We start from the raw sequence: 72,089 nt of genomic DNA on the forward strand, positions 1-72,089 counted from the left end.
TCACTTATCAGATCATTGACTAGAAGAGCTTTGGATGATAAAGATCTCATGTTTAGGAAACCACATCTCATTTGTTTGTCTTGATTTTGTCTAGTTTCACACTTGATACGGATGAAGTTTTTGTAGTCATTAGAAGTAGTTTTCCTAGGTTTAGATAGTTTTATACTTGTGGTGGTCCGAGGGATAGACACAGTCTCTATGGGATGTTTAACTAAGTTAGCTATGGTTGGTGACTGCCCAGAGGGAAACTCAGAGAGGCGTGTAGGACTGCCACTCTGTTGCCTGGTCCCCACTCTGCTACGTCAGGATGGAGGAGCTAAGCTTTTAACTCTGTTTCTAGATAAGAGGTACGCTCCATCCAACGTGGGATGGATGCCGTCCCTCCTGATGAGACCAGGCTTGTCCCAGAAGGACTTCCAGTTGTTAATGAAGCCTACCGAGTTACTGGGACACCACCCTGACAGCCAGGGAACCAAAGACAAATATTCCAGAATGAAACTAATACATTTATTAGTTACTGTGGTTGCTGGTTATTGTGCTATTATTATTATTATTTTTTTAATGTATTTATTTATTTAGTTGGTTGGTTCGTTGGTTAGTGAGTTACTTAGTTATTGCGTTAATTACTTAGCAGGTTTCTCATTATTGTTGTTTTATTAAAATTTTATTTTTGTGATTGTGAATAAAAAAAATTCAAAACTTCACCTCCCAGCTGATGTAAATGCTTAATGGATTTCACTTATTTAGCAATTTTGCACCTTTTGAACACTATTAATCCCATTCACCCATTCACACAGCATTGGCTGATTTGGGAGTAACTGTACCACTTATGTGGAGGTCAATACCAGAAACACCAAATAACAAAGTACTGACTGTAATGTAATGTTTCTTCTTTACTTAGAAAAATATTTTAATAATTTTGATTAATATTCATTTTCCATTTCAGAATTTTAACCCATTAATAATGATATATTTGTTTCTATTTTAGTGCCACAGTGAAATTCGAATTGAATAAAGAATTAATTAAATAACTAAAACATTGACGTTGTTCTATGGATAAGAGCACCAGTTTTGAATTGGACTTATAATACATCTCTGCCCTATAAAAACACTTCCGGGTCTCTGGTGACGCTACGTGACAACGCTGACGTAGTTTCCTTAGCAATGGGCGCGATATCCCCCAAACACTTCCGGGTTAATAAGAAAACACAGAATTACCACAATACGATGTACTTTTTTAAACTTATTTCATGTAACACGCGTTATACTTTCACAGCAGCATATTTTCAGCTGTTCATTTGGTTTCTTTCAGGTTTTGAATTCAAGAACGTAACCCCAGTTTTCAAACCTCAAAAAGAACTACAAATATCATGGCGTGTCTAATCACATTGTATTTTGACGCCATTCGATGTTGTAGTTCTTTCTTCAAAATAGTTATTCTTCCTAAATAGAAGAGTGGGATCGAAACGTTCAGTACATTTAGGGGTATACATAGATGAGGAACACGTTTATTTGAACTTAATTTACAAATGAAAGTGATATACAGAGGTGAAATTACATTTTTACCACATTTTGTAATGCCCCCTACTAGTGTTAACATGAAGCCACTGCTTACATGATAGTACAAGTCAAGAGCTTTGTAGAACAGCTGGTCCCATGACTCCAGCCCCATCCGTTCTTGAAATAGAAGCTTTAAAAGAGGCACCAAAGTCAGAGTTCAAGGGTCAATATCTCTGAGCAGGAGCAAATTTGAACATCTAGACTGACAATATCTTACTCCCCTTATCAAGTCCTTTCCTGTGACGTATCATGTTTAGTCTGATGACAAATTCTAGGTTTTCACCCCTCTGGAGCAGCCCCGCTTCCCCAGGGTAGAGTTCAGGGAGACGTGTGAAGCTCAGTTGGACAAAGTTAAACTGAAATAGTTTTGTTGAACATTGTGGGTGAATCCTTCAATGACAACTTTGTAACCTGATGAAATCAAGCTGTTTTGGGGCCTTCTTCACCAGGGCAGTGGTGAGGGACCTCCAGCCCAGGTTCATCATTAGTTCAAGGCCAAGGAAACTGTGGCTGTCCACCTTCTAATGTGCAGAACCTTTGATGGAGAGAGGCTGCAGAGGTGGGACCTTCTTCCTGAAATACACCCCCATGCAAGGTCTAATTCCGGTTTTTACTTACTCAATGCTTTTATTTTGCCATCCATTTACTGTATGAAATCTATGTTTTTAATATTACTAAAAATGATTGGTGTTCGTAACCATATCCAGCTAAATCATGGAGAATACCAGAAAAGGTTTTAGGTTACCGACCTAAGGAGGTAGGTACGAAGGAGAACTTTGTGAGTTCTAAACACCGAGGAAGAGAGGAGGTAATGCACCTGATACACTTTGTGACGCCGTCTTGATTCAGCTGAAGCAACTGTTTGCATTTTACTACCTGACATAATGACCAAGATGGCTGCTAAATGCCCCCGTCTGTCTTACTGTTTTACTATATTGTTTTTATATTGGAACTGCTGTGCAACATATAGAATTCCAAGGGAGAAATAATAAAATTTAAAGTAATAGAAAGTGTCCAATAATGTCACAGTATTCCAACAATCCATCTTGGTCTCTTTCTGTTGTTGGGTATTGATAATCATATGGAGGATAAATGTGTGTACCTGGTGTAACAGAAAAATGAGCATTTATAGCATTCTGACAGCGAGTTGAACGCCTTTCATTGGATAGTGCAGCTAATAATATGCATAGGAGCAAACAAATCGTGTTTTGATATGATTTAGAGTAAAAATGTGGTTAAAGACAACTGCACTTAAAAAATACTACAATATGGTTGTGTAATGTAATTCACTGAACAAATTCAAGGAACTTAGGAAATAAAACAACACTTGTAATGTCTTCCATCCAAAATATTTTATACAAACATATTAATACAGCAGTACCTGTAATCTAACCCATTTCAGGAATACTACATTTTAATTAAACTAAAAATCCTTTTACATTTCAGAAAATGTACAAGTTTCTTGACAATAAAGTTGGAGTAGAGAACTTTTAACACAGTATAAGTACAAAGTTGTCTGAATAACCCTCCTCCACGGTTCAAACTGCCCCTCATGGTTGTGGTAACTTTTCAGTGGAGCCAGCAATGTGCCAAGGTGTTAACACATGAAGCGTTGCCATGGAAACAGAGCCAGTTTACATCTCATCCTCTGAAACCTTTGAACCGCTGTCATCCTGGTCACCTTCCTCTTCATCTTCCTCCAACATGAGAAAAGATGAGTCCATGTCCAAACATGAACAGGTTGTGTTGATGGACCTCAGTTTCTCCAGAAGAAAGTGTCTCTGCCATGGCAAGCACAGTTCTCATGTCTGTTCGGCCTGTTAAGAAGAAAACAAAAGCAAAGCACAGTCATGGTATTAAATGTTATTAACAACCAATCATATTGAACTCTATTTGGTAAAGTGATGCTGTACCTGACTTGGTCATATATTTTGTAGTCAGCACTGCCCTTGAGAGGACGCTATTGACTTGTTCCACCTCCTCTCTGATGGTATTTCCAGCACCTTCCTGGTTTCGGCCCCTCCACCTCACCTGGTCCAAAAACAATATGTTACTTAGTTTTACATTGTAGCGCACACACACACACACACACACACACACACACACACACACACACACACACACACACACACACACACACACACACACACACACACACACACACACACACACACACACACACACACACACACAGAGAGAGAGAGAGAGAGAGAGAGAGAGAGAGAGAGAGAGAGAGAGAGAGAGAGAGAGAGAGATCATCTTTAGTCTGTTCAGTGCATGTTTATAGTTTAGGTTATATTTGATCAGATCAATGTCCTGATTATTGGAAGTCTATCAGGCAGGCTGCCACACTTCTGAGACAAAATGTGGTTGAAAGTAAGTCTGTCTGTAGGTTTACATGATCTTTTACAAGCCCATAACAGAGTCACATGTAATACACTGAATTATTTCACTAATAAGAACCACCATGTATGTGTTTAAAGAGACTATAAAAGGCTTTGTGTCCAGTGCCAGAGAAGGCAGCAACGTGTTCCTAAAAACATGTGACACAAACATTTAATTTGTCACTGTACCTCACATTTGCCTGTGTGAGCCTGGGCATGCGTTAAAGAGAGAAAAGGCTTCATCTCTGTCAGTGGTTCCAGCTCAGGGAACTTCTCTGCCATCTTCTGCAAATATGGCCTGTAATGGGAAAATCCTTACTGTGTAAAGGAGTCAAGATGGTCTCTGGTTTTAGCTTATATAAGAATTCGAGTGTATCAGGGTTGTTGAATTGAGTGATTGGCGGACTGGCAGGCAGGTGTCTGAAGTTGCGTTGTGGAAAGCAGAGCGCGATCACTGGCTGGCTGGTTCCAGTCAGAGCACTGAGCGAGTGTTCAGAAGCTCCAGTCGAGAGGCGCCTCGAGCAGAGCAGGTTGGATCTTCAAACTGAGAGCAGAACAGCTTTAGTCAGGAGCATAGAAAGGCCTAAAAAATAAACATGTCTCACAAAAACTGTTGCAGTGCTACGGCTCAGCATGGAGTGGAGTGAAAAGCCCACTTGAGTAGTGTGGGTCCTCATCAGGAGAATCAGCTCCACCCAGTGAGTTAAATCTGGTCATCAGCCTCCCTGCTTCCACAATCAGCCGACACGCCCACCTGGAGGAGTGGGAAACAACACAATGCAAGGCAACAGCGCCCCTATGTGGCAGCTGAGGTGCAGGCTGTAACATCAACTCAATTGAAGTTCATGTTTCCAAAAACAAACATTTATTCAACATTTCCTCACATATAACACGTTTTCTTTCATGTCTGAACGCCTACTCACTGAAGTGCTTTAAACCACCAAGCATGTTTGAATAGAACATTTGCTTCATCAAAAAAATTTTAAAGCTCAAAAAGACAAAAAATATAATAAAAACACTAACATCTAACAGGTCACAGTGAACCCAGAAGCCTCACAAACAGAAACAGAGGAGAGAGGCTTGTAATATCAAAATCAAGAAAAAGATATAAAAAAAACTGTGTTTGGGTTTTACTAAACAATTGTAATTTTCATGAAGTGAAAAAATTTGCTTTTTCATTTCATTTCAATTCTGTCGACTCACAGATAGCAAAATACCAGATTTAAACCAAGTTCACAGGAAAATGTAACATAAAAATCATACTAACATACGGCAGAGGAAAAAGAAAGAGAAATGCAAACGATTCTCAGTTTGTAAGAAGAACTTCTACACATTTTGATAACAAGACACAGGCTGTTTTTCTCCGGAGATACAAACTTTTCAATAAACTTTTCAAGTTCAATAAATTCAGAGGAAAAAAACAACTAGAAAACAGATGAACTCAGCCTGTTCGACAAGAAATAACAAGAAATGTCTTTCTGCTGAATCTGATCCATGACAATATTTAACTGATCTTCAAACACATTCTCTGATAACTCAAACTAATACATGAATCAACAATACTTTGAAAAACTATTTTTGAAATCTTTTATAAAGACTTAACAGCTATATATAACCTATGTGTGTGTGTGTGTGTGTGTGTGTGTGTGTGTGTGTGTGTGTGTGTGTGTACACGATTGAGGACATCATTCCAGTCACGAAGCCTCACAGACCTAAAAGAGCCTTAGAAACACTGTTCTGTGTCAGTGGCTCTTCAGTTTTAAGTGGCTGGGTCAAGAAGGCAAAGGTCTTCCATATTTCTCCACCGGTCCTCCATCTTTTTCCACATGTCCCCCATCTTTTTCCACATGTCCCCCATCTTTTTCCACTTGTCCCCCATCTTTTTCCACATGTCCCCCATCTTTTTCCACATGTCCCCCATCTTTTTCCACTTGTCCCCCATCTTTTTCCACATGTCCCCCATCTTTTTGTGTTTTTAGGAGTTTCTGTCTCCACGACAATGCCGCAGCAGCAAGCTGCTCCTGCCAAGTTGCCCGGTGTGGGGTGTCCCGGGTTAAGAGTAGATGGACCAGTAGATGATGTTGAAGAGGATGTAAGCTCCTGGAAACACCACCCTGGAGTACTTATCTATTGCGTGGGTGTCTATCCAGATGTTCACATAACCTCTGGGTGGCTTCACTTGTCTTGCTATCTGAGGGTCATTCAGAGCCACCTGGGCTAAAATCCGTTCTTGGCGCCCGCCGTTCTCTGGCATCCCATAATTCCCTGTGGTGTTGACGTCCATGGACCCGTAGCCGGTAATCTGGGGGTCGATCATCAACTCGTCGGGGTTTCCTATGCCACACGTGCACGGCAGCTTAGCAACAAGAAGAAACAGGCAGTAAGAGGAGGAAGAACAGCATGACTTCACTGAATGTTTATCATTTTTCACTGACATTCAAGACGTTTGAGCTGGAAATGTTCCTCGGACGACGTGGGCATTTGGGCTACAGATGCTGCTGCAGTTGGCAGATGATGAATAGCAACATCTCACATGAGCTGTAGTCTCACAAATAATCTGCAGTCAGAGCTGCTGGAAGTGAGCCAAATTTAAATTATTTATCTGTTTATTGGAAAAGTACATCATTAATTCATCTCCTGAAAATACTTGAGTGTGTAAAATACGTGAGTGTGAATCAAGTCTGTGTTGCTTTAAACAGAACTATTAACACGCCTTTTAACATTTCTAGGAATATCTTTTTTGCTTCTTTAATCACAATATTTAGGAAATATAAAGGAGCTGATCAGCTGTTTCATGTTATTAACAAACAATACGGACAAAATAATATCTTTGAAGAAAGAATGCATTGAATCGTACAGTATTGTGTTGGTCAGAGGGTTCCTCAGTGGACCTGACAAAGTTCTGATTAAAATGAATAACCAATACTAATAATAAATACCAATAAATACTAATATCAATAAACTAATACTAATAACACTAAATATGTAGCAACCAGCGAATGCAAACATGCAGCCACCAGCTATTGCGTGACGCATCACGTTTTGGAGTGACGCCATGACGTGGCTCTCACTGGCTCCGTTAACGGTGGAAAAAGAACCGGTTCTTTGGTGGTGCTCATTTAAGAACTGGCTCTGGCACCGGCCCTGGATTAGCTCCTGGTTCTATTTGGTGGAAAAGCCCTATTACTCTCCTAGCAGAGGTTATCGCCAACAGAAATGCAGTCTTTAACAAAAGCCATTTCAACCCTGCCACCCCAAGAGGTTCGAAGGGGAGATGCTGAAGTGCAATAAGGACCATACTTAAGTCCCATGGAGGGACCAAGGGTTTTTCCCTGAGTACTGCAAGTCTCTGGGAACCTCTGAGAAAACGCGAAATCAAGGTTGCCTTCAACAGCTGTCTTTGCTAACTGCGCACTCACCAATATGAACAGCCTTAATCACTGCGACCATACCTCGCAAGGTAACGGGAAACCTTCCTGCCTCAAGCTGTGATTGCAAAAATGACATGATTTCCTGGGCTGTGGCTAAGTGACCCCCCCAATGGTACAAATAAGCAGCCCTGGTGGATCTCCATTGTCTGGACTACAGGCTTGGACAGGCCTAAGGCAAGAAGCCTGTCCCTCTCAGGGGCTAGACCACCAGTCTGAGTCCTGCAGGGAAGGGGTGGAACTGTTACGGGGGGTGGACGGAGGCTCAAGTGCAGATTGAACGTCAACAAAGGGTCTTTCATTTTAAACTGAAATAATGACAAGGCTTGAGTCCTCTCTCTTGGTGATCCTCCAAAGGAGAATGTTTGGAGAGGGGTAAGACACGGACTGGATCGGAGTGGAGCGGAGTCAAGCTGAGAGCCAACGGAGGGGGGCATCTCTCTTCCCAACAGAAGCACCCGTGAAGCAGATCCGCGCCAAGTCAAATTGGACAAGACAAGTCCGTGGCGCCGAGGAGGTTCAGGGAAGGGTGACAGTCGAGTCGGGTGTTTCCAGAGCATGGGGGCATCGGAGCCGAAAGTGGAGCGGGACGCGACAGAGCAGAGCAGACTGCGGCTGTAGTCTGATGGGCAGCAGTCGAGACGGCGAGAGGAGAGCGGGTTTTACCAGCTGGATCTTTGGTGTCCGACTTCAGGCTGGTTTGTTACGAACAGAGTGGCGTGAGCTTGTTGAGAATTTACTGTCCCGTATTGAGTGGAGTGAGGAGCCCAGTTAAATAGTGGAGCTTCTCATCCTGAAACCACCTCCACCTGGTAACCGCAGCTGCGCCCAATCCAGGTGTCTCTCCCTTCTCTGAACACAACCGCCTGGCAGGCCCACCTGAAAAAATGCAGAGGAGAGGGAAACACACCTGGAGCACCATAAACCTCCTATGAGGCTGCAGAGGAGCAGGACATGACAGGAACAGTGTTCCGCTGGCCTGAGACAGTAGGTCCTTCCGAAGACAGGTGGAATCTCTGAGAACCATGGCATGTGGGGTCACAGGGGAGCCACAAAGAGCAGCTTTACTATGTCCACCTTCATCCTTTGGAGGAGGGGTGGGAGAAGACCGAAAGGGGGAAAGAGCCTTGGGCACTGGTGTGCCAGAGCATCCCATCGCAGAGGTGGATGGTCGTTCCTGAGAGGGAAGAAGAGTCGGCAATGTGTGGACTCTCTCGAAGCAAACAGGTTGACTACTACCCTGCCGAAGCGATGCCAAATCTCCTCGAATACCTGAGGATGGAGGCTCCATTCCCCCGGATGTGGGCCTCCTCTCGACATGATGTCCGCTGCTGTGTTTGACAGTCCTGGCACATGTATAGCCCCGAGTGAGCAAAAGAGTGGGTGAGCCCACTGCCACAGTTGGGTTGCCAGCTTGCAAAGGGCAGGGGAACCTAGCCCTCCTACCTGTTGATGTATGCGGCAGTCACGATACTGGCTGTCCTGACGATGACGTGGTAGCTTCTCAACCTTGGCAGGAACTGCTTAAGTGCGAGTAAGACAGCTTCCAATTCCACTACATTTATGTGCTGGGTTACCCAATGGCCAGTCCAGAGCCCTTTGACCCCGCAACCCTTCATGCACAGCACCCCAGCCTATTAGAGACACATTGGTGAAGACTAGCTGGTGATAGATCACAGCTCTGAGAGTACTCCCTTTTGCTATATTGGCCAACTCCCTCCACCAGCGAAGGGCAATGTGGAGTCCCCGAGAAACTACCACTGGGGTCCGGTGGGACTTCTGTGGACAAAGGCCTGTTCTCAACAGGCACCTTTGGACAGGCTGCATATGCAGGCTTTTTTTCTCTATTATTCTTTTTCAGCTCCTCTCGTACTATATGAGCATGCTGACGGTCGTGTACTGTGGTGAAGGTGGCTGATGTTGTAACCGGCGGTGTGCGGCGAAACTGTAGGCGTAAGCCATGGGACATAGTTTTCACCACCCACAGGTCCGCACTCAGAGCTAGCCATACCGCTCTGCGTTGGACTAACAGTAGAGACTGGCTGGCTAGCTTCCATGAACTGTTAGGGCAGAGGGGGGCGCTTTGAGGACCCCCAAGCTCCAATAGTTCTTCCTTGATGGGGAGTACTGTGGTAGCGAGAGGCCTCCAGATCAAGCCTGAGGTCCCCTGGTTCCGATTGTGGGGCATGTGGTGTTGGCCTGGGTACCGAGGCTCTTTCGCACAGCGGCGACTTTCTTGAGCTTGCCGCAACATCTTAGCTATGTCTGCTCCAAATACAGCTGGAGGATCCACTGGCAGCTTCAGAAAACAGTCTCGATCCCCGTGCTGGACCTGAGACTGAGACAGCCACAGGTGACCCAAAATGAAGCCAAAGCTCTGCCTGAAGCCACTGCCTGCTCCTTCATAATAGAGGAGAGGCAAGAAGAAGCAGACTGGAACTCATCCACAAAGCAGGATCCCTGAGAACCATCTTGTAGCTGCAGAGACAGGTGACAGAGGTAAAGGGCTCCACTGTTAGCCAGTCTGGTCTGTGCAGCCATAGCCCGGTGCATTTTTGCTAACAGACCATCCATGCTCCTGCAATTCTTGCTAGTGCAGGTCGCCCTACACTAGGACAGAGCTGGAGGAGAGACCACTGGTGTGAGAGCTGGATCCACAGTGGGGAGTGGCCCACAGGCAATTTGCTCACATGTTAGACAGTGTCCGACATGGTGCAAACCACCTGCGTGTAATCGGTGCACTGAATTGTTCGCACACTAGCTCCTTAAAATCAGGCAGAAGAGGCACTCGTATTGGTGTAGTGGGTGCCTCTCCAGCCTCCTCAAACCGGGAGGAGGGCACCCCAAGTTTCTCAGCGAGGGCAATGCCCAGAGCCCTGGTTGCCCTGCCAATAACCTCCTCAAAGCGGTAGGCTCCCCCACCTCTAGAGGTGGTTCCCGCCATTTCCTGCTCACAAGAGCAGTCACCTTCTTTAGAAGAGAAGATACTCTCCACATCCACGCCCTCCCCTTCTTCCTCCTCCTCCACCTCCGGAGTCGGGGGAGAAAGGGGGCTAGTATGAGGACGGACTGATATAGGCTCGATAACAGGGGAAAGAAGGGTAACCTGCCATGGCCCTGAACACTTCCCCCTACCTCTTGTAGGCTCCACCCTTCTTTTAGTTTCCCCACTGGGAATTGCAGGAAGAGGGAAACCTGCACGTTTTACAGCGAAAGCCCGGCTGTGGGCCTCTCTTGTGCATGCAGGCATGATAAAGCAGTCCATACAGGACTGTGGACTCTCCTCTGAGAACATTGCATGTTGGTGACCTCAGCATAACACACACGTCATGTCCATCCTCCAAAGGCATAGAAATACCACAACCCACACAAAGATGTCCCTGGTGGCCAGCCATAGCTGCCTGTACAATCCCACTTTTTTTTAAGGGGGCGGGGCCTAAGCGTGACGCGTCTCGAGCAACACACTTCCTTGTTTACGATCGGCCCGCAGCACCCCGTCAGCTTATGCTAGTAAAACAGCACTTGCTTCACACAGAGGAACAAATTGGGACTTGGTGTGGGACTGAGAGAAGAAAATGGTTTGCACACAACACAGACAACTTCTGAGTGAGTCAGCAGCAGGAATACACTTCAGGGTCGCCGGCAGTGAGACACAGTGAGCTCAGCGGGAAGACCACCGGACGCATTAACTACGCCACAGCAATACGTCGGTGGAACTTTGAGAGACGCCAGTCTGACCGGCTGGAGTTTAGTCCCGCTGTTAGCCAACTCGAGAGTCTGCGCTCAACACGGGCTCCACCAAGTGCGTCAGCTGCACCACAGCGATACGCCGGGATCGGGATCACAGCCACAGAAACTGGCTGGCTTTTATAGAAGAAACAAGTCTAATGGGTAAGGAAACAACAATCCAGGGAGGCTGCCCGCACACAGACTTCCAAACCACAATAGGTAAGCGGATAAATGCTGTAACCATCTTTCTGAGTAGAACGGATTGACAGACTGCACCCTGACTGAGTGGAGATCAAACAATCAATGAATTCCCGCCCACACAGGTGCTTTGTAGGTGACCTGTGGGGCGTGACCGGGCAAGCCGGAGTGTCTTAAAGAAATATCCATGTCCCCTGACGAGCAGGGGGGTCATTCCCCATACATATGAAATACATAACTGGGTGGACAGATAGTCTCGAGACTTTTTCCACCTGCGTAACATCGCCAAGCCAAAGGAATGGTGTCCAAGGTGGAGCTGGAGATGATTTTACATGCTTTTATCTCTCTAGTTTAGACTATTGTAACGCTCTTTTTACCTGTTTAAATCAGTCATCTTTAAACCGCCTTCAAACCGTCCAAAATGCAGCTGCTAATCTTTTAACTGGAGCAACCCGGAGAGCCCACATCCCCCCCGTCCTCTCCTCCCTTCACTGGCTCCTGATAACGTTCCGTGTTCATTTTAAAATACTAGTGCTAACTTTTAAAGCACTACATGGCCAAACACCGTCTTATATCTCCACCCTCCTTCCTCCATCTGCCCCAAATAGAACGCTGAGGTCTGGCCAACAAATGCTGCTTACGGTTCCACACACCGAGCTCAGAACCCGTGGTGACTGGGCCTCTGAAGCTCTGGAACCAAAGCTGTGGAATGCTCTTCCCCTTCAGCTGAGATGTGTCGACTCCTGTGGTGTTTTTATGAAGCCGTTAAAGACATTTCTGTCTTGTAGCTGCTCAATGTTGCTCAATTTGACTTTTCTGTATAACCATGTATGCTTTTCTTTTTTCTTGCTTCTATACTTTTAATGATCTTATCTCTGTTTTATTTCATTTGAATTTTTCATCATTATTTATTTTATTTTTTCTGTTATTAGTGCTGATAAGCACCTTGTGACTCATATCTGGGAAAGGTGCTATATAAATAAATTCTATTCTATTCTATTCTATGTCGAAAGATTCCGACACGTAACGAGCACCTGAATGCATCACCCAGAGCCGTCATCTAGAAAACGGCATTTTAACTTTCTGACTTATTATTTTCTGGAAACCGTATTTCTGAAGACCGTATCTCGAGTTGTCTGTTCACATATGGTTAACACCCCCCACCCCCACCCGTTCGCTATACGCACCCTGCACACATGTCCACTGTATGAGCTATATTACTTTAGAAAAGATCTTACGGCAGCTAAACTCTATATCTTTATGAAAAACCAGATTCTGTAATATGGAGGTTCTGCACACATTATTTTGGATTGTTGTTTTTATTCTATTCTATAGAGAACAACCTGTCCAGTTAGGAAGCAACACGAGATGTAAATCAATTTCACCTGTTGTTGTGTAAGTGAAACAGACAACATGTGGAAATGAGAGGCAATTAGTAAGACAACTCCTCTAAAGGAGGTTCAGCAGGTGGTGACCACAAACCATTCCGCTGTTCTCCTGGTTCCTGGCTGATGTTTTGGTCACTTGTGAATGTTGTTAGTGTTCCCAGTCCTGGAGGCAGCAGGAGGCGAGTCTACAACCAACACTAGTTGCTCAGGTTGAGCAACTCATCCACGATGGTACATCAATGTGAGCTTTGGCAAGGTTCACTGTGTCTCCCAGCACAGTGTCCAGAGCATTATCCAGAGCATTATCCAGAGCATCATCAGAAGCATGCCCATGCAGGCATTGAAGGGAGGCCACACACACTACTGAGCCTCATTTGGACTTGTCTGGAGGAACTTTCGCTGACGATGGATCAGCCTGCAATGTGATTCTCCACTTTTATTTTGAGTATGATTCCAAATCCAGACCTCCATGAGAGAATAATTTTGATTTTGAGTTACATTTACATTTATCATTTTTATGTTATTTTGTTCTCAACGCACTCTACTATATATTGAATAAAGATTGAATAAGATAAAGATCAACTGCAATATTTCCTTAATTGAGATCTAGGATGTGTTGTTATCGTGTTCCCTTTATTCTTCTGAGCAGTGCACATGAATGTAAACAGTGAGGAACAGATGGTTTGTCTACACAGGGATGAATTGGATCCAACATTTTAGCCTACATGTTCACGTTTTGAATTTATGAGTTGGAAAATAAATTGAGCTCCAATTCACAAGGAATAAGAGTAAAATCTACATGGTCAGACTGGTTTTCAGCCCAGGAGCCACAAACAAACAAAGTATGTTTCACTGCACAGAAGTATGACTACTTTACAGAGATGTATACGTTTACTGCAGTTTATAAATAATTATAGTAAGTAGAAGGTAAATAATTTGTGGATTTGATGCTAATCAATGAACAAACTAGGAATAGCAGCTACTTAAACTGACTTTATTTCATGCCCAAATTGTAATTAGTGTTGGAGCCTCCAGAGGTGAAATATGATGAAGCAAACAAGAGAAGAATGAAGTACTGACTCTTTCCCTCAGCTTCCTCTCTTTCCTCTCCTGCACCGTGGACAGGTAGTTCACTGCTGCGTACTCGATCACCGACAGGAAGACAAAGACGAAGCTGACCCAGAGGTAAATGTCCACGGCCTTGATGTAGGAGACCCGGGGCATGGAGGCGTTGACCCCGGTGATGATGGTGGACATGGTCAGCACTGTGGTGATGCCTGCGGGACACAAACACACACTTTTGTTCTTTCGTCATCGTTTGGTTCACAAAACTACATCAGAGAGAAAAAGCTGCTCTCACATTTGTTCTTTTCTCAGTTTAACATTTTAGCTACTGAGAATTCACACCAGGTTTGTTTTGTAGAAAAACTTTGAATTTGTTTACCAATTACATTTGGCAAAACTACGCATTCTTAATATAAGAAGAGCACCATTGATCTAAAATATTTCATTTCAGTTGGTAAAACACAAATTTGATGAAATCCACTGATGGCAGAGCATCAGACCAGCACACCAGTGGAGTTTCTGGCATCTGCAAGTATGCAGGATATTTAATAAGAGGTGACCTTGACTTTTGTCAATCTCAGTGGAGCTGACGCCAGGGTGTCACGGTGAAAATGATGCTGGTCACGTTGATCGACTGAACAGTGTAGAGGTAGTGCTACGGTACCGAGGGGCACTCTGGCGGGGACAGCCCGGCGGTCGATCCAGAACGACACCCAGGACAGCATGACCATGAGCGTTGCAGGGAAGTAGGTCTGCAGCAGGAAGAAGAAGATGTGCCGCCGCAGAGTGAAGTGGATGTACAGACGATTGTACCAGCCTGGAATGAGGAAATAAACCGTCACACACACACACACGTCACATGTGAGCTGCTGATCCGGTGTATGACCGGTTCAAGCAGCTTCTGAGCTGCTCTGCCACAGAAAGATAGGAGAGTAAATCCTCTTCACGCTTCAGGTTGCTCCATGGAGCAGGAAACTGAGACTCTGTAAAGGCTGCCAGGCGTTTCATTCCAGTGCAGTGAGGAGGGAGAATTAACATGCCAGCGGAATTTTGACTTTTACCACACCCACACACCCACAGACACACAGTAATAGAATAGAAATACTTGCAGGGGCAAGTTCTTGCAACATAAATAGAATTGAAGTATATATATATATATATATATATATATATATATATATACATATATCCAGCCATTGTCCACCGCTTATCCGGGGCCGGGTCGTGGAGGCAGCAGTCTCAGCAGGGATGTCCAGACTGTCCCAGACACGTCCTCCAGCTCTTCCAGTGGGACCCCAAGGCCTTCCCAGGCCAGCCGAGAGACATAGTCCCTCCAGCGTGTCCTAGGTCTGCCCCGAGGCCTCCTACCGGAGGGACATGCCCGGAACACCTCCCCATATATATATTAGTGCTGTCAAAAATAATGCGTTAATTTAATTAACTGATTTGAAATGTTTAATTGGTACGGAATTAACGCAGTTTTGTTTACTTCCGGTTTGTTTAGTTTTTTAGTTTTTTTACTCCCTTACTCCAGCAGCATGTGCAGCGTCTCTGGGCGCAGCTCTGTGACTACAGAGGAACATAATACCTAGTGGAATAATATTAAAGCAGAAAGTTTCACTTTAAAATGTTATCTGACGGCTGATTAAGAAAGTGAAAATCACTAGCTATACTTTGTAAAGCCCAATTTAACGACCACAGAAGTAATTCTGCAGCAAAACAGCAGGTTGCCATGTTGGCTGACCAGGAGCCTCCAAACTGCTAAAGCTGGAGGAAATACTGGTAAAATATTAATTTCTCCTCTTTGTCTCTTTCCCTGGCTCTCGTGTGTGTGTGTGTGTGTGTGTGTGTGTGTGTGTGTGTGTGTGTGTGTGTGTGTGTGTGTGTGTGTGTGTGTGTGTGTGTGTGTGTGTGTGTGTGTGTGTGTGTGTGTGTGTGTGTGTGTGTGTGTGTGTGTGTGGATATTACAGTATATTATTGCCACTTTGTTCATGTAATAAGTTTATAACTTTGTTTCCAGAAATATTCAAATCCTCAAAGTGGTGGAGCTGCACTGTAACAAAATCCAGACTTATGTTAGATATTAATAATTAATTAATGTTTTTATTATTTTGCTGATCTTGGAGAGAAACAGTTTCATGCAAAGCCAAAGGAACGTTATAAAATTAGTTTTCCCTGAATCAATATCATTACAAGCTTCAGTCTTCAGTAGAAAAACTATGTGATTAATTGCAATTAATTAAAATTGAATTCTGGATTCAGTTTTGAAACCATTGAGAATCTTTTTAGGCTAAAATCCTGTTGATGTGAGCAGTTTTACCAATGCCTCCCCAAAAATCATAGTTTCTTGAGTCATTACTACAAATTTAGCTTTATTAGTGATTTTAGCAGTTGAATTATTTCCTTTGCCCATTTTGAATCTGATTTGATGCTTTTTTTCTCTGCTTTTCTGTTCTATTCTTTTTTCTTATTTCTATTCAATATCCGCCTTAATAAATTGTTTTTAATTAGTTTATCAGTTTTGCAGTTTTTGTGTTTTAGCTTCTTCTGCCATTTTGACCGTTATTAGTGGCTATAACAGTTATAACTATTTTACCTGATATGCAAATGACTTAAAAAAAACTAGACACATTTTCTATTTTCTAGTGAAAGCTTCATGGAGTCACAACGAAGATGTAGAGTCACTACATAGGAGCTGTAGAGTCACTAGAGGAGCTGTGGAGTCATTAGAGGAGCTGTAGAGTTGTTAGAGGAGCTGTAGAGTCACTAGAGGAGCTGTAGAGTCACTGGAGGAGCTGTAGAGTCACTGGAGGAGCTGTGGAGTCACTAGAGGAGCTGTAGAGCCATTAGAGGAGCTGTAGAGTCACTGGAGGAGCTGTAGAGTTGTTAGAGGAGCTGTAGAGTCACTAGAGGAGCTGTGGAGTCATTAGAGGAGCTGTAGAGTCACTAGAGGAGCTGTGGAGTCACTAAAGGAGCTGTCATCATTAGAGGAGCTGTAGAGTCACTGGAGGAGCTGTAGAGTCACTAGAGGAGCTGTGGAGTCACTAGAGGAGCTGTAGAGCCATTAGAGGAGCTGTAGAGTCACTGGAGGAGCTGTAGAGTTGTTAGAGGAGCTGTAGAGTCACTAGAGGAGCTGTGGAGTCATTAGAGGAGCTGTAGAGTCACTAGAGGAGCTGTGGAGTCACTAAAGGAGCTGTCATCATTAGAAGAGCTGTAGAGTCACTGGAGGAGCTGTAGAGTTGTTAGAGGAGCTGTAGAGTCACTAGAGGAGCTGTGGAGTCATCAGAGGAGCTGTAGAGTCACTAGAGGAGCTGTGGAGTCACTAAAGGAGCTGTCATCATTAGAAGAGCTGTAGAGTCACTGGAGGAGCTGTAGAGTTGTTAGAGGAGCTGTAGAGTCACTAGAGGAGCTGTGGAGTCATTAGAGGAGCTGTAGAGTCACTAGAGGAGCTGTGGAGTCACTAAAGGAGCTGTCATCATTAGAGGAGCTGTAGAGTCACTAGAGGAGCTGTGGAGTCACTAGAGGAGCTGTGGAGTCACTAAAGGAGCTGTAGAGTCACTAGAGGAGCTGTGGAGTCACTAAAGGAGCTGTCATCATTAGAGGAGCTGTAGAGTCACTAGAGGAGCTGTGGAGTCACTAGAGGAGCTGTGGAGTCACTAAAGGAGCTGTAGAGTCACTAGAGGAGCTGTGGAGTCACTAAAGGAGCTGTCATCATTAGAAGAGCTGTAGAGTCACTGGAGGAGCTGTAGAGTCACCTGTAGCTCCACAGCTGCAGACCACTGTGTTGTAGTAATGAAGCCCTGCTCTAGTGTGCTGATTGACAGGCGGTCTCCTCACCCTCTTCCTCCTCCTCCTGTCCTGATTGGAGCACTCTGATTGGAGGATAACTGCTGATTGGCTCGGCTCCGCCCACCAGCTGAGGCCATTTAACAGCTCCAGCAGACTCCTGAAGGCGGCTGATGCAGGAGGAGTGTGTTCAGTCTGTTCAGTCTGCCCAGTGTGTTCAGTCTGTTCAGTCTGCCCAGAGTGTTCAGTCTGCCCAGTCTGCCCAGTGTGTTCAGTGTGTTCAGTCTGCCCAGAGTGTTCAGTCTGCCCAGTGTGTTCAGTGTGTTCTGTCTGCCCATAGTGTTCAGTCTGCCCAGTGTGTTCAGTGTGTTCTGTCTGCCCAGAGTGTTCAGTCTGCCCAGAGTGTTCAGTCTGCCTAGTGTGTTCAGTGTGTTCTGTCTGCCCAGAGTGTTCAGTCTGCCCAGAGTGTTCAGTCTGCCCAGTGTGTTCAGTCTGCCCAGAGTGTTCAGTCTGCCCAGAGTGTTAAGTCTGCCCAGTCTGTTCAGAGTGTTCAGTCTGCCCAGAGTGTTCAGTCTGCCCAGAGTGTTCAGTCTGTCCAGAGAACCTTGCTGTGTGATCTTTTGAACTCGCCTCCACTCTAACCTTTGGATATCCACACGTGACTCAAGCTTTGGTCAACAGGACCCACCGTACAACAGTTTGGAGATGCACCAGCTGTTAATTCTGGGTTTTGTTTGTTTCCATTGTTGCCGCTCTCTTGTTTATTGAATTTGTGTTAGTTGAAACCTTAGTTCACGGTCTTCTAGTGAAGAAGCTCAGCTCAACCCAACTTTATTTATAAAGCAACAATAAAAATAACTAAAACTGTTAAAACAATAGAAGTCAACCTGTCAGACTGAGTTAAAAGCCAAAGAGAAAAAGTGTGTTTTTAGAGAGGTTTAAAAAACAGGAAGTGAGTCGGCCTGTTTGATGTGCAGAGGAAAGTCATTCCGACTGAAAAGGTGTGATCACCGCTCTGCTTCCTGTTGGTCTGAGGGACAAACAACAATGACTGACCTGCCGCCCTGAGAGAGCGAGGGAGTGGACGGCCGGAGCAGGACAAATACTGAGGGCGGGGCCATGAAGGCATTTAAAAACAAATAAAAGAATTTTAAAATCAATCCTAAGATGAACAGGGAGCCAGTTTGTTTTCGTTCACGGCCTTCTAGTGAAGAAGCTGCCTTTTTATTATATTACATCAACCATAGTAGAGTTATGGAGCATTACCTGTTTGACCCTTCTTTGTTGAAATATTGTGTCTTTGGGTTCTGTTGGATTATTGTAAATGTGACAACTACCAATAACTTCAGCCCAACTCATTTGGTTATTGTTACTTCCTCCATCTACATCCTCCTCTTAGCACAGCCGGGTCCTAACAGATGCTGAACACAATGTGGACTAGAAGGTGGGATCAGAAGTGGACTAGAAGGTGGGATCAGAAGTGGACTAGAAGGTGGGATCAGAAGTGGACTAGAAGGTGGGTTCAGAAGTGGACTAGAAGGTGGGATCAGAAGTGGACTAGAAGGTGGGATCAGATAGAAGGTGGGTTCAGAAGTGGACTAGAAGGTGGGTTCAGAAGTGGACTAGAAGGTGGGATCAGATAGAAGGTGGGTTCAGAAGTGGACTAGAAGGTGGGTTCAGAAGTGGACTAGAAGGTGGGATCAGATAGAAGGTGGGTTCAGAAGTGGACTAGAAGGTGGGTTCAGAAGTGGACTAGAAGGTGGGATCAGATAGAAGGTGGGTTCAGAAGTGGACTAGAAGGTATGTTCAGAAGTGGACTAGAAGGTGGGTTCAGATAGAAGGTGGGTTCAGAAGTGGACTAGAAGGTGGGTTCAGAAGTGGACTAGAAGGTGGGATCAGATAGAAGGTGGGTTCAGAAGTGGACTAGAAGGTGGGTTCAGAAGTGGACTAGAAGGTGGGATCAGAAGTGGACTAGAAGGTGGGTTCAGAAGTGGACTAGAAGGTGGGTTCAGAAGTGGACTAGAAGGTGGGATCAGAAGTGGACTAGAAGGTGGGATCAGATAGAAGGTGGGTTCAGAAGTGGACTAGAAGGTGGGTTCAGAAGTGGACTAGAAGGTGGGATCAGATAGAAGGTGGGTTCAGAAGTGGACTAGAAGGTGGGATCAGATAGAAGGTGGGTTCAGAAGTGGACTAGAAGGTGGGTTCAGAAGTGGACTAGAAGGTGGGATCAGATAGAAGGTGGGTTCAGAAGTGGACTAGAAGGTGGGTTCAGAAGTGGACTAGAAGGTGGGTTCAGATAGAAGGTGGGTTCAGAAGTGGACTAGAAGGTGGGTTCAGAAGTGGACTAGAAGGTGGGATCAGAAGTGGACTAGAAGGTGGGTTCAGAAGTGGACTAGAAGGTGGGTTCAGAAGTGGACTAGAAGGTGGGTTCAGAAGTGGACTAGAAGGTGGGATCAGAAGTGGACTAGAAGGTGGGTTCAGAAGTGGACTAGAAGGTGGGATCAGAAGTGGACTAGAAGGTGGGATCAGAAGTGGACTAGAAGGTGGGATCAGATAGAAGGTGGGTTCAGAAGTGGACTAGAAGGTGGGTTCAGAAGTGGACTAGAAGGTGGGGTCAGATAGAAGGTGGGTTCAGAAGTGGACTAGAAGGTGGGTTCAGAAGTGGACTAGAAGGTGGGATCAGAAGTGGACTAGAAGGTGGGTTCAGAAGTGGACTAGAAGGTGGGATCAGAAGTGGACTAGAAGGTGGGATCAGAAGTGGACTAGAAGGTGGGATCAGAAGTGGAATCAGGTTGAGGTCAAATCAAGTCAGCTTTATCTATAAAGCACTTTAAGGCCCCGCTTCCACGACAACGAATAGGAGTGTATCCGCAAAACGTTCTTCACTTCTGGGGGGTCTGTTTACACAACACTAGTGTGTGGATCCACTTTGTCCACAAAGTTTGTAAACCGGCTCCCGAGGTGGAACGATTGTTTCACAGTCACTAGTCCCTGCTGCAGAGTCTGCCCCAGGCTATGGAGCGCTGTTACAGCGAACGCTCATCTCTCCCCCTCCCTCCCCTTCCTTCTGCTCATGCACTTGTAAACAAACATGGTGGACCCATAGTGGTATAACTCGCAGTCCGTATATTAGTTATATGGTCCAGATCAGTAGTTTTATAGTTGAGACCCTGATAGCATCCGATACAGCATCAGTCCATACAGATGTTTTTTTTTAATGGATTAGGTGTTGTCGGTGAAACGTCGTGTAAACGTCGTGTAAACGTGACCTAAACAGCTGCGGCTGAAGCCAAAGTGCTTCACATGATAGACTAATAATAACTCCAATCAAACATGTGGCAGCACACCTGGTTCACATCAGGTGCTTAGAGACAGAGTGGTAGTGAAGAGCAGAGACCCACGGAACAGCCTGAACGAGGCAGTGAGTCTGCGTGTGGTGTTTCAGTTTAGTTTTCATTTCATTTAATAAAAGTCTGGCATCTCCGTGCCTCTGTGGGGGGACACGAGGTTGGCAAGCACCACTGCCCCAAAGCAGTAAAACAGTCAAATACAGTAAAACAACAATCACAGCCGGCGCAGAATCTCAAACATGGTTAAAAGCCAGGGACCAGGGACCAGGGACCAGGGACCAGGGACCAGGGACCAGGGACCAGGGACCAGGGACCAGGGACCAGGGACCGTGAAGGGGATTTTCTGATAGGCAGTGGTTTAGGATCAGAGGTGGGATCAGGTTTAGGATCAGAGGTGGGATCAGGTTTAGGTTCAGGTTTAGGATCAGAGGTGGGATCAGGTTTAGGTTCAGAGGTGGGATCAGGTTTAGGGTCAGAGGTGGGATCAGGTTTAGGTTCAGAGGTGGGATCAGGTTTAGGGTCAGAGGTGGGATCAGGTTTAGGTTCAGAGGTGGGATCAGGTTTAGGTTCAGGTTTAGGATCAGGTTTAGGATCAGAGGTGGGCTCAGGTTTAGGATCAGAGGTGGGCTCAGGTTTAGGATCAGAGGTGGGATGAGGTTTAGGATCAGAGGTGGGCTCGGGTTTAGGATCAGAGGTGGGATCAGGTTTAGGATCAGAAGTGGGATCAGGTTTAGGTTCAGGTTTAGGATCAGAAGTGGGATCAGGTTTAGGATCAGAGGTGGGATCAGGTTTAGGATCAGAGGGGGAATCAGGTTTAGGATCAGAGGTGGGATCAGGTTTAGGATCACAGGTTTAGGATCAGAGGTGGGATCAGGTTTAGGTTCAGAGGTGGGATCAGGTTTAGGGTCAGAGGTGGGATCAGGTTTAGGATCAGAGGTGGGATCAGGTTTAGGATCAGAGGTGGGCTCAGGTTTAGGATCAGAAGTGGGATCAGGTTTAGGTTCAGGTTTAGGATCAGAAGTGGGATCAGGTTTAGGATCAGAGGTGGGATCAGGTTTAGGATCAGAGGGGGAATCAGGTTTAGGATCAGAGGTGGGATCAGGTTTAGGATCACAGGTTTAGGATCAGAGGTGGGATCAGGTTTAGGTTCAGAGGTGGGATCAGGTTTAGGGTCAGAGGTGGGATCAGGTTTAGGTTCAGGTTTAGGATCAGGTTTAGGTTCAGGTTTAGGATCAGAGGTGGGATCAGGTTTAGGTTCAGGTTTAGGATCAGGTTTAGGATCAGAGGTGGGCTCAGGTTTAGGATCAGAGGTGGGCTCAGGTTTAGGATCAGAGGTGGGATCAGGTTTAGGATCACAGGTTTAGGATCAGAGGTGGGATCAGGTTTAGGTTCAGAGGTGGGATCAGGTTTAGGTTCAGGTTTAGGATCAGTTTTAGGATCAGAGGTGGGCTCAGGTTTAGGATCAGAAGTGGGATCAGGTTTAGGATCAGAGGTGGGCTCAGAGGTGGGCTCAGGTTTAGGATCAGAGGTGGGCTCAGAGGTGGGCTCAGGTTTAGGATCAGAGGTGGGATGAGGTTTAGGATCAGAGGTGGGCTCGGGTTTAGGATCAGAGGTGGGATCAGGTTTAGGATCAGAGGTGGGCTCAGGTTTAGGATCAGAAGTGGGATCAGGATTAGGTTCAGGTTTAGGATCAGAAGTGGGATCAGGTTTAGGATCAGAGGTGGGGTCAGGTTTAGGTTAAGGTTTAGGATCAGAAGTGGGATCAGGTTTAGGATCAGAGGTGGGATCAGGTTTAGGATCAGAGGTGGGATCAGGTTTAGGATCAGAGGTGGGATCAGGTTTAGGATCAGAAGTGGGATCAGGTTTAGGTTCAGGTTTAGGATCAGGTTTAGGATCAGAAGTGGGGTCAGGTTTAGGATCAGAGGTGGGATCAGGTTTAGGATCACAGGTTTAGGATCAGAAGTGGGATCAGGTTTAGGATCAGAGGTGGGATCAGGTTTAGGATCAGAGGTGGGATCAGGTTTAGGATCAGAAGTGGGATCAGGTTTAGGTTCAGAGGTGGGCTCAGGTTTAGGATCAGAAGTGGGATCAGGTTTAGGTTCAGGTTTAGGATCAGAAGTGGGATCAGGTTTAGGATCAGAGGTGGGGTCAGGTTTAGGTTAAGGTTTAGGATCAGAAGTGGGATCAGGTTTAGGATCAGAGGTGGGATCAGGTTTAGGATCAGAGGTGGGATCAGGTTTAGGATCAGAGGTGGGATCAGGTTTAGGTTCAGGTTTAGGATCAGGTTTAGGATCAGAAGTGGGGTCAGGTTTAGGATCAGAGGTGGGATCAGGTTTAGGATCAGAGGTGGGATCAGGTTTAGGATCAGAGGTGGGATCAGGTTTAGGATCAGAAGTGGGATCAGGTTTAGGTTCAGGTTTAGGATCAGGTTTAGGATCAGAAGTGGGGTCAGGTTTAGGATCAGAGGTGGGATCAGGTTTAGGATCAGAGGTGGGATCAGGTTTAGGATCACAGGTTTAGGATCAGAAGTGGGATCAGGTTTAGGATCAGAAGTGGGATCAGGTTTAGGATCAGAGGTGGGATCAGGTTTAGGATCAGAGGTGGGATCAGAGGTGTAGAGGATCTGCAGTGGACCACAGTACCTGTACTACTGTAAAAAGCCAGCTTGGTGGTCGTGTGGAACTTCTGGATGAGGAACTGGGACAGAGATATTCTGTCGTCAGTGTTCAGGGACTCGTTGCCTTTCTTCCAGTACAGCATCAGGTCGTCGTCAGTGTATGCATCTAAAGGAAAACACACACAAAACAAAGGATGTGAAGCACAACACTTCAGGACAGATTTCAAGAGAACGATGTTGAACAACCTGGATGAGAATAGACTTGAAGTGAAAAGGTTCCTGGGCAGTGAAGTCTATGTGGCCCTCATTCACCATGTCATGTTGCTGTGCAGAGGAACCTGAGAACTGCTTTCACCTCTTTTACTCAGTTTCAGGAACAGTTTGGACTTTTAGACACTCGACTCCAGTTCCTTTTAACCTTTTGCCTCCTTTTCCATTTGAACGATTAAGTATTTTAGCTCAGGTAATAGTTTTGTTAAAATGTACAGAATGTATTTAAATAGAGTTTACTAGTAGTCGTGAAAACTTCAAGGAGCCACTTCAGGTTCACTGTAGAGCCACAGCTGACTGTCAGGGTGGTGTCCCAGTAACTCGGTAGGCTTCATTAATAACTGGAAGTCCTTCTGGGACAAGCCTGGTCTCATCAGGAGGGACGGCATCCATCCCACGTTGGATGGAGCGTACCTCTTATCTAGAAACAGAGTTAAAAGCTTAGCTCCTCCATCCTGACGTAGCAGAGTGGGGACCAGGCAACAGAGTGGCAGTCCTACACGCCTCTCTGAGTTTCCCTCTGGGCAGTCACCAACCATAGCTAACTTAGTTAAACATCCCATAGAGACTGTGTCTATCCCTCGGACCACCACAAGTATAAAACTATCTAAACCTAGGAAAACTACTTCTAATGACTACAAAAACTTCATCCGTATCAAGTGTGAAACTAGACAAAATCAAGACAAACAAATGAGATGTGGTTTCCTAAACATGAGATCTTTATCATCCAAAGCTCTTCTAGTCAATGATCTGATAACCGAACACAACATTGATCTCTTTGGATGAACAGAAACCTGCTACGTAAAGATGAGTATGTTAGTCTAAATGAAGCCTCCCCTCCAAGTCATACTAACACTCAAATAGCTGGTGGAGGTGGTGGAGGAGGGTGGAGGCAGCCATCTAGAACTCTCACTTACTAATTAATATTAACCCAAAACCCAACTTTAGTTCTTTTGAGAGTCTGAGCATGACCATGCCACACCCGTCAAATAAAATAGTAAATTCTGTAGAATCTGTAATCATTTCTCGTCCTCCTGGACCTTCTTCAACTTTTCTAACTGAATTCTCTGAATTGTTGTCAGATCTAGCCCTGACTAAAGATAAGGTTATCATGGTAGGAGACTTCAATGTTCATGTTGACCTAGAAAATGATAGTTTCAGTGCAGCTTTAGATCTACACTTGACTCTCTAGGTTTCTCTCAGGTAGTAGACGGGCCTACCCAGAAACATCTCCACACCCTAGACCTTATTCTAACTTATGGTTTGAATATAGAGCATCTGACCATCTCTCCTCACTATGATTTCCTGTCAGATCACTTCTTAATAACCTTTGACTTTGTTCTAAATAGTTCTAACCCTCCGGTTAAAGCCGTGTTAACCAGGTCTCTCTCTGATAACATAGTAACTAAATTCAAGGAAAGAATTCCCTCTGCTATAGAATCAGTAGTGGATCTTCCTGACCCGTATACTGTTGCTAGCTCAGACATTGAATACCTAACAAACAGTCTGACAGATATGCTAAAAACAACGCTAGACGACATAGCTCCTCAAAAAATGAAACTGAAAAAACAGGAAAAGTCCTCCCCATGGTTTAACTCATCAACCCGCGAGCTTAAACAACGCTCCCGTAGATTAGAAAGAACTTGGCGTTCAACAAAAACAGAGCTAGATTATATAGCCTGGAAGGATAGCTTCAAAACTTATAAGAAAGCTCTGAGTAGAAGTAGAACTAATTACTACTCATCCTTAATAGAGGAAAACAAAAACAACCCCCGCTTTCTTTTCAGTACTGTAGCCAAACTGACCAAGAACCAAAATAGTGTTGAGCCCACCATTCCTAACAATATATGTAGTGAGGACTTCATGAAGTTCTTTCAAAATAAAATGACAAGGCTTAGGGATAACATCCATCAAACCCTACCGTCCGTTAGCCCCATAACAGAGGAACTGGTTAAACCTAACAGTCATCTGGAATGCTTTCAGCAAATACAACTAGTCCAACTAAACTCCCTTATTTCTTCTGCTAAACCAACTACTAGCCTGTTGGACCCAATTCCTACTAGAATTCTGAAAGAGGCACTGCCACTAATTAATAATTCTATACTGGCAATTATTAACCAGTCTCTACCAATAGGCTATGTGCCCCAATCCTTTAAACTAGCAGTTATTAAACCTCTCATTAAGAAGCCAAACTTAGACACAAGCCTTCTCTCAAACTACAGGCCCATCTCCAACCTTCCTTTCCTGTCAAAGGTTCTGGAGCAAGTAGTGGCTAAACAACTCCAGGATTATCTGCAGGAGAATAATCTGTTAGAGGACCTTCAGTCCAGCTTCAGAATGAACCACAGTACAGAGACTGCTCTGCTAAAAGTTACTAATGACCTTCTAATGGCCTCAGATAGAGCTCTTCGATCTGCTTTACTTCTTCTGGACCTTAGTACTGCATTTGATACTGTCCATCATAATATACTCTTAAGGAGATTAGAAGATGGCGTCGGCATTAAAAACTTAGCCTTAAACTGGTTTAAATCATATTAATCTGACCGGTTTCAATTTGTTCATGTAAATAACAAATCTTCAATACATGAAGGGGTCCTGTGTGGAGTACCACAAGGCTCCGTCCTCGGACCCATATTGTTTAATCTCTAGATGTTACCACTCGGAAATATTATTAGGAAACACAACATTAACTTTCATTGTTATGCAGATGATACTCAGCTCTATTTATCAGTTAAAGCCAATCAGGCCGACCAACTTGTTAAACTAGAGTCCTGCCTCAGGGACGTTAAGTCCTGGATGTCTATCAACTTCTTAATGCTCAACACATCCAAGACTGAGGTTCTAATCCTAGGTCCTAAAAAGCTCAGGGATTACTTTTCAGATAGTCTGATTACCTTAGATAATATTACCTTAACCTCTAACAGTGATATTAGGAACCTGGGTGTTATTTCTGATCAGGATCTGTCCTTTATGTCCCATGTTAAACATGTCTCCAGGACAGCCTTCTTCCATCTAAGGAATATTGCAAAAATGAGAAACTTCTTGTCCTTCAAAGATGCAGAACAAATGCTTCCTGCCTTTGTGACTTGAAGATGAGATGATTGTAACTCCCTAATGTCAGGATGTCCAAAACTCCCTAATGTCAGGATGTCCAAACTCCTCTGTTAGGATCTTCCAGCTAGAGCAGAACGCTGCTGCAGGTTTACTAACCAGAACTGGAAGAAGAGAGCACATCTCCCCAGTCTTAGCATCCTTACACTGGCTTCACATCAAATCTAGAATAGAATTCAACATCCTTCTGATCACATCTAAAACTCTTCATCACCAGGCTCCGTCCTATATGGAGAAACTTCTAGAAGGGTCTCACCCTCCACGAGCCCTTGGCTCTGAGGATGCAGGACTGTTGGTAATCCCTAAAGTCCTTCAAAGTAAAAGAGGAGGCAGGAGTTTCAGCCATATGGCTCCTTTACTCTGGAATCAACTACCAGCCTCGGTCCGAAGGGCCGACACCATTAGTTTATTTAAGAGGAGACTAAAAACCTTCCTCTTTGATAGAGCTTCTCATTAGGAATAAAATAGGAGCACTAAGTTGAGCTGCTCTAGGCCTAGACTGCTGAGGGGATTTCCTCTCTCCCGTTAAAGGGAGGAACTCTACATTTGGAGCTTCTGTTTCTTGTCTTTCTTTCTTTCTCTCTGTGTAACAACATTACTGGAGCCACCAGATCCTGACAGGAGGGGAGCAGGATCCAGGGGATCAGACCCAAGACTCCCAGAGTGGAGTTACCACGGTCCTACTACCCGACCCCCCACAGCACCGGGACCCCCCCACAGCACCGGGACCCCCCCACAGCACCGGGACCCCCCCCCACAGCACCGGGACCCCACCACAGCACCGGGACCCCACCGCAACGGCACGGCCCTTAAACTCCAGACTGAGATTGGTTCATCATCAGACCAACGCTCATCATAGACTTTTCTTAGTATTTGTACTTCTCTGGCCTGTCTGCCTCTCTCTCTCTCTCTCTCTCTCTTCTATTCCTCTCTCTCTCTCTCTTCTATTCCTCTCTCTCTCCCTCTTCTATTCCTCTCTCTCTCCCTCTTCTATTCCTCTCTCTCCCTCTTCTATTCCTCTCTCTCTCCCTCTTCTATTCCTCTCTCTCTCTCTCTTCTATTCCTCTCTCTCCCCCTCTTCTATTCCTCTCTCTCTCCCTCTTCTATTCCTCTCTCTCTCTCTCTTCTATTCCTCTCTCTCCCCCTCTTCTATTCCTCTCTCTCCCCCTCTTCTATTCCTCTCTCTCTCCCTCTTCTATTCCTCTCTCTCTCCCTCTTCTATTCCTCTCTCTCCCCCTCTTCTATTCCTCTCTCTCTCTCTTCTATTCCTCTCTCTCTCTCTCTTCTATTCCTCTCTCTCTCCCTCTTCTATTCCTCTCTCTCTCTCTTCTATTCCTCTCTCTCTCTCTCTCTTCTATTCCTCTCTCTCTCCCTCTCTTCTATTCCTCTCTCTCCCTCTTCTATTCCTCTCTCTCTCTCTCTTCTATTCCTCTCTCTCTCCCTCTTCTATTCCTCTCTCTCTCCCTCTTCTATTCCTCTCTCTCTCTCTTCTATTCCTCTCTCTCTCTCTCTCTTCTATTCCTCTCTCTCCCTCTCTTCTATTCCTCTCTCTCCCTCTTCTATTCCTCTCTCTCTCTCTTCTATTCCTCTCTCTCTCTCTCTCTTCTATTCCTCTCTCTCCCTCTCTTCTATTCCTCTCTCTCCCTCTTCTATTCCTCTCTCTCTCTTCTATTCCTCTCTCTCTCCCTCTTCTATTCCTCTCTCTCCCTGTCCTATCCCATGTACTTCTCCCCCCAACCGGTCAAGGCGGATGCCCCCCCCCCTCCCTTCCAGAGTCTAGGCTCCGCCCTTCCAGAGTCTAGGCTCCGCCCTTCCAGAGTCTAGGCTCCGCCCCCTTTCTTCCTGAAGAGGGACTTCTTATGAACTGTTCTTCCTGAGAGGGAGTTCTTCCTGGTTTCCACTGTTGCTTGTTCCATCTGCTGCTCTGGAAGGTTTAGTTGGGTTCTGTTGTTCTCTATCATTGTAAGAGGTTCTGGAAGGTTTAGTTGGGTTCTGTTGTTCTCTATCATTGTAAGAGGTTCTGGAAGGTTTAGTTGGGTTCTGTTGTTCTCTATCATTGTAAGAGGTTCTGGAAGGTTTAGTTGGGTTCTGTTGTTCTCTATCATTGTAAGAGGTTCTGGAAGGTTTAGTTGGGTTCTGTTGTTCTCTATCATTGTAAGAGGTTCTGGAAGGTTTAGTTGGGTTCTGTTGTTCTCTATCATTGTAAGAGGTTCTGGAAGGTTTAGTTGGGTTCTGTTGTTCTCTATCATTGTAAGAGGTTCTGGAAGGTTTAGTTGGGTTCTGTTGTTCTCTATCATTGTAAGAGGTTCTGGAAGGTTTAGTTGGGTTCTGTTGTTCTCTATCATTGTAAGAGGTTCTGGAAGGTTTAGTTGGGTTCTGTTGTTCTCTATCATTGTAAGAGGTTCTGGAAGGTTTAGTTGGGTTCTGTTGTTCTCTATCATTGTAAGAGGTTCTGGAAGGTTTAGTTGGGTTCTGTTGTTCTCTATCATTGTAAGAGGTTCTGGAAGGTTTAGTTGGGTTCTGTTGTTCTCTATCATTGTAAGAGGTTCTGGAAGGTTTAGTTGGGTTCTGTTGTTCTCTATCATTGTAAGAGGTTCTGAGATGTTTGTTGTTGTGATTTAGAGCTTTACAAATAAAACTGTATTGAATTGAATTGAATTAAATTGCAGAGGTTCCAACCTGTCTTACAGCCTCACATAAATAGTGCCAGAGGTGATGAGACAGTTTTATCTTCATTCTATCAAATGTAACAGGCACATAAACCCACTTTCAAATCTTCAATATTCCTGATTAAAACTTAGCTCACTTCACATTTTCTGACCTTGATGTTGGTTGTTTGATCTACATCCGACCTCTGACCCTGACCATGAGCCTCAACACATTAAACCTGGATGTGATGTGGGTGTCTGGCCATGAGCACTCACAGCTCTCGATCTCCAGTGAGCAGGTCTGTGTGTCCAGAGGGAAGCGGCTCAGATCCATGTTGCACATGGCAGTGACAGTGACTCTGCAGGAAAACACAATCACAGGATTTCACTTCTGACGTTAGTATCTCTGTACTGAATCCAAAAACACATCAATCCACACCGCAGCTTTATGTTTGGTAGCCAGGTTCTGTTGTCAGTGTTACAATAAAATCATTGTCATTGTGATGTTCTTGTCTGTTTGTACATCAAAATTTTTTTTTTATAAATCTTCATTAATCTGCCTTCAAGAGTATTTTGCAGGATTATAAAGAGACAGCAGGAGTTTTTCCTCCTTCAGTCTCCACATGGGAAAACAGCTGCCTCCCCGCCATGCCATAAAAACTAGGGACGTCCCGATCACAGTTTTTGCCCCCGATACCGATCTGATTTTTCAGAATTGAGTATCGGCCGATACCGATACTTTCCCGATCCGATATTTACATTACTATTGCAAAGATACTCAATAGTGTATTTTTGGAGTAACTAAGACGTCTGGAGTTAAAAGCACTATTAGCAGAAGCTTTGTTTACCTAGAACTTATTGTAAAACTCACTTATTGAATCAAAATACTTCTCAGAACGACTTAAGAACTTATTTAAACTTTATTCAGTCAGAAGAACAAAAACCCAGTTACACTCTGCAGTCTTGTTTCTTTATTTATCTTAACTTAAACTACTTCACCTGCATTTTGTGGCAAATTAAAGAAAAATGAAACCCAGAGAATCAGTTTGACATATAAAGTATAAAAAACTACAACATAAACAGTATTCAGTAAAACCAATCAAAGTGTCTTTGGCTGGTTGGGTTGAAAATAAGTCCTAAAAAAGTGTAAATACAATAATAAAAAGTAAATAAATAAATAAATGTTAAACATAAATACTCTCAGGCTCCAATGTAACTTCTTTGAGTATTAAATTCCAGTTTACCTTAAAGCAGTATGAGAGGTTTGACCTGAATGTCACTAAACATTTACATTTCAATGTGAAGTATAAACACTTAATTCTACTTCAAAGTGGTAAAACCTGTTTGACTGAAGTATTCTGAACATAGTACTCTCAAAAACCCTTTCACAATATCGCAGTCTCCCTTCAAACTAGAGGAACCTTCTGGGTTCTTTTCTTCACCATATCGCCCCCCTGTGGGGACTGATCCTTTATTTTGAATCCTTTATTTTTAAATCCTTTATTTTAAATCCTTTATTTTAAAATCCTTTATTTTTAAATCCTTTATTTTAAAATCCTTTATTTTAAAATCCTTTATTTTTAAATCCTTTATTTTTAAATCCTTTATTTTAAAGCCACACTGAGTTTGCTGCTTCACTGCGGCTTTTTCTTTAGTTGTTGTTGTAAACTGAGGAACATCCACACGACGATAAAACGATCTTTGTCCTCCCTGGTCTTCTCCCTAAGAACCTCCGTCACACCTCACTCTGAACACGGCTCAACACCAGGCTTCAGCCAGACAACAAAAACACAACGCAATCATTACCAACACTAACAAGCCTAATATAAGCCCAAATAAAGACATTTGAAACACCGCCTACCCACTCCCATAATGCATTGCAGCTCTGTTGTTTTGGCTGGCAAGTGTTAATCGAACAAAATCAAGATTGTAAAACACCATTAAAGAAACTTAAACAACTATTCAATAAGTCTCCACACTCTCCCGACAACATATAGCTCATGACATGGCAGTGCATCCGTTGTTTAGGTTGGAAACATGGAAACAGGGAGAAAATGTAAACTACTGGGATGGCAGTGATGTGCAGTGTGGAGACCCCGATCACAGCCTGCACCCCAAAGTGACATGAAAGTACAAACACCTTTCCTTTGCTGGAGGTCTGGTAGGGTCCGTGTACAACCAAGGTACGTTTTGTTAGTTTGATTTGTTGGCAAAATCCACTCAATCACAAACAAAGAAACGGGTCGTTTGTTTTTGTTTTTTTCCATTTTAGTCACAAAACGAAAAAACTAGAATTCAACTTGTTTTTTCGTTTTCTGGTTTTTGGAGAAAAATTAAAAAAATGGAAATTCAACTCAATTTCCTATTTTCTTTTATCATGGATGAAATACGTTAACGCTGCCATTGATGGGCGGGGCTTCAGCGCCCCTTTTGTTTCTGATTGGTTCATGTTTGCCTGAACCTTTCACAGTAAAACTCCACGTTAACACACCATACATACCTCGATGTCAAATAGCCGCTGCGGCCTCAGTCTGTGTTGTCACCACCAGAAATATGGTGTTTGATTAGATATCAATGTGATACACACATGCTGACTCTGCACTGGGTTATTTTTCCACACGTACTCCTGATTAACCCCGTAAGTCCTGGATGTTAAAATGACGTTCGCCTGCGACTATCTGACACGTGATAAGCAGTTACAAAACAATACCTGCAGGTGGCACTGTGGAGACATGTTTGTCCTCTGAAGACCTGATTGAATGAACGTTAGTGTGTAAAAACTTGATATGAATCAAAACACGTGTATATGACTAAACCAGTGATCAGCTTCTGGATGAGCTCTGGGCTGGTTTGGTCTATTTTTGTCATACTAGTTTATTTTTATACTTGGAAAAACTCTAATAATTTAGTACAATACATCATTTATGTTCATATTAGTCTTTCTTTTTGTGGTTGCTCCACACAACCCGTCTTAGCCTTATTGATATAATACTGAAATATAACAACAACAAAACCCCTGACATAAAGTACCTTCATCTTTGTCTCTGCTTGATCTGCAGGTTGTTTCCATTCTGCCTGTTTTGATATAGTGTAGTGTACAAATACTCAAATGTAATGTTAGTTCATTAATGTTTCAACAATAGTCTGATATTTAAAGATTTTGACATTTCTATAGTGATTAAGAATCTCAATTTAAAATACAAGTTTGAACAAAATTGAAGAGATTTTTTTCAGACAAAACATAAAAAAATCAAATTTTGAACAAATATTGCAACAAATAATTTCTCTTACCACGCCACCCCGGTAAATTACTTCAATTTCAAAATGAAGTCTCTTCTTATTTATTTCTGGTTTGGACTTGGCAGGTTTTGTCTTGAGTGGACATCTCAGAAACAGTCCATGATATCAGTATATTAGTCTTTTTTAAAGATACTCAGCCAATGTTTCCTTCCTGCTGCTGAAGCCTGGAGGGACGTAAAGTCTGAGAGGAGCAGTGGAAGAACGTGTTCAGTGTCTTCAGTGTACGTAGAATCACAAAATTTACTGTGGAAACTGTCCAGACCTGTGGCGCCATGTGCCGCAGTAGGAATGTGTGATTTAACATATTTATAACACCCAATGCAAAAGAAATAATCACAGGGCTCAGTGTAACGTTAGTTCAATGTTATAGTCCCGCAGGATGAAAAGAGTCATTGATTTTTCATTTTTAACAACCATACTGGTAATACTGGTTCCCATGACCGTATGTTCAAGAAACGTTCTGGTGTTAAGAACCAGATGGAATCAAGTTAGAATTATTGGTCAGAAAGATTTTCCAAAGATTTTCCAATTCACTCGTTGGGAGAAATGATGAGAACAGAAGCTGCATGTTCTGGAAAACTAACAAACAAACTGATTCTGTTCAATCAGTTTAGAAACATGATTAGTGTTTGAGGTACAGGTACAGGTACAGGTACAGGGACAGGGACAGAGACGGATACAGGGACGGGGACAGGTACGGGTACAGGGACAGAGACAGGGACAGGGACGGATACAGGGACGGGGACAGGTACGGGTACAGGGACAGGTACAGGTACAGGTACAGGTACAGGTACAGGTACGGGTACAGGTACAGGGACAGGTACAGGTACAGGTATGGGGACGGGGATGGGTACAGGGACGTGTACAGGGAGAGGTACGGGTACAGGGACAGGGACAGGTACAGGTACAGGTACAGGTACAGGTACAGGGACAGAGACGGATACAGGGACGGGGACAGGTACGGGTACAGGGACAGGGACAGAGACAGGGACAGGGACGGATACAGGGATGGGGACAGGTACGGGTACAGGGACAGGTACAGGTACAGGTACAGGTACAGGTACGGGTACAGGTACAGGTACAGGTACAGGTACAGGGACAGGTACAGGTACAGGTATGGGGACGGGGATGGGTACAGGGACGTGTACAGGGAGAGGTACGGGTACAGGGACAGGGACAGGTACAGGTACAGGTACAGGGACGTGTACAGGGAGAGGTACGGGTACAGGGACAGGGACAGGTACAGGTACAGGTACAGGTACAGGTACAGGTACAGGTACAGGTACAGGTACAGGTACAGGTACAGGTACAGGAGTGTTTTAGTTGTGTCTGACAGCAGGCCTCTAACCCAGTCCTGCTGTCAGACACCCTGGAGCAGAAGCTGTAAAGCCGCCGTGGCTCCTTCTGATTAAAGACGTCACTGTTCAGGAGCTGATTGAATGGATAACATCAGTATTAGTTTGGGCTCTTCGATGCAGAAGAACAATAAAAAGAAGCCCAGGAGACGCTGTGTTCTACGTCAAGGTATCGAGACAACAGGAGGACAGACTGAGGCGGACCCAGGAGTTTGTAAGAAGACATGCCAGATTTAGAGGAGGAAATTTAGGCTCATCAGCAGTGAAGCCTCAAACCAACAAGTCTGACATCATCAGGAGACAAACGGAGCGTTGTGGGGATTGTTTAGATTAATTGTGGTAACTCATGAGATGCATTTGTAACTTTTACATGATAGCTTTGGTGAAGTTTGAGAGCTTTACAGTACTTAAAATAATTACGTAGAATTTATATAAAGTGACAATGTGATTTTGCAAAAGGTCCCGATCGTCACTAAAAACATAAACTATTACTTTAGGATCTACATTTTGCTGCTTTGCACCTTGATGGGACCAACATAAAGAGTTCAGCGATGCCGAGACTCAGATCTCAGTTGATGCCACAGAAAACATGCTGGTCCAGTAAACATGCATGGTAACACCAGTCCTGCATCTGGAAGACCTGTGGAGACTCACAATGTCTCTCCTCTCCTGCTGGACATGTTTGACCATTGAGCTGGAAGAGCCACAGGAAGTCGTGTCATTGGTTCCTTATTCAGGCAAAAACATTGTAAGTCTGTACACATATACAGTGATGAAATGTCCAAACAAAATAGTTGAAATGCTTTTAAAAGCATGAGAAGAAACAAGTGTTTGTATATTTACAATAAAAGAAAATGTATACATTTTTACAGTTAGTTTATGAAGTTTTATGTTGAATGCTCGGGCGCATTTAGTCCACTGGAGTAGATGTTTCTGTAAAGTTGTGAGAAAAATCTATTTGTGTGTGTGTGTGTGTGTGTGTGGGGGGGGGGGGGGGGGGGGGGGGGGGGGGGGTCTTTTATGTCCTGAGAAGAATAAAGAATCCTGTCCAAGGCTTTTAAATCTGCTTGCTTTTAAGATTCTAACATTCTTAATTTAATTGAAGTAAACTTATTTATTCTGATGTCTTTTATGTATCGCTCTTTGCCCCACCCAGTTGCCCACGGAGACAAATAAAGTTATTTCTGATTCTGATTCATAATTCAGAGGGTTAAACTTTAAACGGTCTTTCAAAGATGTAGGAAGCAGTGGATGTCAGCACCTTTGTTCAAACACATAAAGAAAGAACTGAAAAAGAGTTTAAGACTTTAAAGAGTTTAATCAAAGAAAGAACACATGCACAACAGAAGTCTGACAGCAGAATCATTTTGAACACTAAACACCAGAAATAATGAAGCTATTTACATATTTATATGGACAATCATGGACACCAACAATGAGTGGCTGTCCTCTTTAGGGCAGCGATCAGGAAACACTGATAACTGTGTTCCAAAGCATCCACTCAAGATAAACAACAGAAATAATCTAGAGAAAACTCAATTCATGTCAAATCATTTAACAGGGTTCTGGAAAATTAGATCCAAACAAACCAAGTTGATCTTTAAAACAGTATTTGAAATAGTTACATTCAGTGTTAGTCTGAAAGTAAGAACCTAAATAACTAAGACTGATAACCAGGCCTGCATGTCTCCACTTTACTTTCAGTACTATTGAAACTGATTAACAATGGGCAAAGTACCTTTACAGATTAAACAGCTGAAGGCCTGTTGGACCTCTGGCCTCGGGACTGTCCAGCCGGGACTAGTGGCCTCAATGTCACTGATCTTTTGGGGGACTTGGTCCAGGCCATGGGACGCCTCCATCAGGTCTCCAGCTGCTCCTCAGTGTGTGGACTCCATGTTGCTCATTTCTGCATTTGACACATTCACAAATAAAGTAAATGCAGATATTAAAACATTCCTACTGTATTTGAACACGTTTAGCAGAGTGTAGCTATGTGTTTTCTATGTATTCCTTGAAATATTATGAAATAAGGGCATGTTGAAAATGTGTTTCTTGACAGCTTCCGTGGTGACTCAACATGCCGTGATAAAGGTTGGGTTATGAGAGAATAAGTTCTGAGGGGATTACAATGTTCTGAGAGTTCCGAGGTTTTGGGCCGCCTGTTGATGTGTAACAATGAACAAAACTCAGTATGTCTACGGGATTCTGCAATCTGAGCAATAGCCTTTGCAAGAAATCTATTGATTATTGACTTTTCAGTTGTAATCTGTTGTGCCATCAGAACAATACCTGGGTCTGGACCTCTGTCGGCACCATAGCCTGAATGCAACAACCTCAATGGAGGTCTTGTTCTGGCATTCTGCTTCCAGGAGAAAATCCCCACAAGACAAATGTTGAGAACAGACAAGTCATTTTTTAAAAAGGGCCACTGTTGTCCCGCCACTGCAAGGTGAAGTGGTTCTGAAGCCCAAACGGCTCCTTGTGGCTGTGCTAATGCTTTAACTCTATATGAGAATGCTGAGACGTGTTGTCGTGCGATTTGAGTCACTTAAAGTTTAGAAAAGCTCAATACAAGCCCAGTTCTGTCAAATAATAGAGAAATCAATTGAGTTACCAGTTGTGCCTTCAGACTCCAACATTTCATTTCCTAAATTCCATCCAATATGTGCGACATATGAAAAGACCTGTAATAAATAAACAGTGAGGCAAACAGTGAGCAGATACAGTGATGTATGTGTGGACTCATGTTGGTTCTGTAGAACCATGAAATGCTGTCAGCTTGTCTGCATTGAGGTTCCAGTGCGTAATGCAGACAGTGGTGGGGTCCCTCAATGCAGGTATTTCATTACTCGTCTCAAGGATTTATTTGTTACCCATCCCACATTACCCAGAATGTCACAAACGTTATGCTCAGATATGACAACGATCCTCCTCTCAGTCAGAGACAGGACGGAGAAACGCCACGGAGCAAGAGCTGCTCCCTGTTAAGGTTCTGTAAAGTGGACCAAAGCATATATATGTATCACATATAATGTATTGTACAACTTTCTATAGAATACTATACTAGATATTTAAGTGTTTGTAATTCACCCTAAACAACTGTAAAATGATGTTTAGAAAAAGACTTTTTTCTACTTTATTCTAGAGTTTTGTAAATGTTTATAATTTTCCTTTTTACAAAAGACCCTGATATTTCACAGCAGTGAAACCACAGATGCAAACAAATCCACACTTGGAATTTCTGCCTACAACACTGCCTGTAGCCTTCCTTGGCTTTCGAATGACATCTTCCAGCACCCGTCCTACCTTTGATAGGACCGAGGTGTGCTCACTGATCCAGACAGGCAGTGCTTGATGGCTGACGGAGGCTGAACTGCTGTGAAGGAGCAGGGACCGATGGCACCCCTGGACTTCCTCCAACTTCTCCCCCATGAACTTCGTAGTGACCTCCATCAATGAGGTGGCAAGCAACCTCAATGGCGTGTATTTGGAATTGAAATGCCCATCGTCCATGGGAACAATCCTGATGTTGTACAGGTTGATCTAAAACAGAAAATAATGTGATACAACAAATACATTGTATGAATATGAGTTCTGATATTTTCAAGTTTGCACTAATGTACTTTAACAGTTTCTCTTAATCTGTCATTTTTCCATACTACCTATTGTTTCATTGTTTTAGTTGTTCAAATAGTATTATAAAATCACACAGGCAGTTCAATCTTCAACATAAATCATATGCCTATCAAGGTTTCTTCTGCTTACTCACTACTGTAATTACTCACTAATTACTAACTAACTACTAATTACTCACTAATCTATTTAGTGTTAAGGTCATGACTGTTAAATCCCATGGCAGGATATGATTCAAAAGATTCAGCTTGATAGTGTGGTCCTCTTTTAATATGCAACTAGTTCAGTAAAGTATAAATCACAATTTGGTCAAAGTTGACATGATAATTGCAGTTTGAACTTCCACATGGTGACCGGGCTCCACGTGGATTCAAACTAGCAAACTGCTGATTGTGGACCATACCTGGAAGGTGTGGGCGATTCTGTCCGTACGCAGGTCGGTTAGTTTCAGGGTGACTCTCTTGCTTCCTCTGAAAAGTACAAACGTCTCCATTGTTTCTCAATCATCCCTGGAAGTAAAGCAACAGTGAGCGAGTGAATCGGCTCACAAGACCAATCAAGACAAATGAGCGCGCATTAGATTGCGATGGCGCCTGTCCAGATGTGTAATAGGCGGGAGGAGACGTGAGTCTCAAAATGAATTCTGGATTGTTACAGTACAAAGAGGTGATTGAACGTATGATGAAAAATCTGAAATATCAAAGCATCTGCAGTTTGAATGTGGATTAAAAAGGGTAAACATTGGCAGGCGGTACTAGCAGACAGAAGATGGATACTTCCAGATTGCAAAAGCAGTTAATGAGGTGAGCCAAAGTATTTTTTTCAGCATTATTATTATTATTATTATTCAGCACTATTTTTCACCCGCCACCTCGGCTCAGGGTGAGACAACACAAATGCACGAGCTATAACTGCTGACCATAATAGTGCAACTCAAACACGGAACTATAACATGTAACTATGGCAACACATAAACAAAGTTACGAGGAGCATTTCCCATGATGCTTTGCGCCTCCCCCCTTACTTCACAGTGGCCGCTACAATATAGTAGGCTTTTAGTGTCTATTGATCATTATTATGAAATAATGAATTATTGATATATGTGATGATAGAGATAATGTTGATGTGAAACTTTTCTTTTACTTTTGAGGCCGTTTTGAGTATTCAGGGTAGACGTTTAGTACTTATGCATGATCACCCCTTTGCCTCAAATTGGTTCAGTCCACAGGGTGTGTTTTTCCAATGGACGGTGCTGTCAGTGGCGTCTTGCTGAAGTAGTTAACTCTGATAAAGTTTAAAATATATTCCAGTCAGGCATGATGAGATTGATGAAGGAACAACTAATAAGAATACAAAAGTGAAAAGCAGGAAGTCCCACATCTGTTAAACAAGAGCAAGCTTGTAATATAAGAAACTCTAACTAAACTGCTTCTTCCATGATCTGCCTCTTCTCATCAACAGTTTGATCTGAAGGCTGATTGTTGGGTAGCAGTGGAGAGAGGAGGAGATGTCAGGAGGAGCAAAACGTCTGTCAGGATATTTATGTTTGATATTGTTCATATATTTGGCTGCAGATACATGTGAACTGAAAGCCAAAGGCATATTTTATTGGACGATGTACTGTCATCACTACGTGTTGAATACTCTGCCAAACTGGATTTTCCATGAGCCAGGAGGCTGAGCGTCTTGCTCCTTTTATTCCACACAAGTGGGAGACTCGTTGAACAAGACGAGTGAAAAACCAGGTTTAACTCACAGGAGGAGCAGGATTGGACATTTATCTGGACGCTTTCAGGTTTTCTAGATACTCTCTTTTCCCTTTTTTCTCTCGGTCTGACGGCTTCTCCTCCCCATAATGCTTGATGCTTCTTCTCTTGATGGGAGAGTAAACAACGGCGCATGGCGTTGCTGCCCCCTACAGGCTGTCTGTGAGCTCTGAACTCGCCCACCAGTTGCTTTAGATGTTTATCCGGCTGCTGCAGTTTAAATAAAAAAATAAAAGTGCAAATAGGTTGACTGGAGAGGGGTAGGATTTATTACCCCTACTCCTTTTCACACACGATAGCTTTTCTACTGCAATCTATGTTTTTTCCTTTTATTTATGTTTGAAATGAAACAAAAATGACTAAATACAATCTTACTTTTGTTATGTTATTTGAAATAGAATGGAATAAATTGATCATTACTTCTCATCCCAGGTTTTGGTTAAATATGTTGTTTTTGATTCCTTGAATTCATGAACAAACCTTGTCTTAACATTGAGCCGCAAAACAGGAAAATAGTTTAAATACAAAATAGAAATCCACCTTTTTTCAACTAACTTTATTGGAAGAGCAAATTCTGTCATTAAGAAAGAATATTTAGTTCAAATCCCATGTTGCACTTTCTTGCTTTGCTTTGTGGTTCCCTGCTGAGCCGGATGAGGAGCTGCAGAACCTCCAGAACCTCCAGAGAGGACGGAGGGTCGCCACTCGCTGGCAGGAAGGACTCAACCTGGCAACAAGGTCTGAGACACAGAACCTGGCAACCCCATCCTGCAGCCTGAGGAACTCTTCATCCTGCTAATGTGTCAGGCAGAACTTTATTTTATACTTCACTCTGATAGTTACCTACAAAGCTGTCAGGAGTATTTCCTAGTAAAAACCTCAGGAGACAGAATACACAGCAAGTTTAAGACATTTTATTCCAGTATTCTTGAAAGAAGAGACAAAGTCACAGTACAACCTTTCCAATAAACACATAAGACATGCGTACATGACAATTACATTTTGTTGGAGCTCAATTTAATATAATTCTAATTTTAATTCAACAAACGTAACGGCTCCCAGTAAGAGAAACATACAAACCTCTTCCCAAATCCTTCGATGTGACGCTTCTGAAAGTAAAGAAAAGGGATTTGCATTTCACAAATAACCTCTGAGTGAATGTAAACAACAACAAAAGATTGGAATGCATGATAAAGTAAAACATTAACATTTTTAACATTAACATTCCTGCAAAGCAACATGGAAATTTAATCATCAGAATTTTAATAATCAGTTTCATAGTTTCCGTTCAGAAAAAGATCAACAAAGGAAACTTACCGATGTTGATGGCGTCCTCCTTTAGAAGACAATCCTGTCCTTTCTCTGGCATGTCCTCCTTTAGAAGACAATCCTGTCCTTTCTCTGACATGTCCTCCTTTAGAAGACAATCCTGTCCTTTCTCTGGCATGTCCTCCTTTAGAAGACAATCCTGTCCTTTCTCTGGCATGTCCTCCTTTAGAAGACAATCCTGTCCTTTCTCTGACATGTCCTCCTTTAGAAGACAATCCTGTCCTTTCTCTGGCATGTCCTCCTTTAGAAGACAATCCTGTCCTTTCTCTGGCATGTCCTCCTTTAGAAGACACACTCCTGTTCTTTCACTGGCATGTCCTCCTTTAGAAGACAATCCTGTCCTTTCACTGGTATGTCCTCCTTTAGAAGACACACTCCTGTCCTTCCACTGGCATGTCCTCCTTTAGAAGACAATCCTGTCCTTTCACTGGCATGTCCTCCTTTAGAAGACAATCCTGTCCTTTCACTGGCATGTCCTCCTTTAGAAGACAATCCTGTCCTTTCACTGGCATGTCCTCCTTTAGAAGACACAATCCTGCCCTTTCACTGGCATGTCCTCCTTTAGAAGACACACTCCTGTCCTTCCACTGGCATGTCCTCCTTTAGAAGACAATCCTGTCCTTTCACTGGCATGTCCTCCTTTAGAAGACAATCCTGTCCTTTCACTGGCATGTCCTCCTTTAGAAGACAATCCTGTCCTTTCACTGGCATGTCCTCCTTTAGAAGACACAATCCTGTCCTTTCACTGACATGTCCTCCTTTAGAAGACACAATCCTGTCCTTTCACTGGCATGTCCTCCTTTAGAAGACACAATCCTGTCCTTTCTCTGGCATGTCCTCCTTTAGAAGACACAATCCTGTCCTTTCACTGGCATGTCCTCCTTTAGAAGACACAATCCTGTCCTTTCACTGGCATGTCCTCCTTTAGAAGACACAATCCTGTCCTTTCTCGGGCATGTCCTCCTTTAGAAGACACAATCCTGTCCTTTCACTGGCATGTCCTCCTTTAGAAGATACAATCCTGTCCTTTCACTGGCATGTCCTCCTTTAGAAGACACACTCCTGTCCTTTCACTGGCATGTCCTCCTTTAGAAGACACAATCCTGTCCTTTCTCTGGCATGTCCTCCTTTAGAACACACAATCCTGTCCTTTCACTGGCATGTCCTCCTTTAGAAGACACACTCCTGTCCTTTCACTGGCATGTCCTCCTTTAGAAGACACAATCCTGTCCTTTCACTGGCATGTCCTCCTTTAGAAGACACAATCCTGTCCTTTCACTGGCATGTCCTCCTTTAGAAGACACACTCCTGTCCTTTCCCTGGCATGTCCTCCTTTAGAAGACACACTCCTGTCCTTTCCCTGGCATGTCCTCCTTTAGAAGACACACTCCTGTCCTTTCACTGGCATGTCCTCCTTTAGAAGACACACTCCTGTCCTTTCACTGGCATGTCCTCCTTTAGAAGACAGAAATCATGTCCTCATCTCAACCATCAATTAAAGCAACACATAAATCAGTAAGATGACCAAAATGACACATAACTGCATACAGAGCTGCATCAGGTAGTTAATAGTAATACTATCAAGAAGAGCAACACTGATAATACATTTTTGTATTATATTACAAACAATTAACCAATATACAAAACAGTATCATTAGTTTTTTAGAATGTGTAAATATTATAGTGTAACTACAAATAAACCCTGCTGAATCGCAGTACATTTGTAATTATTGTTTAGTTTTTAATGAGTATTCTTCTCTCCTGAAAAAAGTTTCATTTAATGTGATGACTGAGCTCTGAGGACAATCTGCAGGTGTGCTGCTTCTGACAGCAGGGGGCGCTGTGAGACTGTGGTTAAATCAATGAAAAGATGCGATTTCATGTACTCAGTGACGTTTCTAGATGTAAATACTTGGTGGGGCACGATTTTATTTAGGTCAAGTGACACTATTGAATTCCAAAGTAAAGAGTGTGCACAAAATTATAACAACCATATAGGAGTTGATCCCGTAATAATGTTGAGCCATGGAAATAGCCCATCCAAAAAAAAGAAATTCAATAGAAAAAAAAATAAAATATATATATATATATATATATATATATATATATATATATATATATATCAATGATGGGGTTAGAACCAGGTCATAATGGTTCACAGCCTGAGCATGTGCACTTTACTGCATGCAATACACACTGCACGGTGCGAGAGGGGCTAGCTACACTAATGCAATACACACTGCATGGTGAGAGAGGGGCGAGCTACACTAATGCATTACACACTGCATGGTGAGAGAGGGGCGAGCTACACTAATGTAATACACACTGCACGGTGCAAGAGGGGCTAGCTACACTAATGTAATACACACTGCATGGTGAGAGAGGGGCGAGCTACACTAATGCAATACACACTGCACGGTGCAAGAGGGGCTAGCTACACTAATGTAATACACACTGCATGGTGAGAGAGGGGCGAGCTACACTAATGTAATACACACTGCGCGGTGAGAGAGGGGCGAGCTACAGAGGGGCGAGCTACACTAATGTAATACACACTGTGCGGTGAGAGAGGGGCGAGCTACACTAATGCAATACACACTGCATGGTGAGAGAGGGGCGAGCTACACTAATGTAATACACACTGCGTGGTGAGAGAGGGGCGAGCTACACTAATGTAATACACACTGCATGGTGAGAGAGGGGCGAGCTACACCAATGCAATACACACTGCATGGTGAGAGAGGGGCGAGCTACACTAATGTAATACACACTGCATGGTGAGAGAGGGACGAGCTACACTAATGTAATACACACTGCATGGTGAGAGAGGGGCGAGCTACACTAATGTAATACACACTGCATGGTGAGAGAGGGGCGAGCTACACTAATGCAATACACACTGTATGGTGAGAGAGGGGCGAGCTACACTAATGTAATACACACTGCTTGGTGAGAGAGGGGCGAGCTACACTAATGCAATACACACTGCGTGGTGAGAGAGTGGCGAGCTACACTAATGTAATACACACTGCGTGGTGAGAGAGGGGCGAGCTACACCAATGCAATACACACTGCATGGTGAGAGAGAGGCGAGCTACACCAATGTAATACACACTGCGTGGTGAGAGAGGGGCGAGCTACACTAATGTAATACACACTGCGTGGTGAGAGAGGGGCGAGCTACACTAATGTAATACACACTGCATGGTGAGAGAGGGGCGAGCTACACTAATGTAATACACCCTGCATGGTGAGAGAGGGGCGAGCTACACTAATGTAATACACACTGCATGGTGAGAGAGGGGCGAGCTACACTAATGTAATACACACTGCATGGTGAGAGAGGGGCGAGCTACACTAATGTAATACACACTGCATGGTGAGAGAGGGGCGAGCTACACTAATGTAATACACACTGCATGGTGAGAGAGGGGCGAGCTACACTAATGTAATACACACTGCTTGGTGAGAGAGGGGCGAGCTACACTAATGCAATACACACTGCATGGTGAGAGAGGGGCGAGCTACACTAATGTAATACACACTGCATGGTGAGAGAGGGGTGAGCTACACTAATGTAATACACACTGCATGGTGAGAGAGGGGCGAGCTACACTAATGTAATACACACTGCGTGGTGAGAGAGGGGCGAGCTACACTAATGTAATACACACTGCGTGGTGAGAGAGGGGCGAGCTACACTAATGTAATACACACTGCGTGGTGAGAGAGGGGCGAGCTACACTAATGTAATACACACTGCGTGGTGAGAGAGGGGCGAGCTACACTAATGTAATACACACTGCGTGGTGAGAGAGGGGCGAGCTACACTAATGTAATACACACTGCATGGTGAGAGAGGGGCGAGCTACACTAATGTAATACACACTGCATGGTGAGAGAGGGGCGAGCTACACTAATGTAATACACACTGCGTGGTGAGAGAGGGGCGAGCTACACTAATGTAATACACACTGCACGGTGAGAGAGGGGCGAGCTACACTAATGTAATACACACTGCATGGTGAGAGAGGGGCGAGCTACACTAATGTAATACACACTGCACGGTGAGAGAGGGGCGAGCTACACTAAGGCACCATCAGTGTGGATCAGGAGGAAACAAGCTGAAGCAGCAAGAGGAGACCAGGAACCAGGGAGGACAGTCCTCACACAGTAATTATGTCCTATATAAGAGGAAGTTTTATTCACAGACAAGAAAATATTGTAGATAATCTTAAAGAATTAATAGCATACTTTGCATGCAGTTCTTTCTGATGACACCAGGTGGGGCTCAGACCCACCTGCCCCTAATGACCAGCCGCCCCTACATGTACTGTATATCATGAATTAACCTGGTACAACGCTACTCACCTCAGCAGCCGATGAAGCAACTTCAGCTTGGAGGTGATTGGAGTTGATGGTCCGTCATGTAGGTGGAGAAGCCTCGCTCTGATGGAGATCATCTTCTGACATTTCTCTCTGAAAATCCTCTAATTTCACCCAAAGTCATACCGTTGGGTTTCAAGTCCACTATTACGTTGGCGCAACCGTCCAAAGACATTTTTATAAGTTTTTAATCATTAAATTTATACAAGGGGACAGCCAGATGAGTCTGGACAGTGCAGCAGCAGCAGCAGCAGCAACAGAGAAGAAGAGACTCGACTTCTGGCTTTCACGGCAAATCAAACTTGAAATAAAGAATTACGATCGTATTTTATTTCCTGATTTTTGTTTAAGAAACGCATATCGGGAAACAGGAATGACCCGATTTCCATTTTTCGATTTCCAATTTTAAAACGAAAAACAGGAGACGGCTCGTCTCTCGTTTATCGTTTCCCAATATCAAATCAAAAAACGAAAATCAGATGATTTCCGGTTTTTTGTTCTCCGACATAAAAACAAAAATCGAACGGCTGGAAGGTACAAGGACCGAGTATCTCAGGTGTTGGTCTCTCATCTTTTAAAAGCTGCTGTTTTTCCTCAGAAGACAGAGAGAGACAGAGACAGAGAGAGGGACAGAGACAGAGAGAGACAGAGAGAGACAGAGACAGAGAGAGGCAGAGACAGAGAGAGGCAGAGACAGAGACAGAGACAGAGAGAGACAGAGAGAGGGACAGAGACAGAGAGAGGCAGAGAGAGGCAGAGACAGAGAGAGGGACAGAGAGAGGCAGAGACAGAGAGAGGGACAGAGAGAGGCAGAGACAGAGAGAGGCAGAGACAGAGACAGAGAGAGACAGAGAGAGGGACAGAGACAGAGAGAGGCAGAGACAGAGACAGAGACAGAGAGAGGCAGAGACAGAGAGAGACCGAGAGAGGCAGAGACAGAGAGAGGGACAGAGACAGAGAGAGGGACAGAGACAGAGAGAGGCAGAGGAGGGACAGAGACAGAGAGAGGCAGAGACAGAGACAGAGGGAGGCAGAGAGAGGCAGAGGCAGACAGAGACAGAGATAGAGATAGAGATAGAGAGAGACAGAGATAGAGACAGAGAGAGACAGAGACAGAGAGAGACAGAGATAGAGACAGAGAGAGACAGAGAGAGGCAGAGACAGAGATAGAGATAGAGAGAGACAGAGACAGAGACAGAGAGAGACAGAGATAGAGACAGACAGAGACAGAGATAGAGACAGAGAGAGACAGAGAGAGGCAGAGACAGCGATAGAGACAGAGAGAGACAGAGAGAGGCAGAGACAGAGATAGAGACAGAGATAGAGACAGACAGAGAGAGACAGAGACAGAGAGAGGCAGAGACAGAGAGAGACCGAGACAGGCAGAGACAGAGACAGAGAGAGGGACAGAGACAGAGAGAGGCAGAGACAGAGACAGAGGAGGGACAGAGAGAGGCAGAGACAGAGATAGAGAGAGACAGAGAGAGACAGAGATAGAGACAGAGAGAGACAGAGATAGAGACAGAGAGAGGCAGAGAGAGGCAGAGACAGAGATAGAGATAGAGAGAGACAGAGAGAGACAGAGATAGAGACAGAGACAGAGAGAGACAGAGATAGAGATAGAGACAGAGAGAGGCAGAGACAGAGATAGAGACAGAGAGAGACAGAGAGAGGCAGAGACAGCGATAGAGACAGAGAGAGACAGAGGCAGAGACAGAGATAGAGACAGAGAGAGACAGAGACAGACAGAGAGAGACAGAGAGAGACAGAGACAGAGACAGAGATAGAGACAGAGAGAGACAGAGACAGAGAGAGACAGAGATAGAGACAGAGAGAGGCAGAGGCAGAGACAGAGATAGAGAGAGACAGAGACAGAGAGAGACAGAGACAGAAATACAGGAGAGATTTTCAGTTTGTTACTTTTTAAATCCCATATTTGTTGTTTCAGTGCTGCTTTGGTTTCTCTTCTTATTTCATCCATTTGTTTTTAATTGTGCTCTGTTGTATTTGAAGTAAAAAAAACTGCAATATTAATTAACTTGTTATTACTATTGTTGTAATCTCTGTTCTAATACACCAGTTAGATGCCAAATAAACAAAAACGAATGAATTAACTGACCAACCAGTGAGAAAAGTGACGTGATGAGGAAATTCCTCTGATGTATGGTGAATCAGAAAGTCTGTTTCTGATTCTGTTTCTTTAAGTCAGAGATCAGAGGTGAAGAACACTCCTCCACTCAATCCTCCACCCAATCCTCCACTCAATCCTCCACCCAATCCTCCACTCAATCCTCCACCCAATCCTCCACTCAATCCTCCACCCAATCCTCCACTCAATCCTCCACCCAATCCTCCACCCAATCCTCCACTCAATCCTCCACCCAATCCTCCACTCAATCCTCCACCCAATCCTCCACTCAATCCTCCACCCAATCCTCCACCCAATCCTCCACTCAATCCTCCACCCAATCCTCCACTCAATCCTCCACTCAATCCTCCACTCAATCCTCCACCCAATCCTCCACTCAATCCTCCACCCAATCCTCCACCCAATCCTCCACTCAATCCTCCACTCAATCCTCCACCCAATCCTCCACTCAATCCTCCACCCAATCCTCCACCCAATCCTCCACTCAATCCTCCACTCAATCCTCCACTCAATCCTCCACCCAATCCTCCACCCAATCCTCCACTCTTCTAGTCGCAGTATTATCAGACAGTTATTACCAATATCATTTTCCATCATTCCTGAGTTCTTACTGTGACCTAATGCATGTGAAGATGGTTCTGGAATGGTTCTGACGTTCCTCATGTTCCTGAACTTCTTTTTGGTTCCAATGAATCTTCAGGAAGATGAAGAACCAGCTGTACTGGTGAAGTTAGTAACTGAGCGTGTGGATTAGTAGTGATGTGTTGATGTGTTCTACAGAGTGTCAGCATTCGCTCCCTGCAGCATCCTGCTCTCTGATCAACTCCATGGAGGTTCTCTGAATGCTGAGCGCTCTGGAGTGTGTCCACTGTTCAGTAGCTGCTGGGAGAAGAACTGGGGGGGGGTGGAGTCATGGGGGGGTGGAGTCATGGGGGGGTGGAGTCATGGGGGGTGGAGTCATAGGGGGGTGGAGTCAGATGTTTTTAAACTCAGTTGCTGATCTGACTTGTTCTACGCCCTGTGTGAACACCTGCCTCCACCAGACACACCTGAGACGGTGGTTCTCATGTCCTCTGCTGCTCGGTGCGTCCTGGCAGCTGGACACGTCTCTCAGCAAAATCCACAACTAATAGAACAAATTCTCCCGATTCGCCACATTCCTGACAGATTAATGAAAGAAAAATACGATCTGGTGCATTGCAGCCTGCAGCAGCGCGGCGGCCTGCAGCGGCGCGGCGGGGCCTGCTGCGGCGCGGCGGGGCCTGCTGCGGCGGGGCCTGCTGCAGCGCGGCGGGGCCTGCTGCGGCGCGGCAGCCTTGTGCATGCACGGTTCCTTCTCAGTGTGGACGCAGTGTGGTGAGGGTCTCCTCTGGTCTGACTGCAGGAGGGAGGGAGGGACTGTCAGACTGACCGCAGGTCTGTCTTCAGGACGGGGGAGGGGCTCACAGCAGGACCCGCTGCTCGTTGATAAGTAACTGCAGAACCATACCTGCTTTCACGTCAGAGTCGCTAAACATACTAGAAAGTCGCCAATAACACCAGAAAAAGTCGCTAGATTTGTCGCTAGTTGCTTTTCACAGAAAAAGTCGCCAACAGGACCTGAAAAGTCGCCAGATTTAGTGACAAAGTCACCAAGTTATTAAGAGTGGGACGAGCTGTGGTGGAGCTGCAGAAGCTACTGACGCTAGCAGCAGGAGGAGCAGGGCCATAGACCTATAGAACTCACAATTATATAGAAGTTAATGAGCAGGAGTCTACTTCTAAATTTCTATGTGCTCCATCTCTTCTTCTGAGTTTTTGGTGTGTTTGGTGAGTCACAGCGCATATGTACTACATGCCCTGAAGTCGCGTGTTGAGCCGCGTTCATAGTGACGTGTGAACAGAAACTTTTTTGAGAACCCCAGGGAGAAAAAAGATCGTTTTGGCTCTTGTGATGTGGCCTCAACCAATCCCAGACCTGCTCCCTCTAATAGTGCGTTTGGGTGACACAAAAAAATAGGAACTAACAAACATAATCACAAAACCATATCATTGCAACAAGAACACAACTGCAGAGAAGTTACACTATTTTTGTCATTAAGTTAAAAGATATATGGCAGGAAGCCCCGCCCATTTTCTCTGAGTTTATAGGAAAACCGTTTTCCTTTTTGATGTTGAGACGGTGGGGGGTGTTGTCGGCAGCTGCTGAAAGTAACTAAAATGTTACTTGTATTCTAACTTAGTTACTTTTAAAAACAAATAATCAGTAAACTAAGTTAGTTTTAAAAGTAGTAGCTAGTAATCAGTAATCGGATTACTTTTTCAAGGTAACTGTGGCAACACTGTGTGTGCGTGTGTATATATATATATATATATATATTCTTTTTTTTTACTTTTGTTCTTGAAGCTATGTTACAAGATTTTCCCCCTGCAAGTATTTCTATTCTATTCTATTCTATTCTATTCTATTCTATTCTATTCTATTCTATTCTATGCTGTGTGTTAGTGCTCACCTGAGGCTGTACAGCACATTCCCATCAGGATACACCCTCAGCATGACGTTGTCTGTGGTGGTGTCATGGATGAACGAGCGCTTCGAGTGCACAAAGAACATGTCAGGAACCCAGATCTTCTTCACCAGTCGGCTGTCGAAGGTCATGCTCTGGTTGTTGGTGCTCTGGAACGACAGCCTCTCGTCCTTCCAGTAGTGTCGCAGGTACAGGGTCATGGTGAAGTCCTACCAGGGAAAAACACCATGAGAGGAGGAGCCAAGCATTCGGCTCATGGATCAGAGCTGGCTCGCCACAGCTCCAGTCTGGACAACCAATCAACACAAAACAGCTTCAAATTCTCAACAGAAAAGCTCATTGTCTTATTGCTAATGCAGGGGCAGGGGCAGGGGCAGGGGCAGGGGCAGGGGCAGGGGCAGGAGCAGCAGCAGGAGCAGGGGCAGGAGCAGGAGCAGGAGCAGGGGCAGGAGCAGGAGCAGGAGCAGGGGCAGGAGCAGGAGCAGGAGCAGGGGCAGGAGCAGCAGCAGGTGCAGGGGCAGGAGCAGGAGCAGGAGCAGGGGCAGGGGCAGGGGCAGGAGCAGGGGCAGGAGCAGGGGCAGGGGCAGGGGCAGGGGCAGGGGCAGGAGCAGGAGCAGGAGCAGGGGCAGGGGCAGGGGCAGGAGCAGCAGCAGGAGCAGGGGCAGGAGCAGGAGCAGGGGCAGGAGCACGAGCACGAGCACACTGTGAGGAGGAATTATTGAAACATGTTGAAGGCATCAGAAATCATGAGTCATCCAACTTTAAACAAAATCCAAATGAAGAGAAACACGGTCTCTGAGAGGATTGCAGGTCTGCACAATAAAGAAAAGACACATTCAGGTAATTCGGGCGGCATGGCTCGGTTGGTAGAGTGGTTCTCTCTCTATTGGAAAGTTGCAGGTTCAATTCCCATTCCCAGTGTGAAAGTGAGTGGTTGGTGGTGGTTGGAGGGGCCGATGGCGCAGACTGGCAGCCTCGCTTCCGTCAGTCTGCCCCAGGGCAGCTGTGGCTCCATGTGTAGTTTACTACCATCCAGTAACGAGGGAATGAATAATGCAATGTTAAGTGTTTTTTAGTTTCAAGAAAAGCGCTATATAAAACCAATGCATTATTAATTTGCTGCATTTTTAACTGCAACTAAATCTGATAAAAAGAGAAAATACACGCCTTCTTACTAAATTTAAACTTTTTAAAGTTTTCATGTAATCGTACTTCTTTGCACTGGACACAGAGAAGGCATTCAAAGTTTTAGTCATTAGGTGGATATTGTGCTGTTATTTCACTGGTTCAGTCACTCCAGGTCAGATTGCACTGAATTCTGATTTACAATGAAATGTAGCATTTAGATGAGAAATCACTGAAAGTTATCTTTGATTATTAAAGTGACCTTCTGTGAGAGGTTTGTCATGTGGAGTCATTCATTTTCAGATATTAACTCAATTCATGTTCTGCCTCAGTCTTTTCACATTTTGTCCCTCGAAGTCTGTTTGGGGGCAAATTACAGTAGATTGACAGTTGTTTAGACTTTAGTGAAAACCCTTGCTGTGAAAGCTGGATGGGGCAGCTCTCATCAGGTTGGTGACAATTGTTGTAGATTTAAACAGCTGAAGATCCAGAGAAGAATACGTTTTGGTCTTCACTACATTTCCATGATGCTTTTCAGTGACGTTGCAGCCATCAGTTCAACAGAACATTGAATTCTGTTTTTTCTACTTTTCATTTATTTGTTCTGTTTCTGCTGTCCGGCCAAAATGAAGATACTTTGGATGCATTAATTCCTATTAATTTGATTCTGGAGCCAGACTTTGGACATGGCTGCTTTACTACATGATGACAAATCTCTTTCCACAGTAACAGTCAGACCTGCAGTGACAGGATTTCCATCACAAACGAGCGGAAACAAATATAGTTCTGTCGTAAATGTAATTCAGACTGTAACATTTAGTGGGCTAGGTTCACATGCACACAAGCGATCAGAGTAAAACCTTCCTGGACACAGGTTTAGATCCTGATGTGACCCAGAGGCTCCATTCAGGAGGAAATGTCGTTGTGATCCACGGTGAGACGCAGGTGATTGAAACTCACCATGTCCACCTCAGAGATGGTGTCCAGACTTTCCACCTGAACATCCACTCCAACAGGAATCGGTGGCCCTGAAATAAGAACATATGAACCTCAGGATTGTGTTTGGCTGTGAGTTGATTTGAACCTTTTTCACTGTGGAAACCAAAAACTAGATAAACATAAAGCCATGTCGCATGCCTCCGCCGTCACAGCCAGCTCTGATTCTTCTCCTGACCTATTTTAGCCCTTCTGCTCTGCATCATCATCCTCCAACAATACACAAACGCAATCAGGTCACGGTAATGGATGAAAGTTGATGCAGCGGTGGATGAAATCCAGCTCTTCAGCTGAGATGCAACTGAAACAGTCCACAGATTCCATACAGGGTCCCTTGCTGTGTTTGTCCGCGGCAGATTGTCGTGTGATTAAAACCGGCACGTGTTTCAAAGCAGAAACCCTAATGGCTGCTTTTTTAATCCTTTTTCCTTTTTTTTTCTTGTTTTTTTAACAGCTCTTACGTTCATGGTTCTTTGTGTCAGTACAGAGACAGAGCGAGAAACAGTTAAAGGCAACTACAAAATCTTGATCCCCACTCAATCTTTCAGCCTTCAGAGCTGACGTCAAAGCCTCCAATACGTCAAGACGTATTAACACAGTGGTGGCAGAAACCTGCTCAGCTCCGACATGTCTTCAAATGCACACAAAGCTCCTGACCTCCGAACGCTGGCCTCATGGTAAAGTCGTGGTCGTCTATTCTCAGGAGCTGCTCAGACTTTGTCATGGGAGATTTTGTCATGTCGGGACTCCGCTTGAAAACCGGGCTGTGAAATAACAATGGCAGCAGAAAAACACCATGAGTAGAATGAATACGCCTGCTATATCATTACAACATATTGTTCTCTGAATTCAGAATTTAATCTCACTTACAAAAAAAATCTAATTAGAGTCAAAAGTTTGAGAAGCAAAGTGAAAATACAGCAATTAATTCTAACTTTATTTTCTGAAGTTGGAAGATAAAAAGTCAAAATTAAGAAAAAATAGTCTGCTCAGTCAGAATACTGTGTCAAACGTGGAAATGGTGTCTGTTGACTTCTTCAGATTAAAGTTAAAAATTCAGATGTCGGAATAAGGAAGACAATGTAAAAGAGATATTTTCAGTTCATTGAGTGAGAAAACTTGCCTCCCAGATTTGTGAGCTCCTCCGTCCATCCTGGTGTCTCGTCGCGTCCTGTTCAAAACAAGTTCAAAATATAGATTTCATCTTTTAAATAATCGGATTTCAGTGTTTTGATTACTTATTTCAATATATTTCTTTTTGGGGATAAGTGCACCTTTACTAATGATTTGGGATGTACTACTGACTTCCAGCTGTAGGCTACATCTCAATACTCAGCGTTTAACAGTATTTCATCGTTTGCATCTGAAGAGCCTGAAAACGTATATTTCATCAGTGCTAACAGTTCTGTACCCAGGAGAGGTCTGGGACAGCTTCTCTGAATGATAAAGGGATTTAGATTTGATCACCTGCATATATTAGTATTTATTATTACTTATTGAACTTCATTCTATCTATTCATATTTCAACTTTCACGCTATTTGTTCTGTGTTCTTTTCTGTGTGGAGCTACACTACAAGAAATTCCCTCTGAGATATATAACGTATTCTATTCTATTCTATTCTATATGGATATAATATATTATTTTACATAGTTTTTTGTGACTCTAAAATAATTGAAGCAATTTTCAGGGGAAGACTGAAGCAGAATAGATTAGAAAAATATTTCTTATTCTTGAAAAAGAAAGCTGTTGTTTAAATCTGCATTGTTTGACAGCCACAGTAACTTGAGCGTGTGCGCGGTGCGTACTGCATCTGGTTACATCACATTTCATCCACAAATCACACAAAGGACCAAACACCTTTCCCACACTGCATTTCCTGAGTTCAAAGCAGGCGGGCCACTCACCGTGTAACTTTTCAAGAAAGCTGCTCCCTACACTTGACTTTTTTATTTGTGTCAGGCCACGAGCACAGAGAGGAAACAGAATGAGGAATTCTAAAAACCTTCAACAGGATTAATAGCAGAGCATGCAATGAGAGACACCTAAATCCCTGCGACCAGCACAGACATGCATTAAGGAAATACACAAGAAGAGAGGGGGAGATGAAGGCTGTGCACAAAACAATGATTTGAAAGAAGAGAAGCCAGAGTGTGCAGACCAAAGGTTTGAGTCTGGACTCCCAGCAGCTGGTTCCTAATCCTCTTGGCAGAGATGCCTCTTCAATCTGCTGCGTGCCTCCTCCACGCTGCAGACAACCCGTCTGCACACTGCTCTGCTCTTGTTCTCTGCTCGGCGTGCACACGCAGCTCCAGGCGCTGCATCAAGGTCAACAGGCCACATTTCTGCAGGGGTCACCCTCAATACTGCAGCTGACCACGACACAGGCCCACAAACACAGACACTGGTTGAAAGGGACATAAATGAGGTTATAAGGAAGCTCATTCGAATACAATCTGTTGAAAAGTTGTTAAACTTTTCAAAATCACAGATTTTTCACCGTTTCCATCTGCACAATGTTTCTAAATACAATAAATGTCTGTAAGAGCCTGTAAGAGGTCCTGTTGTCTCCTTCTATGAGACTTGTTGCTCCACAATAACGTGTGTTTTCTACACAAAAAGCCTGGTGAAGATGGTTTATTGAAAACACGCTTTGTTTGTTGGATTCTGGTCCTGTGATTGGCTCATTGCTGTTAGTTTAAGGAAATCTGCTCACTTGTCCAATCAAGAGTTAAAAAGGTGTGAGCAGGCCATTTGCTGCTGTTCTCAGGACTCGGGCCCCCTTCACACCACAACATTTCACGTGACAACACCTAATCAGTTAAAGAAAAGGAGAGTGTTTATACTGCAGCAGCGGACACAGAGACAACGATGTAGTTAGTATACCTGGCCACAGGAGGGCGCTGTTGCTTGATTTGGTAATGAAACTACACAGACGTGTGTGAAGAGAACAATACACTATAAAGGTGAAGTAATTGGCACGCACCCAACAGGCTCCGTAGCCTCCATCAGTCTCTGCAGGAGGGAATAGCGACCATGAAAGAATCTTTCCACCTTCAGAGCCGGATTAAAAACTTTGCGGATTCAGTGGATCCGCACACTGGTGCCGTGTAAACCAACCAATACGAATACAGACCCCCCAAAGTTTTGTGGGGTCTGTATTCGTATTGTTTGTCGTGTAATCAGGGCCTCAGTGCGTCCCCAGGAAACACTCATGTCTAAACCCAATCACAGAATATCCTTTTTCTTTGGGAGCACATTCCCAGGTGGCTGCAGAGCAGAACCAGTCCTCTGAGGGAGTTTTGGCGCTGGGCCTGTGTGGCTCCCTGCTTTACATGCTGAAACACACTGCAATAGATGGGGGGTTTTGTGACTTGAAGTATAGCTGACATGTTGACATTACCAAAGCCTCTGGACACCACAGAGTGTGGACGATGTGGCACTCATTGTTCATTTGAAAAGAGTTTGATTTGTTTCAGCTTTCTTCTGCCCTCAGCCGGTGTTTGGCTGAAAGTGGCTTCAGTTGTTATGTCCTGCCTTTAAACATGTTGTTCTCTTTGAAATTATGCATTTCTTTGAAATAAAACATAGAGAAACCTGACCAAGTCCAATTTGTTGGACTGAGGAGGGATTTAAGTGAACACGTAGTTTGCACATTCTGTCTTCAGGCAAAGCGTGATTCATGTTTCAATATCGAAATGTCCCCAAAATCATCATGCAACCACTTCAAATGATCCTTTCAAGCTCACAAGGGCTTTCTCCTCTGATGCTTTCTTATGTGGGACTTTGCTGGTCCGACACAAATCCTCCCTCCTGCCTCGGCTACACTCCTCAAGGCAGCAGGAAAGTAATAGCGTGAAAATTCCCACAAAGCCCACGCCAGCAGCGGCAAGCGCCTTGGAAGATTCACACTCAGAAGAGGAAGAGAGAGGAGGAGGAAGAGGAGGAGAGACAATGAGGAGGAGGTGAGATAAGGAAAAGGAGGAGAGATGAGGAGGGGGAGGAAGAGGAGGAGAAACACAGGGAGGAAGAGTTTAGTTTCCACATGAGAGTCAGAAATGTTACCCCTGGTTGAAGAGGGAAGATAGATTCACATTTGGTTTGTATTCACACCCTGTGCATGTCAGGAGAGAGGAGAAGGAAGAGGAAGAGGAGGAGGAGAGGAGAGGAGGAGGAGGAGAGGAGGAGAAGAGGAGAGGAGAGGAGGAGAGGAGAGGAGAGGAGGAGGAGGAGAGGAGGAGAAGAGGAGAGGAGAGGAGGAGAGGAGAGGAGAGGAGAGGAGGAGGAGGAGGAGGAGGAGGAGGAGGAGGAAGAGGAAGAGGAGGAGGAGGAGGAAGAGGAGGAGGAGGAGGAGGAGGAGGAGGAGGAGGAGGAAGAGGAAGAGGAGGAGGAGGAGGTGGAGGAGGAGGAGGAGGAGGAGGAGAAGGAAGAGGAGGAGGTGGAGGAGGAGGAGGAGGAGGAGGAGGAGGAGGAGGAGAAGGAAGAGGAGGAGGAGGAGGAGGAGGAGGAGGAGAAGGAAGAGGAGGAGGAGGAGGAGGAGGAGGAGGAAGAGGAGAAGGAGGAGGAGGAGGAGGAGGAGGAAGAGGAAGAGGAGGAGGAGGAGGAGGAGGAGAAGGAAGAGGAAGAGGAGGAGAAGGAGAAGAGAGAAGAGCGATGTCGATGGACTTCTAACGAGTCCAAAACTCCCAAACAGTGAAGCAGATGGATGGACTGCAGCTCGGGGGTCCTCACTACCACTGCACTTCTCATTCAGTCAGTCAGGATGTGTGATGGAAGATATTTGAAATGAAGCTTCATGCTTTAGTCTGAGCTGATTGCTGTTGGACGGCGCCTCTGATTTATAAATAGCTGTTGTAGCATGACAGTGACGGTGTGTCTCGGCGGAGGGATTATGATTTGACAGGGTTTATTGAATATATTAATGCAGTGCTGATAGCATTATGGAGTGTGCAGTGTTCCTGGAGAAATCTTATCTTCATCAGAGATTATAACACTGGAGGCTGAAGCTGCACTCTGCTGATATTCCTCTGGAAGCATCAAGTTATTCTCCAATATACAGAGAATAAAGCTATTTCTGAGAACTTCCGCTTGGCTGTTCTTTTCTATTCATGAGTATCGAAGCTGAGACGTTTTGTTTGCTCCCAAACCGAACGAGCCATGTATTCACATGATCAAGGATCTTAATACATTTCATACAGCATCAAATAATGCAAAAGAATACAAGTCTCCCATGCATGTTGTTGTTATCTGACCACACATCACTTCTCCTCTCAAAGTATTTCTACTCGAGTAGAAAATTATGGTTTTAGTCATTCTGCTGATAATCATTTTATTTAGGTCAAAATGGCAAAGTATGCAGAGTCCAGAAGGTGTTATGTGAATATTAGTTAGATGTAGTTTTTAGTAAAAAAGTAACTCACTGATGAAATCTGAACGTTATTAATCATCTTTGTCGTCTCTTTTTTCTGCATTTCTTCCTGTTTGTGTCAAACTCACGACTGTACTCTGACTGTGAGCATGAAGATGGATGCTGCTGTACTTTGTCCTCTCGTGAATCGTCTTTTCCTTTCTGATTGACGCATAAAAACCAAGAACAGACAAAACATTGTGCTTTTCAAACTACTGCAGCTTTTACAAAAATGAGCCCAATACTTCAGATTGAAGGAGGTATTTTTGTAAAGTTTACATAGACAATTTGATAGAATGGAGCTGGACCTTTGACAGAGCCGCACACGCAAAATAATCAACGAGGCAGGTTTTCAGTTGACGTATCAGAAATATGTTTGATTAACGTGAGCATATTGAGTTTCTTGTTGTTAAATGGTTCATTCTAAAACATGTTGTTCAGACAATATGAATAAATTGGATTCAATCTACTTAATATGAATAGATCAAAATGTGTGACATGATTAAATTCCATTAACTCAACAAATTATTTTTGTGTTTGTGGAAATGACTGAGAATAGTTATTGTTCAGTGCAGTGAGAAACATCCAGTTTAGAAAGTGTTTGAGCAGGAAGATGTGAAATGGGCTGTCTGCTATTTCAATACATCAGCCATAAAGGGTCAAATATGACAAATGATACCAAAGTCCTTAGGAAAACAATATTCTTATAATCCTGTAGATTCCAAAACATAGGGATTAGGTATTGTTTATTTCGTTATGCGTCAATACGCACAATAATTTGTGGAAACAACATTTTGTCCAGGATAAGTATGTCGGATGGCAAACAAACACAGACAACCCTTTCTATTTAAATCACTTTCGATGTTGAAGGCAGTTCAATCCACAGCATGCAGGAGCGCCGACGCTTTAATGTGTCCAGATCTGGTTCAGTGCCCACTGAAACATCTCATCCAATGGATGCATTAACAAGGCAGCAATTAGCCTAAATAATCACCTGGAAATGACATTGACTACAACAGCTGGCGGAGGGGAAACGCTCACTGGGCCAAGAGAACAGAGCTTCAGAAATAGATGTGGGGATTTAGGTCTCCCTCACACATCCAATCTGCTGTCTGAATAAGTGTGTTTCAGAGGGGGAGGGGGGTAGAGGTGACACAGGATACACTGGACTAGACCCAAAACACATATTTACCACAATGTCTTAGAAGCATTTTTTGAGAAACAACCTTATCAAATAGAGTTTGTGGTCAGATTTTATGATGAAACAACCACAACATAGGAACTCCAGTTGGAATTGAGGCACAAATCTCACCTGGTCTGTTTGTAGGTTTCCAGTTTGTGACCTCTGGGCTGGACCATCATTCCAGCAGCACCCAGCAGCCAAACCCAGAGGAGGAGAAGCAGTGCATCCACCTGCATGGTTCACATTCCCCGGAGGACGGACCTCTGCTGTCAGTCAGAATCTGCTCTGCCTTCCTCACACATCCCGTCTCCGGCGCCGAGCCGACAACAGCAGCAAAACAGCAGCAGCAGCAGCAGCGATGCTGACTATTCTATGGCCTGAGTGCAAAACATCCTACGGTGCTTAATCTCCACAGTGGGAAAAGCAATTTTGACTAAACCCGTAAATCCTTGAGCGTCAGATGGTCCAGATTTGATCCCTGCAGCAGCGGATGTGCCTTCCTCTCTGTGCTCTGCTCCTCTCTGATATTCTGCTCTCTGCTGTGCTCTACTCCACTTTGCACCGCCCAGAAACACCAATTCTCATGATGCAGCATGCTCACTTGTAAGGTCACCGCTTTAGAGCTGCAGCTCACAGAGTCACAGAAGAGCTGCTTATGCTGCTCGGAGATTCATCTCTGCTCTGTTGACAGGCTTCGTCAGCCGGAGAGGGGGCGATGTTGCTGCGCCTGATGATTATTTTCAGGCGATTCACAGCTTTGGGAATATTTTGGAATGCTCCCTAAAATGCTTGCACAGGTAGATGTGTCTCCAGATTGAGCAGGAATGAGGCTGACGCAGTAAACTGACACATCTTTACTGAAAAACCCTCCATCATGTTTTTATTTCATTTCAAGGCTGTTCCAGTATCCTTTAGGACCATTTAGGATTCAATCACAATATTGTCTTTATATAAACCTGCGCTGAACATCAGGTCAGGAGACGTGTTATTAGTGTGTGAGAGAGTGTGTTACAATGTGAGACAGAGTGAGAGCGTGTGAGAGTGTGCTATAGTGTGAGATAGTGTGCAGGGTGCGAACTACGAGGGGGCCGGGGCGGGCTCAGCCCCCCTTAATGAGACAGGAGCCATGAAACATGATTTGTGAAAGTTTAGGGGGTCTAAAAAGCATTGGTAAGATATAGTTTTTTATTATGCATTTCCTTTTAGTTTTTTGTTTGTTTTCAGTTTTGTCATGATCATGTGTAAAACTAGGCTATTTAAGGACCGAGCAGAAAGGCCGAGTCAGTCTGACAGGACCCTATTGTATTTGTAATGTTTATTATTATTATTATTATTATTATTAGTTTTGCAAAAAACCTGTATAAAAAACCCTAAACATGCTCAAAAACTCAACAAATTGCTTTAGTTTGGCTTTGGCATGCTCATTAACACTGGATACCATTATAAGAAAATGTACAAATGAACACCCAGAATGCTAAAATGTCTCTCTAGCGCCACCTAGAAAAACCAAAACCGCCACCACGGCCCGTAGAAATGTTGTAGAGAGATCAAACCAAAACTCAATTGTTCATCTCATCGAGACCTAAAAATCACGCGCTCCAACCTAGGATCTAAATCCAACAGGAAGTTTTGCCAATTTGCCTTTCAAAGTACGATTTCCTACCAAAACCGGCCCTCAACCTCTGAAGGAGAATACATTTGACCCCCTAAACATGCTAAATGACTCACCAAATTTGGCACGCTCATTAACACTGGATAACATTATAAGAAAATGTAAAAATGAACCCCCAGAGAGCCTAAATGTGCTCTCTAGCGCCACCTACAAACACTACAACGGCCACCAAAAACGCTTAAATGTGACCACGACCTGTAGGAATGCCGAACCAAAACTCAATTGTTCGTCTCACCGAGCCCTACAAATCACATACTGGAACCCCTGAACTAAATGCGACAGGAAGTCCGCAAAGCTGTACAGAAACAGCAGCCACACCTGGCTTTTCCACACCTTCAAAGAAATTGTACTCACGGTGAGTACAGGATTCCAGCTGGTGGCGCCACTGAGCCTGTTTTATTCTTGACGCGTCCGCGAGCTCTGCACGGCTCCGTGCGGCCGAATTCCGTCATTTTAGCCGCCATGCCAGAGGGAGGAGGAGGAGGAGCAGGAGGGGGAGGAGGAGGAGTTGAACAGAGGAGGGAGAGGAGGAGGAGGAGGAGGAGAGGGGGGGGTGGAGGAGGAGGAGGAGCAGGAGGGGGAGGAGGAGGAGGTGAACAGAGGAGGGAGAGGAGGAGGAGGAGGAGGAGAGGGGGGGGTGGAGGAGGAGGAGGAGCAGGAGGGGGAGGAGGAGGAGGTGAACAGAGGAGGGAGAGGAGGAGGAGGAGGAGGAGGAGGAGAGGGGGGGTGGAGGAGTTGAACAGAGGAGGGAGAGGAGGAGAGGGGGGGTGGAGGAGGAGGAGGAGCAGGAGGGGGAGGAGGAGGAGGTGAACAGAGGAGGGAGAGGAGGAGGAGGAGGAAGAGGAGGAGGAGGGGAGGGGGGGTGGAGGAGGAGGAGGAGCAGGAGGGGGAGGAGGAGGAGGTGAACAGAGGAGGGAGAGGAGGAGGAGGAGGAGGAGGAGGAGGAGAGGGGGGGGTGGAGGAGTTGAACAGAGGAGGGAGAGGAGGAGGAGGAGGAGGAGGAGGAGAGGGGGGGTGGAGGAGGAGGAGGAGCAGGAGGGGGAGGAGGAGGAGGTGAACAGAGGAGGGAGAGGAGGAGGAGGAGGAAGAGGAGGAGGAGGGGAGGGGGGGGTGGAGGAGGAGGAGGAGCAGGAGGGGGAGGAGGAGGAGGTGAACAGAGGAGGGAGAGGAGGAGGAGGAGGAGGAGGAGGAGGAGGAGGAGGAGAAGGGGGGTGGTGGAGGAGTTGAACAGAGGAGGGAGAGGAGGAGGAGGAGGAGGAGGAGGAGGAGGAGGAGAGGGGGGGTGGTGGAGGAGTTGAACAGAGGAGGGAGAGGAGGAGGAGGAGGAGGAGGAGAGGGGGGGTGGAGGAGGAGGAGCAGGAGGGGGAGGAGGAGGAGGTGAACAGAGGAGGGAGAGGAGGAGGGGGGATCAGGAGGAAGAAGAGCAGGAGGGGGAGGAGAACAGAGTAAGGGGGAGCGGGAGGGGGAGGAGGAGGAGGAGGGGGGGTGGAGGAGGAGGAGCAGGAGGAGGAGGGATCAGGAGGAAGAGGGTCAGGAGGAGAGCAAGAGGAGGAGGAGGAGGAGGAGCAGGAGGGGGAGGAGGAGGAGGTGAACAGAGGAGGGAGAGGAGGAGGAGGGATCAGGAGGAAGAAGAGCAGGAGGGGGAGGAGGAGGAGGAGAACAGAGTAAGGGGGGAGCGGGAGGGGGAGGAGGAGGAGGAGGGGGGGTGGAGGAGGAGGAGCAGGAGGAGGAGGGATCAGGAGGAAGAGGGTCAGGAGGAGAGCAAGAGGAGGAGGAGGAGGAGGAGCAGGAGGGGGAGGAGGAGGAGGTGAACAGAGGAGGGAGAGGAGGAGGGGGGATCAGGAGGAAGAAGAGCAGGAGGGGGAGGAGGAGGAGGAGGAGCAGGAGGAGGAGGGATCAGGAGGAAGAGGGTCAGGAGGGGAGCAAGAGGGGGGGTGGAGGAGGAGGAGGAGGAGGAGGAGGAGGGGGGGGAGGGGGAGGAGGAGGAGCAGGAGGGGGAGGAGGGGGAGGAGGAGGAGGAGGAGGAGGGGAAGAGCAGGACATTTGTAATGCTAATGCTAAGCTAGTTAGCTCAGCAGATTAGCATGTGAGATAAGACCAGGTTCCAGGTCAGGGACCCCTGGGGAGGATCCGGTGTGATTTTCAGGTGAGGAACATTTAAAAAGGCCAGAGGCCATGATTGGGCCGACCCCGACGGGCCGGCGGGCGAGGTCCCGTCCAACGCTGCCTGCAGCTGTAATTCTATTGATTATTATTTGTGCATGAGGGTGAATCATCACTCTTTAACATCTTTAACATGTTTAAGTTGCCTTCATGCAATTCTTGTCTTCACCATTGAAGTGGTGGCGCCCCCAATGAGTAATTAAGATCAATTGATAAAAAGAAGAAAAATAAGGAAACCTGTTTTTTAATTACTTTTTACTTTACTTAATTTTTATGATATCATTTATTATTGTTTCACAAGAGTCCAAGAAAACATGATGATAACCTGTCTAAAAATAGGCCCTATTTTCCTGCTCTCTGCTTGACCCCCGACCGGGCGCATCACAACACCGCTCCTTGTTACCTGGGCGAGAATGGACAGGCTGTTTATCAGACGTGAATGACACTCACTGACAGACAGTAGTACATGATAAACAACCGTTATTATGCCAAATAAAACGAAGCCTTCGGCCCAGAGGCGAAAGAGAAGAAGAGAAGAGGAGGAGAAACACAGTTATGCAGCTTGTTATGGACGGATGACAGTCCTGTCCGTGACTATGTAACTCCTAACTTTTGTCAAGTTAACGTAAGTTATTTTCACTGCTTTTCATTTGATAAACATTTTTCGCGTGTTAAGAAATAACCAGTGATACAATTAAAAAGTTTATTTCGGGAAGTATGTCCTATGGTAGGCTAGATAAGACCTACGTATATTTCTTATTGAATTTATTGTGTACTTAGTAAGCTTACACCGAGCCGAGTCCATTAAAAGTGTTTATTTTCCATCACTTGCCGTGCTCTGCTGCTTTGAAGAGAAAACATGATGTCATGGTATTTCTTGAACAAGCTTATCTTGAGAAGATTTTGCATATTTTTCTGGCTATTGTCTGAATATTGTCATGATATTGGTCCAGACTTTTGCAATCATACTGTTTGTAGTTACCAATAATAACAACACAGCCATTACATCAACATTCACAAAGATATAGAAATCCCTGTCGTTGTTTTTGCTCATTAGACCGTTATAGGCTGTAATGCAACTCAGGTTCAAATGACCTGGGTTTCACAGCAGGTTACTTTGTTCACAATATGACACACTATTGGTAGAGGCATCATCTTTCAATTGAATTAGTTAGGTCTTTCTTTATGAGATCATAATTTATTCCTACAATTTCTTTCAGATCTGGCAAAATGTGGATTCCCAGGTACTCAAACTGTGAAACCACATTAAATTGCGATACCTCACGAGGTGGATTAGCTCTATCATTTGCATTTAATAACAGGATTGACAACTTGGTTCAGTTTATTTTGTAACCAGATATCTTACTAAATTACTTTATTATTTCCAGAATGATTGATATTGACCTGCTTAGATTTGTCGAAAATAAAATTACATCGTCTACGAAGAGCAAACTTTTACGGCTCGTTGGTCCTACCTACATTCCACTAAACTAAGGGTGGGATGGCAAAGCAAGCGGTTCGATTGCTAATGTGAACAATAAGGGGGAGAGTGAACAACCTTGTCTACAACCTCTGCTAATGTTAATTGGTTCTGAAATATTTTTATTTGTCATAATTTCAGCAATCGGATTCTTATATAGTATCTTGACCCATTTCAAAAAAATTTGCTCCACTGCTAAATTTTTGTAGAAACTGAAAAAGGTAAAGCCATTCCACTCGATCAAAGGCCTTTTCAGTGTCTATTGATAGAAGAGCAGTGTCAGGTACCTCCTACAATCTCCTTACATTGTGAAAGCCCTGCCGACCTATAAATCCATTCTGATCCCGGTCAATTATGTGAGGTAAACTGTTTTGTAGTCGCCTTGACAACACTTTGGTGATTATTTTTATGTCAGAATTCAAGAGGCTAATGGGTCTAAAATTCTCACATTTATTGAGGGGTTTACCTGGTTTTGGTAAAAGAGCAATCATTGCTGTATTCATTGTAGAAAGGAGACTATTTGACTGAAAAACTTCTGTAATCATTTCTAACAGAGGGCCGACTCATTTATTTTAAAGATTCTTATACAGATCAGTGGGGAGACCGTCTGGCCCTGCTCTTTTCCCACACTTCATATTGTCGTATTTCTTCTTTGGTCATTTCTAAGTTTTGAACATTTTCATTTTCCTTTCAAATCATTGGTATATCCAATTCATTTAGAAATACATTCATTTCTTCTGATTGTATAGTACTTTGTGCTTTATATAGCTCTTCATAGTATTTTTTAAAGGCCATATTAATCTTCTGTGGCTCTAACATGGTTTGGCCTTCAGATAGTATTAATGTGACAGGTAATTTAGATTCCAAGTGTTTTATTTGCCGTGCTAAGAGCTTGCCCGCTTTATCGCCCTGCTCATGAAATGATTGGTTAAGGCGCAGAAGACTTGATGCAGCTCTGAAGAGTGTTTATTGTATTCAGCTTTTACAGTCAGTAATTCTTTTTCTAATTGTGGGTTGTGGTTTGTGTTCATATTATCTTGAAGCACTTTTATCTTACTTTCTAATTGTGACCTAACTTCTTGATTCTTTTTGGATTGGATGACCTGTATAACTTATTATATGTCCTCTAAGGAATGCCTTAAATGCTTTCCATTTTATAGATGCTGTTGTTTGTCTGGTATTAATTTCAAAGAAAATATCAATTTGTTCATTTAAATATTTAACCAAGTCTTCATCCTGTAACTATTTATGTTGAAATTGGCAATATGGAGGATCTCTTTCAAGCTTAGCGTCTCTATATATCAAGCAACAGGTCGCGTGATCCGAGCTCACAATATTATCATAAGAGCAGTCATAAACTTTAGATTGTAATATGGTAGAGACGAGAAAGAAATCTATTCTAGAATAAGTCTGGTGAGGGCCTGAGTAGCTGGAGTAAGTTTTAGTATTTTTATTTCTTTCCCTCCATATAGCAATTAAAGTTAAATCTTTCATAAATCTATAAATTGTAGCTCCACAGCTTGTGATCTACTCCACTTGATCTATCCAATTCTGGGTTTAGCGCACAATTAAAATTTTCTACAATTATGTGGGATCCCTGAAGAGTAGAAAAAAAAGATCATTGTAAAAATTACTACCATCCACATTAGGTCCATAAACATTTGTCAAATTCAGAAATTCAAAAAAAAAAGAGAACCCTGGATAATTAAATACCTTCCTCTTCTATAATATTTTTAATTTGAAAGGCAACTGATTCATGTATCAATGTCATGACTCCTCAGGACTGTGATGTAAATGCTCCTCCACCTCCTTCTGATCCTCAAAAGATTGTCATCTCGGAGGTCAGTTTCCTGTAAAAACACTATTTTGGAATCCATTTTTTTTATTTTGTTTATAACTTGTTTAATTTTTTGAAGGCGTTGCAGGACCCTACAGTTCCATGAAATAAAATTAAGATCGAAACCTTGAGACATAAATGTTGTGTAGTGACTAGGGATGGGAATCGAAAACCGGTTCTGACTGAGAACCGGTTCCAATTGATCAATTCCATGGGAATCGTACACCTTATACAGTATGTGTTCGGTTCTTCTTAACGATTCATTTCCCAGCACGACGTCAAGTCGCATTGCGGTACGTTGCATGACGTCAGACACTCTGCGACGCAGAGCTCCTTCAACCAAAGACATAATAAAGAGGAGACGCCTCATCGACTGGGGAGGGACACGTCAGCAGCGCCGCCATCTTGGACTGGTGGTGGTGGAGGCAGGGGTGAATGAACATCGACGATGGAAAGAGGTACTCCTCAATCTCTAAGTAGAATTATAAGTTGAAGTTTAAACTGACTTCCAAAGTGTTTGATTTTTTTCAAAACGTCATACATGTAGCTACTTTGTTTAGTGTGTTAATGTGCAGTACACACTTTGTTTGTGTGCATAGATGTGCAGTATACACTTTATAGAATATAGAATAGAATGCCTTTTATTGTCACTTGTACAGGTACAGTGAGATTAAAAACAACTCCAGTGACAGTGCAGCAGTTAGAAAGGACAGAATATAGTGCAGGAAGGAGGGTGGGGGGTGTAGGGGGTGTAGGGGGTAAGGTGCATGGTCCAGTCCTGTGAACGGTACAGAGTGTATTTACAGGAGTACAGAGTGTATTTACAGGATAATAAGAACTATAAAAATCATATTGCACATTATGAGGTAGTCTGTAAGTAAAGTCAAGTGAAGTCAGTGCATACAGGAGTTCACAGTGGTTCTGGCTCTGGGGAAAAACTGTTTTTGAATCTGTTTGTTCTAGATCTCATGACCCTGTAGCGCCTTCCTGAGGGCAGCAGGTCAAACAGGTCAGAGCCAGGGTGGAGCTGTCCTTGATAATGTTCGTAGCTCTGCTGAGGCAGCGGGAGGTGTAAATGTCCATCAGGGAGGGGAGAGAGCAGCCGATGATCCTCTGTGCTGCCTTTACCACTCTCTGGAGCCTCTCCCTGTCTGCAGCGCTGCAGCTGCCGTACCGTACTGTAATACAGTAAGGCAGCAGGCTCTCGATGGATGAGCGCTAGAGGGTCAGCAGCAGGTTGGAGTCCAGGTTGGACTTCTTGAGAACTCTTTGTTTAGTGTGTTAATGTGCAGTACACACTTTGTTTAGTGTGTGTTAATGTGCAGTATACACTTTGTTTAGTGTGTGTTAATGTGCAGTATACGTACACACTTTGTTTAGTGTTAATGTGCAGTATACGTACACACTTTGTTTAGTGTTAATGTGCAGTACACACTTTGTTTAGTGTGCATAGATGTGCAGTATACACTTTGTTTAGTGTGCATAGATGTGCAGTATACACTTTGTTTGTGTGCATAGATGTGCAGTATACACTTTGTTTAGTGTTAATGTGCAGTATACGTACACACTTTGTTTAGTGTGTTAATGTGCAGTATACGTACACACTTTGTTTAGTGTGTTAATGTGCAGTATACGTACACACTTTGTTTAGTGTGTTAATGTGCAGTATACGTATACACTTTGTTTAATGTGTGTTAATGGGCAGTATACACTTTGTTTAGTGTGTGTTAATGTGCAGTATACGTACACACTTTGTTTAGTGTGTTAATGTGCAGTACACACTTTGTTTAGTGTGTGTTAATGGGCAGTATACGTACACACTTTGTTTAATGTGTGTTAATGGGCAGTATACACTTTGTTTAGTGTGTGTTAATGTGCAGTATACGTACACACTTTGTTTAGTGTGTTAATGTGCAGTATACGTATACACTTTGTTTAATGTGTGTTAATGGGCAGTATACGTACACACTTTGTTTAATGTGTGTTAATGGGCAGTATACACTTTGTTTAGTGTGTGTTAATGTGCAGTATACGTACACACTTTGTTTAGTGTGTGTTAATGTGCAGTATACGTATACACTTTGTTTAATGTGTGTTAATGTGCAGTATACGTACACACTTTGTTTAGTGTGTTAATGTGCAGTATACGTATACACTTTGTTTAATGTGTGTTAATGGGCAGTATACGTACACACTTTGTTTAATGTGTGTTAATGGGCAGTATACGTACACACTTTGTTTAATGTGTGTTAATGGGCAGTATACGTACACACTTTGTTTAGTGTGTGTTAATGTGCAGTATACGTACACACTTTGTTTAGTGTGTGTTAATGTGCAGTATACGTACACACTTTGTTTAGTGTGTGTTAATGTGCAGTATACGTACACACTTTGTTTAGTGTGTTAATGTGCAGTATACGTACACACTTTGTTTAGTGTGTGTTAATGTGCAGTATACGTACACACTTTGTTTAGTGTGTTAATGTGCAGTATACGTATACACTTTGTTTAATGTGTGTTAATGGGCAGTATACACTTTGTTTAGTGTGTGTTAATGTGCAGTATACGTACACACTTTGCTTAGTGTGTTAATGTGCAGTATACACTTTGTTTAGTGTGTGTTAATGTGCAGTACACACTTTGTTTGTGTGCATAGATGTGCAGTACACACTTTGTTTAGTGTGTGTTAATGTGCAGTATACGTACACACTTTGTTTAGTGTGTTAATGTGCAGTATACGTATACACTTTGTTTAGTGTGTTAATGTGCAGTATACGTACACACTTTGTTTAGTGTGTTAATGTGCAGTATACGTATACACTTTGTTTAATGTGTGTTAATGGGCAGTATACACTTTGTTTAGTGTGTGTTAATGTGCAGTATACGTACACACTTTGTTTAGTGTGTTAATGTGCAGTATACGTACACACTTTGTTTAGTGTGTTAATGTGCAGTATACGTACACACTTTGTTTAATGTGTGTTAATGGGCAGTATACGTACACACTTTGTTTAGTGTGTTAATGTGCAGTATACGTACACACTTTGTTTAGTGTGTTAATGTGCAGTATACGTACACACTTTGTTTAATGTGTGTTAATGGGCAGTATACACTTTGTTTAGTGTGTGTTAATGTGCAGTATACGTACACACTTTGTTTAGTGTGTTAATGTGCAGTATACGTACACACTTTGTTTAATGTGTGTTAATGTGCAGTATACGTACACACTTTGTTTAGTGTGTTAATGTGCAGTATACGTACACACTTTGTTTAGTGTGTGTTAATGTGCAGTATACGTACACACTTTGTTTAGTGTGTTAATGTGCAGTATACGTACACACTTTGTTTAATGTGTGTTAATGGGCAGTATACACTTTGTTTAGTGTGTGTTAATGTGCAGTATACGTACACACTTTGTTTAGTGTGTTAATGTGCAGTATACGTACACACTTTGTTTAGTGTGTTAATGTGCAGTATACGTACACACTTTGTTTAATGTGTGTTAATGTGCAGTATACGTACACACTTTGTTTAGTGTGTGTTAATGTGCAGTATACGTACACACTTTGTTTAGTGTGTTAATGTGCAGTATACGTACACACTTTGTTTAGTGTGTGTTAATGTGCAGTATACGTACACACTTTGTTTAGTGTGTGTTAATGTGCAGTATACGTACACACTTTGTTTAGTGTGTTAATGTGCAGTATACGTACACACTTTGTTTAGTGTGTTAATGTGCAGTATACACTTTGTTTGTGGAAGAGACCTGGAGTCTCCTCCTGTTGCTGCTTTATTAGAAGTTGGCATGGCTGCTGTACGGGGGGGGGGGGACGCTCAGAGAGAGAGAGAAGAGAAGGTGGGGGGGGGGGGGGCGCTCAGAGAGAGAGAGAAGAGAAGGGGGGGGGGATAACATACAATACCCTTGTTGTGCTACATATATTATTTGCAGTTATCATCCTGATCCAAATACTTTACAACTGTTATTAGATTAACCAGCCTGAGCAGCTCTATCTAGACAGTAACATGATTTTCTAGATTAACCAGCCTGAGCAGCTCCATCTAGACAGTAAGATGATTTTCTAGATTAACCAGCCTGAGCAGCTCTATCTAGACAGTAAGATGATTTTCTAGATTAACCAGCCTGAGCAGCTCTATCTAGACAGTAAGATGATTTTCTAGATTAACCAGCCTGAGCAGCTCTATCTAGACAGGAACATGATTTTCTAGATTAAACCAGCCTGAGCAGCTCTATCTGGACAGTAACATGATTTTCTAGATTAACCAGCCTGAGCAGCTCTATCTAGACAGTAAGATGATTTTCTAGATTAACCAGCCTGAGCAGCTCTATCTAGACAGTAACATGATTTTCTAGATTAACCAGCCTGAGCAGCTCTATCTAGACAGTAAGATGATTTTCTAGATTAACCAGCCTGAGCAGCTCTATCTAGACAGTAACATGATTTTCTAGATTAACCAGCCTGAGCAGCTCTATCTAGACAGGAACATGATTTTCTAGATTAACCAGCCTGAGCAGCTCTATCTAGACAGTAAAATGATTTTCTAGATTAAACAGCCTGAATTCTGAATTTCTTCAGCGAGACAGATATCGTTATGTATTGTGAATGAAATTTCCAGCGATATACTGAGCAGAATCACTCTATTGTGATAATACTGTTATCGTCGGCAATATAATAATAATATCAATAATAATGTAAAAATCCAGTAACTATAATACAATAATAAAAACTAGATAATTATAAACAGCATTAGGTAATTATAGTAATCTAATATAATATAGCAATAACAATAGTACTATGAGAATACCAGTAAATATAAAATAAAATAATAATATGAGAATATAATAATTGTAAGAATAGCAATAACAATAATACTGTAGTAGTACAATTATACAATTATAATTGACAAATGCAATGTATAGCCATCGCCCTGAGCAATAATGTCAATATAACCTCATCACATCTGAACGTTTGCTGGGTTTCTTTTGTTCTATTTAAGTCTCTCTCTCTCTCTCTCTCTCTCTCTCTCTCTCTCTCTCTCTCTCTCTCTCTCTCTCTCTCTCTCTCTCTCTCTCTCTCTCTCTCTCTCTCTCTCTCTCTCTCTCTCTCTCTCTCTCTCTCTCTCTCTCTCTCTCTCTCTCTCTCTCTCTCTATATATCATGTCTGACTCTTGTTGACAACAAACTCCATGAAAATTGCTTGAGACTAGTGTGATTTATGACACTTGTGAGACTTAGTGAGTTCACTTTAACAGTGAACTCACGTCATTCCTCTATAGAAGTACTGCGCTGCAGGAGCGATTGCCACCGGTCCAAGATGGCCGCTGGTCGATGAGTCGTCTACTCTTTATTATGTCTATGCCTTCAACCACGAGAAAACATGGAGAGGAAGAGGCGGTCTCAAGTGGGAGACCATAAATGACAAAATAATACGATACATTCATTGATCAATTCCATCGAATCCATGTTCCACTCACCAGTCCACCGCCTCCCACCTCACAGCCAGAAGGTCCAAGTTAAAAAAAAAAAGTTCTGGGTGCAAATCCCGGCAGGAGCCTTCCTGTGTGTGATTTGTTTTGTTCTCTCTGTGTGTGCTGGTTCTCCTCCGGTTCTCCGCTTTACTCCGATAGTTAAAACAACCTGCACCGTGACTCCCTGAGCTCCACCCTCAGCTCCATCACCTCCTCAGAGCGCTGCGCTGTATGGCTGCTGAAGACGGTCCATTTGGTGAAGACATGTCCTGTCTGAGGACTAATGAGGGACTTTTAATAAATGAACTCTGCCGTCAATCTGTCCCTGTAGTGAAGGTCTGCTCCAACGGGCCCACAGCGTAGACATATGCTAGTAGATCTTCACTATATGTGTGAGCCCCTAGTTGTCACAGTATTAAACGCTCTACTAGAGTATGTCTAGTAGTAGACATACACAATCTATTAGAGGTCTACTACTGTACGTCTATGTATTAGATCATTCTGTGTTGAAAATCCCCTCACAAAAAGCACCAACACAACATGTAAACAGCATTCCCTGCAGACCGAGAGAACGAGTTCCTCCTCGTATGTCACTTCCTCATTCCTCTCCAGGCTCCGCCTCCCAGAGAGGCTTAACTTGTCAACAGCGCAAAATATCAAAAAGTGTCAATTCCAGGGGGCAATGAAGGCAAATACACATTTGACTGTTCTTTTTTAAGGGAAAAATTATAATTCAAGTTTAATCTTAGGAAAAAATTAAATTGTTCCTTTTGGTGCA

The 72,089-nt window shown here is 43.9% G+C and overlaps 1 protein-coding gene across 1 annotated transcript; it reads right to left on the reverse strand.

Moving 5' to 3' along the window:
• Positions 1 to 4,788: 4,788 nt before the first annotated feature.
• LOC308120088 (gamma-aminobutyric acid receptor subunit rho-1-like) lies at positions 4,789 to 59,361 on the reverse strand. The gene is made up of 10 exons (XM_080480489.1): positions 58,802 to 59,361; positions 53,207 to 53,254; positions 52,741 to 52,847; positions 52,048 to 52,115; positions 49,948 to 50,171; positions 29,811 to 29,893; positions 23,531 to 23,671; positions 14,417 to 14,569; positions 13,768 to 13,964; positions 4,789 to 6,300 (listed from the first exon to the last, which is right to left on the reverse strand). The coding sequence occupies exons 1-10, from the start codon at positions 58,906 to 58,908 to the stop codon at positions 5,998 to 6,000; spliced, it is 1,431 nt and encodes a 476-aa protein (XP_080336615.1). The 5' UTR covers positions 58,909 to 59,361; the 3' UTR covers positions 4,789 to 5,997.
• Between the last annotated feature and the right edge of the window lie 12,728 nt (positions 59,362 to 72,089).

The sequence above is a fragment of the Lipophrys pholis genome (assembly GCF_963383615.2).
Source record: "Lipophrys pholis genome assembly, chromosome: 14".
NCBI lineage: Eukaryota > Metazoa > Chordata > Actinopteri > Blenniiformes > Blenniidae > Lipophrys > Lipophrys pholis.

What these genes read in the sequence shown, in the direction of transcription:
- LOC308120088 (XM_080480489.1), bottom strand. Translation starts at nt 58,908, where the DNA reads ATGCAGGTGGATGCACTGCTTCTCCTCCTCTGGGTTTGGCTGCTGGGT. An exon ending in GGCTTTTTACAGTAGTACAG is followed by an intron (nt 14,570 to 23,530) that starts GTACTGTGGTCC and finishes TCCTCATTCCAG; the next exon opens with GCTGGTACAATCGTCTGTAC. An exon ending in CCCCGCCAGAGTGCCCCTCG is followed by an intron (nt 13,965 to 14,416) that starts GTACCGTAGCAC and finishes TGTGTCCCGCAG; the next exon opens with GCATCACCACAGTGCTGACC.